This window comes from Monodelphis domestica, chromosome 6, assembly GCF_027887165.1.
Source record: "Monodelphis domestica isolate mMonDom1 chromosome 6, mMonDom1.pri, whole genome shotgun sequence".
Lineage (NCBI taxonomy): Eukaryota > Metazoa > Chordata > Mammalia > Didelphimorphia > Didelphidae > Monodelphis > Monodelphis domestica.
Genome location: NC_077232.1, coordinates 310,386,506 through 310,458,594, shown reverse-complemented (window position 1 = coordinate 310,458,594; position 72,089 = coordinate 310,386,506). Strand labels below are relative to the sequence as shown.

General features: G+C 39.1%; 1 protein-coding gene across 1 annotated transcript; it reads right to left on the bottom strand.

The window, feature by feature from the left end:
- Window positions 1–18,552: 18,552 nt before the first annotated feature.
- LOC130455247 (mucin-2-like) lies at window positions 18,553–52,294 on the bottom strand. The gene is made up of 3 exons (XM_056803840.1): window positions 51,923–52,294; window positions 18,778–26,234; window positions 18,553–18,616 (listed from the first exon to the last, which is right to left on the bottom strand). Exons 2-3 carry the CDS (start codon window positions 24,879–24,881, stop codon window positions 18,553–18,555), a joined length of 6,168 nt encoding a protein of 2,055 aa, XP_056659818.1. The 5' UTR covers window positions 24,882–26,234; window positions 51,923–52,294.
- Window positions 52,295–72,089: the final 19,795 nt, after the last annotated feature.

Below are 72,089 nucleotides of genomic sequence, written 5' to 3'. Positions count from 1 at the left end.
TCTTCCTTCATTCCCTGACTCCATTTTCATTTTCCTTTTACCTTCTATTCTCTTTCTTCCTTCTACCTTTGCCTCCTTCCTCCCTTTCTTCTCTCCCTCATTTTTTCTTTCCTTTCTCCTTCACTTACCCTTTCTTCTCTTTTTTCTTAAAGGGCTTACTCTCTGTTTCCCATTGACTTTTGGAATTTTGGAAAGAAGCCAACATTGAGAAACTACAATACTAACAATTTCTGTCTTCTGTTAGAAGGCATTCTTTACATTTTTCTCAAGGTCAAACAAGACTAAAAGAAACTTGGCCTTTGTCTAGGAACTCAGCTAGGCTTCTGGCCTGGCCTTTCAGAGGTATGATAGAAGCTATGCCCAATGCCATTAATTTTGCACGAAGCAGCCTCCACAGACTGTACTTAACTTCAACCTGACAGAGGTTACCCTGTGTTTCTAAGATTAGAAATGGACGATGTGTAGCACAAATCATGGAGAAGTAGTGCATATCTTTTTGTTTTTAGAAGAGGAAAAGTACATTCATTCTACCACAAAGTATAAAACAACTGAGACTCATTTGTAATAACTATTAAATATTTCAGAAAAGTTCATTCATCCTGAAAGAATTGCCATTGCAACAGCAGAAAGACTCATTCCCAGTCTTTCCCGTTTACTTCTCCTCTCTGATTTGTTAGGGCTAATTTCACATAAACAGTGCCTAATTTGAACAGAAACAGTCTGAGAATGAACATTATGTTCAATCAGCTACGTATGTACAGCCCAACAAACTAGTGCAAGCTTGCTCTTATACCTGAAGCATTCCATACCCTTAGCTAATTGCATAACTGCAATTCAAAGAATGGTTGGTTATAAAGTAATAAGTTCCCATGGGGACTTGGAATCCTTTGGTTATGTTTTCTTTTTCAGAACATCCCAAGGCCATGGCAACTACTTGGCTACGGAAGCCTTCATCACACACTTTTAATACTACACTGAAAATACTCTATTTCTCAGAAGAATTTGAGTTTTATTTGGGAAATACCTTAAGGTTCTTTGAAAAATAAATTTGTATTTGTCATATTCACAGTTTGTATATGCCACGATTAGTAAGTCCCCTTTCGTGATTTAGATGTGTACGGTGTTGCCTGAAAAGCTTTAATGGGGATTAAGATGTTTGAGTTTTATTCAAGAGTTTTAACATAACCGGTATGCTATCAGAACTAACTTCATGATCAAAATGAAATGGAAAATACACATACACATACAAAGGGGATAAAACCCTGTCGATAAACTCCATCTTCAGGAGATAGTCTGGCTGTAAATTCTTACTAGTGATGTGATCCTGGGCATTACTTAATCCTGTTTGCCTCAATTTCCTCATCTGTGAAATGAACTGGAAAAGGAAATGGAAAGCTACTTCGGTATCTTTGTCAAAAGAACCCCAAAATGATGTGGTCATGGAGAGTTGGACAGAACTGGAATGACTCAACAACAATTTTATATATATATATATATATATACATATACATATATATGAATACTTATGTACATATATTAATATATGAATATATTAACTCATTTATTTTTCTATTTTACAGGCCTCATTACAGTATAGCGAGTATTCTCTGGGTTTATTATCTCCTCAGGGCCAGGCCAACTACAACTCCCTTCAAGATTCTAGGAATGTCCTCATAGCCTATCTCTTTATTACCGTCAGCTTGAGCCCCCACCAGTTGAGTTCCTTTAATTGTTAGGTGCCAGTAACTAGCACCATAGTTTTATCTAATCACTGAACTTTAGTTAGCTTTTTATAAAGAAATGCTTTCAAAATGCAATAAAGACAAAAGTCCAAACATTTTCTCTCAAAAATCCCTTTAATGTTCACACGCTTTCCCATTCCCCTTCACTGTTTGGTGAGACTGATTCAATATAACATTGATCTTACCAAGTTCACCTCTCATTTTGTTATGATAATTGATTAATTCTGTCCTCAATTTCTGCTGGGCTGGGTCCCAGCAGAACTCCCAAAGGTTACTCTTCATTACTTAAGGCAACACTTACATGTATGTAAAACCAAAACATTGCTCTTCTGACTTTCTGAAGTTCACAAGATCAGAATCTCTAGCCTCTTTATCTAAAATAGAAAAGAACACAATGTAGAAGCAAAAGGACCAAGACCCATTTCCAAGGGGCCGTATGTCAACTTTATTGGAAAGAAGGGCCAAAGCTTCTTCCCTTATAGTTTTTTTTTTCCCCAACAAATGCCATTTTTGAAATAGTAAAACTAAGAGCAAACAGCAAAGCAGCAAAAACATGGCTAAGGCTCTGATTGTTAATCTGTTCTGAATATTTTCACAGGCAATCAAATAATCTACTATTTCTCATATAGTTAGAACAACAAAAACAAAAACCCCAAACAAACCCCATCTACAATGTCCACATATTCTTCAACATCTCTCCAGGCATTTCCATCATACCTTATCAAAATATTCCACTTGAGGAAAAATAATCACAGATATTCTGAGTACAGTCTAGAGTAGCATGGAAGTGACATTTCAAAGATGGTGGCGTCAGAACTCATAATCTGGAGGCTTCCACTAGGCCAAGAGAGCATGATTTTGTTTGTCTCCAGCTGCATATGGTATATATAGGATCTACCATAGACAGCAAGACAGGATTGTCTTCTCCCCATAGATTTCCCCCAAAGTTGGACTTGGAAACAAGACCAATACTGGGAACTGAATACTGTAGTAGTAGCGAGAGTAGAGGAATGGCCAACTGTTTTTGAAGGGGCTTTGGTAATACCAAGGACATGGAGAAAAAAGCTTTTTAAAAGATAAGCACTAGAGTGGCTGGAAACTTCATTCCCTGGGCAGATAGGGTAATTGTAATCGATGTGCACGGGAAATGTTTGTTCACTGGTAAATTTCCCCTGGCTGTGAATGCGGAATATCGGAAATTGTTTGAATGACCCCAAACTTATCCCTGGAATAAAATTTCAAATTTCTAATAGCAACATTTGACTCATTTTGTTGTATGATTATAAAATATATATATAGTGTCAAGGAAGCTCATCCCCTCTCCCTCCTGAGTAGCTTGACCTGTCCATCCACATTCCAGACATAACTCCATTGCACCAGGTTTTGCATCCATGAACATGTTGTATGTCAATAAAAAGTGAGGGGGAGGACTTGACCTGGGTTTTCTTGCTTGGAACAGACTTGGGAGCAGAGCAGGCAGGTGAAGAGGGAAGGAGGAAGAGACTTGCAGACTAGGCACCTCGTGGTCAGGATACTTAGAGGAATGATTGTCTACCCTTTCTAATAAATTTTATAAAATATATATCTGGGTAGAAATATTAATTCAATTCAGATGGCGACCATTAGGGATTGTTTTTCCAGATTTTTTTCGAATAATTTTCTTCTGAGGGAAGTTTTGAATAAGTACTTAGCTAAGCATAGGTAATAGAAACAGTTTCAGTTTGCTTGCCTGCCTGCATATACGAAATAACTTGGTGGGGAGAAAAGAAGCAGAGCCATCCGACGGGCCTCCCCAGATAGATTGGAGAGACCCTTCCTCCCCCCATTCCTTTAGCATAGATACAGGTGGGATAGTAGAAACAAGTCCAGGCTTTTATTAATCAGGCGGGGGGAGAAGGAGAGAAAAAACCTACTTCTTCTTCTTAATCTTCTTTGCGATATCAATTAAATCACCGTAAAATTTGGCAGCTGACTTGGGTATTTTATTATTTGGGTTTTTCATTAGGATTTTTATAAATAAAACCCTTGGTGACCTAAATTAATTATACATTCGGTCCCCTCCATAATTTCACCCTTTACACAAGTGACAAATCAGAAATAACTGACTGACCCCCTGGGCTGTCCTAAGCCAAGTTTAAGACACCATTGGTACATGTGAGACACAGGAAGTGATGTAAAGAACAGCCTTTATATTTCACGTCACTTCCTGTGAGGGGTCTTTTGTGGCTTTTGGCAGCTTTGGCGGAGTTGGTCCTGGAACTTGAGCCTGGAGGAGCTCAGCGTGAGACCTCAGACTGCTTTCCTTGAAGGGACCATGTGGTGAGTGATAAGGCTGACTCTCCTTTCCTTTGACCTTTCTGAAGGCATTAGGCTCCGAGGAGGCCCCTCATCTTGGAGGAGTCCTTGAGGCTGGAAGCAGAGCTGGATTTAATCTTCTGGGAAGGCCCCTTGGCTGAGAGGCCTCTGAATTCCCCCTGGCTCAGGCCAGGCTAGAGCAGATCTTCTACTCTTTTCCCTCTTTCTCTCTCCTTCTTAATTTCTTCCTTCTATTGTAAATAAACCACCATAAAATTCTATTCTGACTTGAGTATTTCATTGGGATTTAGAATTTAAATCCCTAGCGACCATTAAATAATATATTCAGTCTCAACCCAAAAATTTACCCTAAACATTGGGTCTCTCTTGGCAGGTAAACTATTTCATATTGCTTATAGTTATCTTTAAAGCAATTTCTCTTTCTCTTCTTTGCTGCTGAACTTTATTGGTAAAATGTAGAAATGCTAATACTTTATGTAGGTTTTTAAACACCTTGCAACATTCCTAAAGTTGTTAATTTTTTCAATTTATTTTTCATCGATTCTCTAGGACACTCTAAATAAAGCATCATATCATCAGCAAAGCGTGATAGCTTTGTTACCTCATTGCCTATTTTAATTCCTTTAATTACTTTTTCTTCTCATTGCTATAAATAATATTCCTAGTACAATATTGAATAATAATGGTAATAATGGACATCCTTGCCCTAGCCCTGATCTTATTGGGAAGGCTTATAGCTTTCCACCATTATGTGTAATGTTAGCTGATGTTGTTAGATAGATACTACTTATTGTTTTAAGAAAAACTCTATTTCTTCCTAAGATCTCTGGTATTTTTAATCGGAATGGCTGTTGTATTTTGCCCAAAGCCTTTTCTGTAGCTATCATGATAATCAGATGATTTGTATGAGTTTATGAGTTTTATATTTTTATGAGTGATATTGTCAGTTATGCTAATAGTTTTCCTAATATTTAAACAGCCCTGAATTTCTGGTTTAAGTCACTCTGGGCCATAGTGTATGATCCCTATGATAACTGGCTGTAATCTCCTTGCTAGTATTTTTAAATTTTGTATAAATATTCTTTAGAGAAATTAGTCTATAATTATCTTTCTCTGTTTTTGCTCTTCCTGGTTTAGGTATCAGTATCATATTTGTATCATAAAAGGAATTTGGTAGGACTCTTTCTTTGCCTATTTTCCCAAATGACTTATTTTAGTCTGGGGCCAGGCAAGAGACTTAACAAAGATCTATTTGTTGTGCCAAAAAACCAGATTTTTATAGAGTTGAGTGCTAAATCATTGTAGCATTACATCATGCCAATACCCATAAAATATTGTTTTAGAAATGGCAGTACCAGTAGCCCCAAAATTTCAAGGGTTTTCTTTAGAAACCCAAGTCATCCAAGGGGCCAGAATAATCATCTCCTGCTTGCATAAATCAGGCCTTCGGTAAAGCAAAGAAGTGTCTCTGTGAGAAACATGACTCATTTCTCCCTGAGTAAAATTGGCTCCAACAGTTCATTTTTATAAGTGAATAATCTTATAAAACCAAAACCCCAAAACATAAACTCAAATGATTGAAAAATCTTATGCTTTAATCTGCATTCTGACTCCAACAGTTCTCTTTGGAGGTGCATAGCATACTTTGTCATAAATTTGTTAGAATTGTCCTGGATCCTTGAATTGCTGATAATAATTGTCTTTCACAATTGATCATTCCTCAATATTGCTGTTACTGTGTATAATGTTCTACTGGTTCTGTTCATTTCACTATGCATCAGTTTATGTAGGTCTTTCCAGCTCTTTGTGAAGTCATCCTGATCATCATTCCTTTCAGCACAATGGTATTCCATCACCATCATATACCACCATTTGCTTAGTCATTCCCCAAGTGATGGACATCCCTTTAATTTCCAACTTTTTGCCTCCACAAAAAGAGCAGCTACAAGTATTTTTGTGAAAGTATATCCTTTTGGATTGTTATAAGGAAAACATGAGCAGGAGATCCTGAAGGCCAAAAGCAAGGTTCCAGAATTCTAGGAGAGTGACAGAGCTTGGCTTTTGACTGGTGACAGTTAAAGCTAAGGGGGACAGTGAATCTAGCTCCTTGGGTGGACCTGGTGAGTTGCACTAGTCTCCCTTTCTTGTGACTGAATTCCTTATCCAACGGCTAGCTCCTGTTTCCCTGTGTGTGTATCCTGTGGACTGTCTGTGATTTCCAACAGACAAGGCATCCAAGTGCCATCTGTCAGTGAGACCTTTTCTTTGAGCCCTATTTCTGCTACCTTCAATTCCTTACCATCTTTGTATATTAACTAAGGGAGTTTTAATTTAGCTAGTTGTAGGAATTAGATGTGTAGGTAGAGAAGTATTAAATAGTGTAGGTAATCAACTTGATTTGGGGGGAAAAGGTTCTGGGTTTTAGATAGATCATTCCAATTCCCTTCCCTTCCTTCCCTTATCTTAAAACAAACCATTATTTTATATATAATTTCAGTATAATTTTTCAGGATACAGACCCAGTAGTGGTATTAATGATTTAAAGGATATGCATTGTTTTATAGACCTTTGGATAGAATTCCAAATTGCCCTCCAGAATGGTTGGATCAGTTCACAGCTTCACCAACTATGCATTAGTGTCCTAATTTTGCCACATTCCCTCTAACATTTATCATTTTCCTTTACTGTCATATTAGCCAATCTGATAGGCATGAGGTGGTACCTCAGAGTTATTTTAATTTGTATTCCTCTAATCAAGAAAAATTTAGAGCATTTTTAATATGATTATTGATAGCTTTGATTTCTCCCTCTAAAAACTGCTTATTCATCTCCTTTGACTTTTTGTCAATTGGAGAATGACTTTTATTCTTATAAATTTATTTTAATTCTTTATGTATCTGAGAAATGAGACCTTTGTCAGAGAAATTTGTTATACATTTTTTTCCCAGCTTGTTGTTTCCTTTCTAATCTTGGTTTCATTGGTTTTGTTTGTATGAACCCTTTTAAATTTAATATAACCAAATTTTATATAATATATATTTATTTATAATAATAATATATATATAATATAACCAAATATAACCAAATTCATTTTATATCTTATAATGTTCTCTATCTCTTCTTTGGTCACAAAGTCTTCCCTTCTCCATAGATCTGAAAGGTAAATCATTCTATGTTCCCCTAATTTATTTATAATATCACCCTTCATGTCTAAATCATATATCCATTTTTAATTTATCTTGGTATAAAGTGTGAGATGTTGATCTATATCTAATTTTTGCCATACTGTTTTCTAATTTTCCTAGCAGTTTTGTCAAATAGTGAGTACGTATCCCCAAATATCAATCATTAGATTACCGAAGTCATTTACCACTGCTCTATTCCACTGATCCACTCTTCTAGTTCTTAATCAGTACCAGATTGTTTTGATGATTATTGCTTCATAGTACAATTTAAGACCTGGTACTTACTACTAGACCATCATCCTTCACACTTTTTTTTCACTAGTTCCCTTAATATTCTTGACCCTTTGCTCTTCCAGATGAATTTTGTAATTATTTTTTCTAGTTCCATAAAATAATTATTTGGTAGTGTGATTGGTATGGCACTGAATAAATAAATTAGTTTAGGTAGAACTATCATTTTTATTATATTAGCTCAGACTAAGCATGAGCAATTAATGTTTTTCCAAATGTTTAGATGTAACTTTGTGTGAAAAGTATTTTGTAATTGTGTTCATATATTCCTGTATTTGACTTGGCAAATAGATTCCCAGGTATTTTATATCATCTAGAATAATTTAAAATGGAATTTCTTTTTTTAACTCTTGCTGATAGACTTTGTTGGAAATATACAGAAATGCTAATGATTTATGTGGTTTATTTGTATCCTATAAGCTTGCTAAAGTTATTAATTATTTCAACTTGTTTTTTATTTCCTTCTCTAGGATTTTCTAAGTATACCATCATATCACCTGCAAAGAGTGATGATTTAGTTTCCTCTTTGCCTACTTTAACTTCTTTTTCTTCTCTTATTGCTAAAACTAACATTTCTGGTACAATATTAGTGATAATAATGGGCATCCTTCTTTCATTCCTGATCTTATTGGGAAGGCTTCTAACTTATTCCCATCAAAGATTATACTTGCTGATGGTTTTAGATAGGTACTACCTATTACTTTAAGGAAAGACCCTTTCAGTCCTATGCTTTGTAGTGTTTTTAAAAGAAATAGGTGTTGTATTTTGATGAAGGATTTGGTTTTTTTTTTTTTGCATCTATTGAGGTAATTTGATATGTTTTATCATCATCATTCTCTTGAGTGAAATTGTTATTTCCATGATTTGTTCTTTTACCTACTCATTCTTGATGATTAGATGACTTAGTTTTCTGATGTTTAGTCAGTCTCTCCAAAGCCCTTTATTGAATATAATTTTTATTACATTATAATCTGAAAAGGATGCATTTAATATTTCTGCTTTTTTTTACATTTGGTTATGGGGCTTTTAATGTCCATTGTGAAATTTTATATACATGACACATACCACTGAGAAAAAGGCACATATTCCTTTCTACTCCCATTCATTTTTCTCCAAAGATCTATCATATCTAAATTTTCAAAAATTCTATTGACTTTCTTAACTTCTTTCTTGTTTATTTTTGGGTTAGGTTTATCTAATTCTGAGAGAGGAATTTTAAGTCTCCATTAGTATAGTTTTACTGTCTATTTCTTCCTGTAACTCATTTAACTTCTCCATTAAGAATTTGGATGCTATGACATTTGGTGCACATACATTTAATATTGATATTTCTTCATTGTCTATGGTACTTTTTATCAAGATGTAGTCTCTTTCTTTGTCTCTTTTAATTAGACCTGTCTTTGTTTTTGTCTGAGATCATGATTGCTACATCAGCTTTTCTTTAACTTCAGATGAAGCATTAAAGATTTTGCTCCTGCCCCTTATCTTTACTTGTAACCAGAATATAGTATGATTCTATGTTGTTTTTTAAAAATCCATTCTGCTCTCTACTTCCATTTTATGGGTGCGTTCATTCCATTCACATAAACAGTTTTGATTACTGTGTATTTTCCTCCATATTCTTTTCCCTCTATTTCTCTGTCTCTCTCTCTTTCTGTGTCTCTCTCACACACATGCTTTGCTTTTGAACAGCCTTTCCCAATTCTCCTTCCCTTCTATCAGTCCCCTACCTTCTCTTACTATTCTCTCTTTCTACTTTCCTATAGGGTATGATGGATTTCTATACCAACAGAATATGGATGTTATTCCCTCTTTGATCCAATTCCAATGAGAGTTAGATTTAAATGTTGTCCTCTACTGTAATAACTCTTTCATGTCTCCTTATGTGAGATAATTTACTCTGTTCTGTCTCTCCTTCCTTTTTTTCTCAGTGCATTTTTCTTTCTCAGTCCTTAATTCTGTTGCTTTGGGTATCATCCCATCATATTCAACTCTATCCCATGCCTTCTGTTTATGCTATTTCTTCTAATTGCCCTAATGAATAAATAAAAGTTCTTAAAAATTACAAGTATCATCTTTGAGAGACCATGGGAACAAATCCTCCCATCCCCCAATCCCTACCAAAAATAACAGCACCCTCCTCCCAGTACCTATATTAGAAAAACCTGGCAGAACACCAGGATTGTCCTGTTAGACCTGCACAAATGACCTCCCTCATGACTGACTGGCAGCCTGAGAACTAACCCCTCCAGTCCAATGACTGAGATTTCACTCCCCCTTAGAATTATCTAATGAGGTTAGTCCAATTACCTCACCTGAACCAATAGAGGCAATCCAGGTTACTTCATCCCTAACAACAATCCTATAAGAGATTAGACCCATCTCCACTCAGATGGAGACTTGGTAGCTGTCTTTACAGGTGCTGATCTTCAACCTCACTGCCCCTTCCCCCATTTCTCTACCCCCATAAAGATGGGACTCTGCAGCCAACTTCCTGGTGGTGGACCTCTCTCCCTCACTGCTCCTTCCCTCCCTTCCCCCCCTTGCCCCACTTTTCCTCCAATAAAGATTTGCTATATTACCCTACTCAATTCTCATTTGTCTTTCAGTTGAACCTCCATTAGTCAGAACTGACAATCTTCCCATGTAAGAATATAAATTTAATATACATATATTATATATGTATATATAGTATATAATAATATAAATATAAACAGTTTAATCTTATTAAAATACCTATTTGTAATTTAATCATAGTTTTATTACTTAAAACTGACAAGCTAAATCACTGTGTGAAAATTCAGTTTTCCAATTTTTAGTACAGGGGACAAGTCACTTCTCTAAAAGATTCACTATGAAATTCTATAAGTAACAATTATTATTTGATTTTTAAAAATTTTATTTAATTAGATCATTTAGAATAATTTTCCATTGCTACAAGACTCATGTTCCTTCCCTCCCCTTTGCCCACCCCCTCCCGTATCTGACACACAATTCCACTGGGTTTAACATGTGCCATCAATCAAGATCCATTTCCTTATTATAAATATTTGCACTAGGGTGATCTTTTAGAGTCAACTTTCCCAGTCATAGCCCTATTGACCCATGTGATCAAGTGGTTGTTTTTCTTCTGTGTTTCTTTTCCCACAGTTCTTCCTCTAGATGTGGATAGCGTTCTTTCTCATATGTCCCTCAGAATAGTTCTGGATCATTGCATTGCTACTAATGGAGAAGTCCATTACATTCGATTGTACCGCAGTGTATCAGTCTCTGTGTACAATGTTCTCCTGCTTCTGCTCCTCTCACTCTGCATCACTTCCTAGAGGTTGTTCCAGTCTCCATGGAATTCTTCCAGTTCATTATTCCTTTGAGCACAATAGTGTTCCATCACCAACATATACCGCAGGTTGTTCAGCCATTCCCCAATTGAAGAGCATCCCCTCATTTTACAAATTTTGGCCACCACAAAGAGCGCAGCTATGAATATTCTTGTACAAGTCTTTTTCCTTATTATCTCTTTGGGGTACAAAGCCAGCAGTGCTATAGTTGGATCAAAAGGCAGACAGTCTTTTAGTGCCTTTTGAGCATAGTTCCAAATTGCCCTCCAGAATGGTTGGATCAATTCACAACTCCACCAGCAATGCATTAATGTCCCAACTTTGCCACATCCCCTCCAGCATTCATTACTTTCCTTTGCTATCATGTTAGCCAATCTGCTAGGTGTGAGGTGACAATTCAGAGTTGTTTTGATTTGCATTTCTCTGATTATAAGAGATTTAGAACATTTTTTCATGTGCCTATTAATAGTTTTGATTTCTTTATCTGAAAATTGCCTATTAGTTTCCCTTGCCCATTTATCAACTGGGGAATGGCTTGATTATTTGTAAAATTGATTTAGTTCCTTGTAAATTTGAGTAATTAGACCTTTATCAGAGGTTTTTGTTATATTGTTTTTCCAATTTATTGCTTCCCTTCTAATTTTGATTGCATTGGTTTTGTTTGTACAAAACCTTTTTAATTTAATGTAATCAAAATTATTTATTTTGCATTCTGTAATTTAAAAAAAAAAACCCTCACCTTCTGTCTTGGAGTCAATACTATGTATTGGCTCCAAGGCAGAAGAGTGGTAAGGGCTAGGCAATGGGGGTCAAGTGACTTGCCCAGGGTCACACAGCTAGGAAGTGTCTGAGGCCAGATTTGAACCTAGGACCTCCCATCTCTAGGCCTGGCTCTTAATCCAATGGACTACCCAGCTACCCAGCTACCCCTTCTGTAATTTTTTCTAACTCTTGTTTGGTCTTAAAATCTGTCCTTTCCCAAAGATCTGACAAGTATACTATTCTGTGTTCACCTAATTTAGTTATTGTTTCCTTCTTTATGTTCAAGTCATTCACCCATCCTGAATTTATATTGGTATTGGGTGTGAGATGCTGATCTAAACCTAATCTCTCCCATGCTGTTTTCCACTGTTCTGTAATTGTGTTCATATAGTTCCTACATTTCTCTTGGTAGATAGATTCGTAAGTATTTTATACTGTCTGTGGTGATTTAAAAGGGAATTTATTTTTCTAACTCTTGCTGCTGGGATGAATTGGAAGTATATAGAAATGCTGATGACTTATGTGGGTTTATTTTGTATCCTGCAACTTTGCTAAAGTTGTTGATTATTTCAATTAGCTTTTTGGTTGATTCTCTAGGATTCTTTAAGTAGGCCATCATATCATCTGCAAAGAGTGATAAATTGGTCTCCTCATTGCCTATTTTAATACCTTCCATTTCTTTTTCTTCTCTAATTGCTACTGCTAGTGTTTCTAGTACAATGTCAAATAATAGAGGAGATAATGGGAATCCTTGTTTCACTCCTGATCTTATTGGGAATGCATCTAGTTTATTCCCATTGCAGATGATATTAGCTGATGGTTTTAGATATGTACTGTTTATTATTTTTAGGAATGACCCTTCTATTCCTATGCTTTCTAGTGTTTTTAATAGGAATGGGTGTTGTATTTTATCAAATGCTTTTTCTGCGTCTATTGAGATAATCATGTGGTTCTTGCTGGTTTGCTTGTGGATATGGTCAATTATGTGAATGGTTTTCTTAATATTGAACCATCCTTGCATTCCTGGCATAAATCCTACCTGGTCATAATGAATAATCCTTGTGATCACTTGCTGGAGACTTTTGGCTCGTATTCTATTTAAGATTTTTGTATCTATGTTCATTAAGGAGATTGGTCTATAGTTTTCTTTCTCTGTTTTTGACCTGCCTGGTTTTGGAATCAGTACCATATTTGTGTCATAAAAGGAATTTGGTAGAACTCCTTCTTTGCTTATTATGTCAAATAGTTTGTATAGTACTGGGATTAGTTGTTCTTTGAATGTTTGATAGATTTCACTTGTGAATCCATTGGGCCCTGGGGATTTTTTCTTAGGGAGTTCTTTGATAGTTTGTTCAATTTCTTTTTCTGATATCGGGTTTAGTATTCTATTTCTTCTTCTTCTAATCTAGGCAATTTATATTTTTGTAGATATTATCCATATCACCTAGATTGCCATATTTATTGCCATATAATTGGGCATAATAGTTTTTAATGATTGCCTTAATTTCCTCTTCATTAGAGGTGAAGTCTCCCTTTGCATCTTGGATACTGTCAATTTGGTTTTCTTCTTTGCTTTTTTTTTATTAGACTGACTAGTACTTTGTCTATTTTATTTGTTTTTTTTCAAAGTACCAGCTTCTAGTCTTGTTTATTAATTCAAGAGTTCTTTTACTTTCAATTTTATTAATTTCTCCTTTAATTTTTAGGATCTCTAATTTAGTTTTCATCTGGGGATTTTTAATTTGTTTACTTTCTAATTTTTTAATTTGCATGTCCAATTCATTGACCTCTGTCCTCTCTAATTTATTAATATATGAATTCAAGGATATAAATTTCCCCCTAAGTACTGCTTTAGCTGCATCCCATAGATTTTGAAAGGATGTCTCTTCATTGTCATTTTCTTCAATGAAATTATTGTTTCTATGATTTGTTCTTTAACCGATTTTGGAGACTCATATTATTTAATTTTCAATTAATTTTTTATTTACCTCCCCATATATCCTTACTAATTATTATTTTTATTGCATTGTGATCTGAAAAGGTTGCATTTATTATTTCTGCTCTTTTGCACTTGTTTGCAATGTTTTTATGCTCTAGTACATGGTTAACCTTTGTAAATGTACCATGTGCTGCTGAAAAGAAGGTGTATTCCTTTTTGTCCCTATTTATTTTCCTCCACATATCTACTAATTCTAATTTTTCCAAGATTTCATTTACTTCTCTCACTTCGTTCTTATTTATTTTTGGTTTGATTAATCTAGTTCTGATAGAGGAAGGTCCAGGTCTTCCACTAGTATGGTTTTTCTATCTATTTCATCCTTGAGCTCCACTAGTTTCTCCTTTAAAAATTTGGATGCTATGCCATTTGGTGCATACATGTCGAGTACTGATATTTCCTCATTGTCTACACTGCCTTTTATCAGGATGTAATTACCTTCCCTATCTCTTTTAACTAGATCTATTTTTACTTTGGTTTTGTCAGATATCATGATTGTGACTCCTGCTTTCTTTTTCTCAGTTGATACCAATAGATTTTGTGCCATACACTTACTTTTATCCTATGTGCATCTACCTTCCTCATGTGTGTTTCTTGTAGACAACATATGGTAGGATTTTGGTTTCTGTTCCACTCTGCTGTTTGCTTCCATTTTACAGGTGAGTTCATCCTATTCACTTTCAAAGTTATGATTACTATCTGTGTATTTCCCAACATTTTGATTTTCTCTCCTAGTCCTGCCCTTTCCTCTTATTATTTCCTTCTACACCAGTATTCTGTTTTTAATCAGTCTCCCTAATCCCCACTCTTATTTTACTTTCCTTTCTCCCACCTCCCTTCTTATTCCTCTCTTAATTTTCTTTTGGGGTCTTTTTAAGCTACCCCACACACTGTCCCCCCTTGAATTACTTCCCTCCCCACCCTCCTTTCCACTCTACCTAACTCCTCCCTTTTTATTCCCCTTTTGTTTTTTTAGAGTCTATTAAATTCCCTTCCCCTTCTTTTCCTCCCCCACTTTTATAACTCCCCTCTCCACTCCCCCCTTTAGTTTTCCCCTCTCAGCTTTCCTATACAGTAAGATAAAGTTCAATATCCCTATGGTTCTAGATGCTTTTTCCTCTTGGAATTGATTCCACTGAGAATAAGGTTTGAGTATTACCTTTTAGCACTCTCTTCCTCTCCTTCTTGTAGTTGTATTCTTCCCTTCCCTCTCCTGTGTGACTTTTTGTACAGTATAGGTTATCCTAATTTTCTTATTCATTCAAGTTTCTCTTGGTGCCATTCCCCTCCCACCTTTCTTTCTTCTTTTTTTTTTTTGTATATGATTTTAAATCACTTAGAACCTGTCTCTTCCTATGGATACTTCTTCTAACTACTATAATAGTAAATATAATTTTTGACAGTTACAAATAACATTTTCCCATATAATAATATAAATGATTTGGCCTTATTTGAGGCCCTTAGAGAACAAAAAAAAAAAAGACCCCTCTCTTTCTTATTTACCTTTTCACGTTTCTCTTGGTTTTTGAATTTTGTTGTCAAATTTTCTGTTTAGTTCTGGTCTTTTCTTTACAAATATTTGGAAGTCTTCTATTTTGTTAAGTGCTCATCCTTTCCCCTGGAAGTATATAGTCAGTTTTGATGGGTAGGTGATCCTTGGTTGTAGACCCAATTCACTTGCCTTTCTGAATATTGTATTCCAAGCCTTGTGGTCTTTTAGTGTGAAAGATGGCAGATATTGTGTAATCCTGATTGGTGCTCCTTGATATCTGAATTGTTTCTTTCTGGCTTCTTGTAATACTTTATCCTTAGCTTGGAAGTTCTTGAATTTGTCAATTACATTCCCAGGGGTTGTCTTTTGAGGATTTAGTGTAGTGGATGATCTATGGACTCTTTCAATGTCTATTTTGCTCTCTTGTTGCAGAACCTCAGGGCATTTTTCTTGAATAATTTCTTGTATTATGATGTCAAGGTTTCTCTTTTTTTCCAGGTTTTCACCTACGCCTATGATTCTCAACTTGTCTCTCCAACTTCTTTTTTCAAGGTCAACCACCCTCTCAGTGAGATATTTTGTGTTGCCTTCTAATCTGTCATTTATTTGACTTTGCTTTATTAATTCTTGCTGTTTTGTGAGATCATTGGCTTCTACTTGCCCAATTCTAATTTTTAATGACTGGTTTCCAGGTAAGATCTTTTGATTTTTTTTTTCAGTTTGATCTATCCTGCTTTTCATGGCTTCCAGCAGGTCATTTCTGGTCTTCAATTTGCTTATTATTTCATTTGATTTCTGGGCTTCAGTTTCCAAGTGGGAGATCCTGTCTTTAAAGTGTTATTTTCTTTTTGGACTATTTCCCACTTTTCTTGCCATATTTCTTCCATTTTTCTGACAATCTCAGATTTAAAGTCTTCAAGAACTTGTGACCAATTCCATTTTTTCCCCAAAGGTTTGGGTGTGTTTAATTGTTCATCATCTTCTGATGTCTCTTCTTTAGTCTGTTTTTTTCCTGCATAAAAATTATCAAGGGTCAACATTTTATTCTTGTTTTTTTTTGGTTTGTTTTGTGGATTTTAGTTCTTGGGAGTTGGTGGCCATTGCCTTGTTCCTTCCTGGTCAGATGTCTAAGTGAGGAATGTGAGTGATCTTTTATTGGGCTCTGGAGAGGTTTTTGCCTTGAGGATATTTTTACCCAGTCCTCAGCTATGTCCAGCTATTCTTATTGGCAGGTCCAGTTCAAGCTCTGTGCCCTATCTTCCCGTTTCCTCAACCTCCTGGGGTCCCTAGTCTTGCTCTTCTTCTGGGCAGGTCTAGCCCCTGAGAACTTAGAGACTGCCTGGAAGAGGTCTGGGTGTGGAGCGTAGAGAGGTCTCTGTATTGAGCACTGGAGAGGTTTTAGCCCAAGGGCTATTTTTCAGTTCTCTGTGGTGTTTTTACTGTGAGCCACCCTTTCTCCCCAAGCTTCACACCACCCCATCTCCACAGTTCTGAGTTGTTTCTCTTAGAGGTAAGTCTGTGTTGAACTCAGTCAGCCTCCCTCCTAGAACTTAGAAGTTTGTCCCTTGCTTGCTCTGACTCTGGAAAGGTAGGTGAAGTGGGGGAGGGGTGATGAGCTTGCCCCTTGGTGGGGGAAATTTTGCCCCCTTTTAGCACGGAAATGCCCTAACTTTGCCTACCTTCTGTGCTGTGTCCTACCATGGAACTCCTTCACTCGTTTGATTTTGGTTTTGTCTATTTGGGGCACCCTGTCTCGATCTGTGGAGAGAAGAGCTCTGCTTCTACTCAATAGCCATCTTGACACAGAAGTCTCATGATTTGATTTTTTGAAGGCAATTTACCCACAACATTTCTGGAACTCCTCTATAGTGTAAAGCCAGACAGCTTTTATGCTTTAAATGAATTCAATAAATGTGTTACATAATTCACATAAAGTTGAAGAGTAATTCTTTAATGGAAGGTTGCCTACTAATCAGCTGCATCAATGGACCAGGATTAATTGTTTCAAAGTCCAATGATATTTGGAAAAAGAAGGAGTAGTTTTAATGTGCTCTTGTCTATTGCCACTGTTGCTTCTAATTTTATTTCATTTCCTTTTCTTTATTAATTTATTTAAAAAGAAACATTCTTGTAGCTAATTCCCTGAAGGTACCAATCATTCTGCAACCCTTGGTAAATAATTGTCACATATAGTAAATTTTTCAAAAAGCTAGTCTCACAAAATAGAGCTTTCACTGTGATAAATGCCCCTGGCAATTTTCTATTTAACAATAGAGACAAAAGAAATTATCTCATCTTATATCAATTTATAAGAATGTAACTTTATTGGCCAAATGTCAAAGAATTATGAAACTCATTTAAGCCATTTCTTAAATTATTATCATTAATTATGAATAACTGTTTCTAATAATTATAGTCACATTGACTTTTTTCCTTTGAATTCAAGTAGCATTAGGATTTATTTTGTATCTCTTCACCAAAATGCTTTTTCTTCCTCTCTTATGGTTACTGGAAGCCCCATATTAATTAGCATTAGATGAATAAAATCAGTTTGATAATAATTTAAGTAGTGCTTGGTTCCCCACTAAAATTGGTTTCCTCAGTGGTGGCCATTGTATCAGATGTGTTTATTTCCCCAGGAATGGTGGTTTCCTCATTGGTTATTATTCCATCAGATGTGCTTGTGTCAAAACTAGTAGTAATTTCAACAGTAGTGCTCAATGCATCACTGGTTATGTCAATAGAGGTGACAGTAGCATTAGATGTAGAGGCAAAAGGATTTGTAGGAGAGGATGGAGAATACATGGCTCTAGGTGTAGTAAGGTCAGTTGTGCTAATGACAGAAGATGTACTAGCATATATAATGGTGGCCATAAGTGTGCTTGGGGCAGATGTGCCAGCTATAAACATAGTACTTACAGGTATTGTAGTAGAGTAAGGAGTTTCAGACGCTTTGGCAGAAGACATCTCAGTTGCAGTTTTGGTGGTACTAGTGACAGCAGAAATTATTTCAGTAGGAGTAGTATTAGTGGAAGTAGATGTGGGAATCAAGGTAGCAGAAGAAGTAGCACTTTGTGTGTTAGGAGTAGATGTGGTAATTGCCACAGCTGTAGCAGTGTCAGGAAATGTGGAGTCTTCAGTTGTGTTCAAAGCAGCAGAGGTGGTGCTAGTGGGAACAGTTGTTATAGAGGAAGATGCAGTGGTGACAGATATTGTTGTAGAGGAAAGTGATTTGTTAATGGTTTCAGATGTGGTGCCCATGGTGGTGAGGATAGAAGTTGCAACAGGTGTAGAAGGGATAGATGTGATTCCTGAGGAGGCTGTTGTAGAGGACGCCAGTGGGCTAGAGAAACTAGTGGGAGCAATAGATGTTGCAAAAGTAGTAGAAGCAGCTGATGAGGGGTTCGTAGCAACAGAAGTGACTCCAGTGTTAGCGGTGGTAGTAGCAGGTGTGGCTGATGAGGCAGCAGTGGTGGTTGTGGCAGTTGGTGTAGCTGAGGTGTCAGAAGAGGTGGTGGCAGCTTGTGTGGTAGGGGCAGTTGTGGAGACAGCAGATGTGGTACTAACTCTATCAGTGGTTGTTGTATAAGAGTTGATGCTAATGGTGGCAAATTGAGTCTCTGCCATTGTTGTGTTAGAGACAGCAGCTGTGGACCCAGTGGCAATAGTGGTGGTAGTACTAGGTGTGGTGTAAATGGTAGAAGTGGTTGTTTGAGGGGTGATCATAGAGGTAACAGAAGTGTTAGTAGCCACAGCTGTGGTAGTGGTAGGAGATGTGGTGCCTTCAGTTGTGCTTAAGGCAGCAGAGGTGGTGCTAGTGGGAACAGTTGTTATAGAGGAAGATGCAGTGGTGCCACTAGTGGTGGCAATAGATGTTGCAGGAGTAGAAGAAGCAGCTGATGAGGGGCTGGTGGTAACAGAAGTGACTCCAGTGTTAGCAGTGGTAGTAGTAGCAGGTGTGGCTGAAGAGGCAGCAGTGGTGGTTGTGGCAGATGTTGTAGCTGAGGTGTCAGAAGAGGTGGTGGCAGCTTGTGTGGTAGGGGTAGTTGTGGAGGCAACAGAAGTGGTGCTAAGTGTATCAGAGGTTGTTGTATAAGAGTTGATGCTAATGGTGGCAAATTGAGTCCCTGCCATTGTTGTGTTAGAGACAGCAGCTGTGGACCTAGTAGCAATAGTGGTGGTGGTAATAGGTGTGGTACTAATGGTAGAAGTTGTTGTTGGAGGGATGGTGGTAGGGGTACTAGAAGTGTTAGTAGCCACAGCTGTGGTAGTGGTAGGAGATGTGGTGTTTTCAGTTGTGTTCAAGGCAGCAGAGGTGGTGCTAGAGGGATTGGCTGCAGTGGAGGAAGAGACAGTGGTGACAAGAACTGTTGTAGAGGAAAGAGACTTTTTAATTGCTTCAGATGTGGTGCCCATGGTGGTGAGGATGTAAGTGTCAATAGGTGTAGAAGGGATAGATGTGATTCCTGAGGAGTCTGTTGCAGAGGACACCAGTGGGCTAGAGAAACTAGTGGTAGCAATAGATGTTGCAGGAATAGAAGAAGCAGCTGATGAGGGGCTGGTGGCAACAGAAGTGACCCCAATGTTAGCAGTGGTAGTAGCAGGTGTGGCTGAAGAGGCAGCAGTGGTGGATGTGGTAGATGTTGTAGCTGAGGTGTCAGAAGAGGTGGTAGCAGCTTGTGTGGTAGGGGCAGTTGTGGAGACAGCAGATGTGGTACTAACTCTATCAGTGGTTGTTGTATAAGAGTTGATGCTAATGGTGGCAAATTGAGTCTCTGCCATTGTTGTGTTAGAGACAGCAGCTGTGGACCCAGTGGCAATAGTGGTGGTGGTAATAGGTGTGGTGTAAATGGTAGAAGTGGTTGTTTGAGGGGTGATCATAGAGGTAACAGAAGTGTTAGTAGCCACAGCTGTGGTAGTGGTAGGAGATGTGGTGCCTTCAGTTGTGCTTAAGGCAGCAGAGGTGGTGCTAGTGGGAACAGTTGTTATAGAGGAAGATGCAGTGGTGCCACTAGTGGTGGCAATAGATGTTGCAGGAGTAGAAGAAGCAGCTGATGAGGGGCTGGTGGTAACAGAAGTGACTCCAGTGTTAGCAGTGGTAGTAGCAGGTGTGGCTGAAGAGGCAGCAGTGGTGGTTGTGGCAGATGTTGTAGCTGAGGTGTCAGAAGAGGTGGTGGCAGCTTGTGTGGTAGGGGCAGTTGTGGAGACAGCAGATGTGGTGCTAACTCTATCAGTGGTTGTTGTATAAGAGTTGATGCTAATGGTGGCAAATTGAGTCTCTGCCATTGTTGTGTTAGAGACAGCAGCTGTGGACCCAGTGGCAATAGTGGTGGTGGTAATAGGTGTGGTGTAAATGGTAGAAGTGGTTGTTTGAGGGGTGATCATAGAGGTAACAGAAGTGTTAGTAGCCACAGCTGTGGTAGTGGTAGGAGATGTGGTGCCTTCAGTTGTGCTTAAGGCAGCAGAGGTGGTGCTAGTGGGAACAGTTGTTATAGAGGAAGATGCAGTGGTGCCACTAGTGGTGGCAATAGATGTTGCAGGAGTAGAAGAAGCAGCTGATGAGGGGCTGGTGGTAACAGAAGTGACTCCAGTGTTAGCAGTGGTAGTAGCAGGTGTGGCTGAAGAGGCAGCAGTGGTGGATGTGGCAGATGTTGTAGCTGAGGTGTCAGAAGAGGTGGTGGCAGCTTGTGTCGTAGGGGTAGTTGTGGAGGCAACAGAAGTGGTGCTAAGTGTATCAGAGGTTGTTGTATAAGAGTTGATGCTAATGGTGGCAAATTGAGTCCCTGCCATTGTTGTGTTAGAGACAGCAGCTGTGGACCTAGTGGCAATAGTGGTGGTGGTAATAGGTGTGGTACTAATGGTAGAAGTTGTTGTTGGAGGGATGGTGGTAGGGGTACTAGAAGTGTTAGTAGCCACAGCTGTGGTAGTGGTAGGAGATGTGGTGTTTTCAGTTGTGTTCAAGGCAGCAGAGGTGGTGCTAGAGGGATTGGCTGCAGTGGAGGAAGAGACAGTGGTGACAAGAACTGTTGTAGAGGAAAGAGACTTTTTAATTGCTTCAGATGTGGTGCCCATGGTGGTGAGGATGTAAGTGTCAATAGGTGTAGAAGGGATAGATGTGATTCCTGAGGAGTCTGTTGCAGAGGACACCAGTGGGCTAGAGAAACTAGTGGTAGCAATAGATGTTGCAGGAATAGAAGAAGCAGCTGATGAGGGGCTGGTGGCAACAGAAGTGACCCCAATGTTAGCAGTGGTAGTAGCAGGTGTGGCTGAAGAGGCAGCAGTGGTGGATGTGGTAGATGTTGTAGCTGAGGTGTCAGAAGAGGTGGTGGTAGCTTGTGTGGTAGGGGCAGTTGTGGAGACAGCAGATGTGGTACTAACTCTATCAGTGGTTGTTGTATAAGAGTTGATGCTAATGGTGGCAAATTGAGTCTCTGCCATTGTTGTGTTAGAGACAGCAGCTGTGGACCCAGTGGCAATAGTGGTGGTGGTAATAGGTGTGGTGTAAATGGTAGAAGTGGTTGTTTGAGGGGTGATCATAGAGGTAACAGAAGTGTTAGTAGCCACAGCTGTGGTAGTGGTAGGAGATGTGGTGCCTTCAGTTGTGCTTAAGGCAGCAGAGGTGGTGCTAGTGGGAACAGTTGTTATAGAGGAAGATGCAGTGGTGCCACTAGTGGTGGCAATAGATGTTGCAGGAGTAGAAGAAGCAGCTGATGAGGGGGTGGTGGTAACAGAAGTGACTCCAGTGTTAGCAGTGGTAGTAGCAGGTGTGGCTGAAGAGGCAGCAGTGGTGGTTGTGGCAGATGTTGTAGCTGAGGTGTCAGAAGAGGTGGTGGCAGCTTGTGTGGTAGGGGCAGTTGTGGAGACAGCAGATGTGGTGCTAACTCTATCAGTGGTTGTTGTATAAGAGTTGATGCTAATGGTGGCAAATTGAGTCTCTGCCATTGTTGTGTTAGAGACAGCAGCTGTGGACCCAGTGGCAATAGTGGTGGTGGTAATAGGTGTGGTGTAAATGGTAGAAGTGGTTGTTTGAGGGGTGATCATAGAGGTAACAGAAGTGTTAGTAGCCACAGCTGTGGTAGTGGTAGGAGATGTGGTGCCTTCAGTTGTGCTTAAGGCAGCAGAGGTGGTGCTAGTGGGAACAGTTGTTATAGAGGAAGATGCAGTGGTGCCACTAGTGGTGGCAATAGATGTTGCAGGAGTAGAAGAAGCAGCTGATGAGGGGCTGGTGGTAACAGAAGTGACTCCAGTGTTAGCAGTGGTAGTAGTAGCAGGTGTGGCTGAAGAGGCAGCAGTGGTGGTTGTGGCAGATGTTGTAGCTGAGGTGTCAGAAGAGGTGGTGGCAGCTTGTGTGGTAGGGGTAGTTGTGGAGGCAACAGAAGTGGTGCTAAGTGTATCAGAGGTTGTTGTATAAGAGTTGATGCTAATGGTGGCAAATTGAGTCCCTGCCATTGTTGTGTTAGAGACAGCAGCTGTGGACCTAGTAGCAATAGTGGTGGTGGTAATAGGTGTGGTACTAATGGTAGAAGTTGTTGTTGGAGGGATGGTGGTAGGGGTACTAGAAGTGTTAGTAGCCACAGCTGTGGTAGTGGTAGGAGATGTGGTGTTTTCAGTTGTGTTCAAGGCAGCAGAGGTGGTGCTAGAGGGATTGGCTGCAGTGGAGGAAGAGACAGTGGTGACAAGAACTGTTGTAGAGGAAAGAGACTTTTTAATTGCTTCAGATGTGGTGCCCATGGTGGTGAGGATGTAAGTGTCAATAGGTGTAGAAGGGATAGATGTGATTCCTGAGGAGTCTGTTGCAGAGGACACCAGTGGGCTAGAGAAACTAGTGGTAGCAATAGATGTTGCAGGAATAGAAGAAGCAGCTGATGAGGGGCTGGTGGCAACAGAAGTGACCCCAATGTTAGCAGTGGTAGTAGCAGGTGTGGCTGAAGAGGCAGCAGTGGTGGATGTGGTAGATGTTGTAGCTGAGGTGTCAGAAGAGGTGGTAGCAGCTTGTGTGGTAGGGGCAGTTGTGGAGACAGCAGATGTGGTACTAACTCTATCAGTGGTTGTTGTATAAGAGTTGATGCTAATGGTGGCAAATTGAGTCTCTGCCATTGTTGTGTTAGAGACAGCAGCTGTGGACCCAGTGGCAATAGTGGTGGTGGTAATAGGTGTGGTGTAAATGGTAGAAGTGGTTGTTTGAGGGGTGATCATAGAGGTAACAGAAGTGTTAGTAGCCACAGCTGTGGTAGTGGTAGGAGATGTGGTGCCTTCAGTTGTGCTTAAGGCAGCAGAGGTGGTGCTAGTGGGAACAGTTGTTATAGAGGAAGATGCAGTGGTGCCACTAGTGGTGGCAATAGATGTTGCAGGAGTAGAAGAAGCAGCTGATGAGGGGCTGGTGGTAACAGAAGTGACTCCAGTGTTAGCAGTGGTAGTAGCAGGTGTGGCTGAAGAGGCAGCAGTGGTGGTTGTGGCAGATGTTGTAGCTGAGGTGTCAGAAGAGGTGGTGGCAGCTTGTGAGGTAGGGGGAGTTGTGGAGACAGCAGGTGTGGTGCTTTCAGTTGTGTTCAAGGCAGCAGAGGTGGTGCTAGTGGGATTGGCTGCAGTGGAGGAAGAGACAGTGGTGACAAGAACTGTTGTAGAGGAAAGAGACTTTTTAATTGCTTCAGATGTGGTGCCCATGGTGGTGAGGATGTAAGTGTCAATAGGTGTAGAAGGGATAGATGTGATTCCTGAGGAGTCTGTTGCAGAGGACACCAGTGGGCTAGAGAAACTAGTGGTAGCAATAGATGTTGCAGGAATAGAAGAAGCAGCTGATGAGGGGCTGGTGGCAACAGAAGTGACCCCAATGTTAGCAGTGGTAGTAGCAGGTGTGGCTGAAGAGGCAGCAGTGGTGGATGTGGTAGATGTTGTAGCTGAGGTGTCAGAAGAGGTGGTGGTAGCTTGTGTGGTAGGGGCAGTTGTGGAGACAGCAGATGTGGTACTAACTCTATCAGTGGTTGTTGTATAAGAGTTGATGCTAATGGTGGCAAATTGAGTCCCTGCCATTGTTGTGTTAGAGACAGCAGCTGTGCACCCAGTGGCAATAGTGGTGGTGGTAATAGGTGTGGAACTGGTGGTAGAAGTGGTTGTTAGAGAGGTGATGGTAGAGGTATCAGAAGTGCTAGTAGCCATTGCTGTGCTTGTGGTAAGAGACAAGGTACCTGAAGAGGTTATGTTAGAGACGAGATATGTGGGGCCAGTGGGAGCAACCACCATTGAGGTGAATGTGGTAGGAGCAGAAATAGTTGTGGTTGAGGGAATGGTCATCGAAGTTGCAGTGCTCCTGGCATTAGATATAATAGCTGGGGTGGTGGCAATAGTAAGTGATGTTGCATTGTTAGGCACAGGCCTAGAGAAAGAAGCTATAGAGGCACCAAGGTTGTTGGTGGTAGTTTTTGCAACAGTGGTGGATTTTAGGGAACTGGTCAGTGTACTGGTAGATTTGATGGTTCTGCTTGTTTTGGCTGATGTGGTCATTGCTGGTTTGATGGAAATGGTAGTGCTGGTGGTAGGGTTTTGGTGCATAGTGTTATTGGGAGTTGATTTTTTGGAAGTAGATGTTTTTGATAAAATGGAAGACTTGGTAATAGTTAATTTAGTGGTAGTTTTAATGACATTTGAGGGTTTAGGAGATATGGTAGAAGGGCTATATTTCTTGGCGATAGCAGATATGGCAGAAGGGGTGGCAGATTTGATGTTTGTGGTGGATTTTACAGAGGTAGTAGCTGTGGACATAGGTTTTTTGGTGCTAGCAGTTTTCGTGACAGTGGTCCTAAGAGTTGTTAATTTGGTGGTAGCAGGTTTAGTGGTAGATTTGGTGATCAAGGAAGGTTTGGCGGTAGTTTTGGTTTTCTTAGAGGTAGAAGATACGGAAGTAGTTGGTATAGTGGCAATGGAGTAAGATTTGGTGATAGCAGGTTTGATAGTTGAACTGGTGGTTTTAGTAGATTTGGTGGTAACAGTAGTAGATTTTCTCTTGGTAGTATATTTGGTGGCATTGCTGGTAGTAGGTTTAATAGTAATGCTAGATTTGATAGTTGTGAGAGCAATGTAAGGTTTGGTTGTTGGTTTAGATATTGTTGGTTTTCCTCCTAGCCGATGATGGGAATTAGGTTGATGGTGAACATTTGGATCACAATGATGGTGGTCAGGTCTCCATGGCTTAGATGAATGTGGATCAAAATGAAGTGAACCAGGTCGAAGTTGCCGCTGTCCTCTTTTGGGAGACTTTCGTGGATCAAATTTGTGTTTGGGGCCTTTTTTAGGTGGTTGTTTCTTTGAATGAAATCCAAATTTGGGTTTTCTTTTGGGTGATGGATTCTTTTGAACAAGTCTACATTTGGGCCCTCTTTTAGGCAACTTTGTTTTTGTGGCTGTTTTGGTCTGAGGGTTTTGTGAAACAAGCTTCCTTTTGGTGGTCGCTTTGGGCCATCGTTTTGCTGGAAGCCTTTTCCTAGGTGCTTCTGTTCTCCCAAGAGACTTTTGTGTAGCCCGCTTCCCCTTTGTGGTCACTTTGGGCCCTTGTTTTTGTGAAAGTCTTTTCCTCAGTGCTGCTGTTTTTCTGGCAGTTTTTTGTAGATCAGAACTCCTTTTTGTGACTATTTTAGTCTGAGGTTTTTGTAGAACATGTTTGTTCTGTTTTGCTGGTTTGATTTGCTGTTTTTGTTGACTTGAGAGGGTTTTTTGCTGATTCTGTGAAATGAACTGAAATGTTGATTGTCTATTTGGATTTGCAGGGGAACTTTGATGAGTTTTATGGGGAGAATTTGATAGCCTTTGTTTTTGTTGAATTTTTGGAATTGGGGATTTGTTGGTTTTGGGAAATCTTTGTTGAAGTGGTGAGTTTACAAGAAATTGGAATGAAGATTTTGCTCTTATCTTCTGTTGAGGAGATGAATTTTGCTGTAATGGTCTTTGGACAGGCTTTTCATATCTTGACTGATCCAATGGTTTTGATAGACCAGATTTCTGTTTAAACAATGAATCTGAATGAATTGCTGTCCAGGAAGATGAACGAGGAGATGATTGAAGAAAATTTGCCCGTGGTTTCTTCTTTGGCCCATTCTGTCTCTGCTGTGTCTTACTTAACTTCAGAAATAAAGAAATATGTAGAGTTAAACATGTGTAAAATAAAATTTAAATTTTTAAATATTTTATTTCCCCCCAATTATATGTGAAAAACTTCTAACATTTTCCAAAGAATATTGTCTCAAGTTCTCTCTCTTCCTCTCTCCCCTCCAACTTCCCACCCCACCTTCAGATGGTAAGCAATCTCATACAGATTTTAAATATGCAATCATGTAAATAGTTTTCCATATTAATCTTTTTGTGGAAGGAAACTCAAATAGAAAAAAAAATTAAGAAAGGGAAAAAAGTTTGCCTTGGTCTGGATTCAGATTCAGTCCTTTGGGATAGTTTTGGATCACTGTATTGCTGAGAATGGCAGTTACTCACAGTTGTTTGTATTGATTTAGCATCTTGAATCCTAGAGACTACATTTCCCACAATCTCCTTTTCGTTTTTTCCTGTCATGCGTCATGGGTTAATTTGGTAGTCAGTTTCGGTTTGGGGCACATTTTTGCCTTCTCCACACTCTCTGCCAGGAAGCACGGGGCTGGCTGGTGGTAGCAGTATGGAGCTAGGCAGCTGGCATTTAATTTTCCCTTTTTGCTCTAAGTCGAATTTTAATATGTAGGAATAAAATAATACTTGGAGTATCAAATTATTTTTTCTAATCGATACAATTGGCTGACTACGAAGGGATATGGACTGAGAATTTTTTTTTACGGATCCCCTCTGCCAGGAGTTTTCAAACCCAGGCTTCTCTTGCAGTCGCCCCAGTTGGGGCTTATTCTGGGGTTTAAAAACTGCTACTGGCTTACAGCCACAGCTGCTTCCCAGCTCACCCTACCTGCCATCACTCTCTGTGTGACAAGGGAATCACTTTAAAAGACTGATATATATTAATTTAAGGTCGCCAAGGAATCAGCTATGTAATTCCTAAATGAAAACTCAAGTCAGCAGTCAATCTTTTATGGAGTTTAATTACAATAGGAGGAAGTAATTAGAGAGAGAGAGAGAGAGAAAAGGGAGAAAAGGGAATAGGGCTTAAATATCCCCTTCTGTTTAGGCTGGGCCAAAAGGCCCAAGCCCTTAGATAGCTGGGGCAAAGAAAAGAGATCAGTCCCTATTACTCACGTGACCAAAATGGAGAAACAGTCTCAGAGGCCCCCACCTTCAGCTTCCTTCAGAGCAAGCTTCTCAGAGCACACCGCAACCACTCCGGCCAACTCCTCAACCCCCATCCCCTCAGTCCTCAGACCCCTCTCTCTTTAAGGAAACCATCCAAGTTGCCTCCCCTCAGTTCTCACATCTACCAATCACTGTCCATCAATTTCCCTGTGCCAATGGAGGCTCTAACTTAACCCAGGACCGCCCAGAGGCTTTGCACATGTCTGTTGAAGGTCATATTTTCAAATAATTAAATCTTTGCTCCTTTGCTACAGCCCTTTCTAAATCCTGTTAACCTGAGTAGGGTAGAGATTGGAATAATTAAATTTTGATCTATGCTGCAGCCCTTACTCAATCCTGTTAGGACTGAGTAGGGTGGAGATTGATTCCAAGTATCTCCATTGTATCAATTCTAAAATCAATCATGACTCAAAGAAATTCCTGTTCTATGCTTAAGCATAGGTCAAAGTCCTTTCCATTGTTCAGCAAAGGGTTTCTGTCCTAAAGTAATCTTAAGAAGGGAAGGAGAAGGAACCTCCCATGCCAATGGGGTTCACATTCCAATAGTCAAGACCCACTATCAATAGGAAATTTTTCAAGTGTGAAATTTCCCAATGGAGAAATTTCCAACATTTATAAGTCTAAGAAATTTTGAGGTTTACATCTGTCAACCTCAACACCCAACCAGGGGTGCTGCAGCTGCTGGAACCTAGCCACGTCCAGCTTGGCTTCTCCTGCCCGCAGCCCAAAGTGGCTGTTGGGGTTTTGTAGACACAGTGAGTTCTGACCTGCCTTGCACAGCCAGAACACCCCAGTCTGCCACTAGCTTGCTGCTACCTCAGCCCCAGGCCCCACCCCTGCTGCCCCTTCTGCTGCCCAAATCCTGTGCTAGCTGGTAAGTATAAGCTTCCCTTTCCCCTCTGGACAGCTGGTTGTCTCCTAGGCTCAACCAAGCTCTTTGCCTTGGCTGGGAGGGTCCTGGCCCTCTTTTAATGACCCCAGCTTAACTCCTGCCCCTCCTTGCTTTACCAAATCTGCCTTACTTCTGTCTCTCTCAGTCTATGCCCAATTTTGTAGTCATATCCTCTATTTTGGTTTCTGGCAGTCTTTAAGCACACCTGTTACCCTGAAACCCACCCCAATCTTGTGAGCCCCTAACTCCTCCCTGTTGTAGTGCTGACTCTTGGCCACTACAGGCTAATAATGAGCACTAAAAATTTTTTTTCTCCTTTTTCTGCTTAGCTACAGTGGTTGCTTGTTGCAACAAATAATTAAGTTTTTTTATGAATAAAAATCCAACAAAATCATAAAAACATAAAATAAAATAAGGAAAACACCCTCAGCTTACTCTACCCACTCCTTATAATAATAATAATAAATCAATCAATAAAAATACACATTTTTTCTTTTTTGATCAAAATGCTACTTGTATGAAAGCCTTCTGCTTTTTGCCCAATTAGAGGCATATAAGATTCCAATTCCTTCCTTCTCCTTGTACTCCTAGGAAACTTTATTTTTCTGATCTTGATTCTTAAGACAAAAAATACTATATAAGAAATTAAAGCAAAAATGCAGGCTGACAAGAAAATTCAATCAAAAAATTTCAAACACTTACATGACCTAATGAAAAATACTGATCCTATCCAAAACAATTCTGAATTTTGCGAGCCTGTTCCTGAACCACAAATAGAAGTCAATCTTATTTCTCCTGAAATGGAGATGAGGCACCCCTCTAGTAAACATCAGGTGTAGACCTTTCTCTTACTCTGCAACATCTCTCTCATGCTCTGCAACTCCTGGCTGATGTTACTCCCCCTGATCCTTCTTCTAATCCCCCATCCTCTCCTGCACTTTCTCCCACCCCACAACCAGCCCCGGCCCTGAAGAAATCTCGTCCTGCTACAGTACCTGTTCCTGACCATGTTGCCTCAATATCCACAGTCAACTTCTGAGGGACCACAGCCATCAAATGATTCCTATGAATTCTTTTTCTCCTTAAGGGAAGTGCCCAAAATAGGATGCAATGGGGATGTGATGACCCTAAGACACCATATACCTTTCACTCTTCAAGAAATTAGAGAACTGACTTCCGGTTAAGATGGCGGCTTAGAGAAAGCTAAAGCTCAGATCTCCTGAAAACCCTTCCCGACCGATCTCAAAATATAAGCTCCTAAGGCGCCGAAATTCAAAACGATCAACAGCACAGACCCTGGGAACCCTCCTCCTGGACCTGGACCCGGTTCAAAAGGTACGGCTCCCCTTAAAAGCCAGAACCCGAGATCACTTGGACCTCAGGGGTAGGAGCGCAGAGTCCAAGGCTCCCGGAAGCCGCAGCCCGGCCGGGCTCAGAGAGCAGAACCCTCAGGGCCTTCTACAGTCCTGGTGAAAGTTACTGCCTGGGGCTTCCGCTGCAGAGAGCTGGTCCAAACAACAGCAACCCTCAGGGCGGGCAAGACAGCCTCACGGGCTGGATCCTGCTATCCAAGTCGCAGTGAAAGTCCTTGCCCTAGAGCTTGGGAAAGCTGCAGCCCATCCCCCCGCAGGCCTACGAAACAGCCTCACGGCCAGCGATTCTGAAGGCAACTTCCTGAAAGCGAGCTAGGGGGAGAGTGTGGCCTCGTGGTCTGACCCTTCCATTCCAGTTCCAGTGAGGCATATTCAGTTTAACCCAGGGAAAGTTCATAGAACCAACATCTGCCCTGGACTAAAGCCTCGGATCACCAGAGATAAGAAAAGCTAATCCTCCACATTCAGAAATGGCAAACTCCACAGAACCACAGAAGCCCCAAAATACCAAGAAAAATAAGAAGAAAGGGGCGACTTTGGACACATTCTATGGAGCCAAAATACAAAATACAGAGCAGACAGAAGATAATATAAAAGAAAATGCTCCAAAACCTTCCAAAGGAAATGGAAACTCTCCACAAACCTATGAAGAATTTGAATCAGAAATGACCAAAAAGATGGAAGCCTTCTGGGAGGAAAAGTTGGAAATAATGCAAAAGAAATTCACGCATCTACAAAACCAGTTTGACCAAACTGTAAAAGAAAACCAGGCTTTAAAGGCCAGAATCAGGCAGCTGGAAGACAACGATCGTGTAAAAGAGCAAGAATCAATAAAGCAAAGCCAAAATACCAAGAAATTAGAAGAGAACATAAAATATCTCACCGACAAGGTGATAGATCTGGAAAATAGGGGGAGAAGGGATAATTTAAGAATAATTGGACTCCCAGAAAAGCCAGAAATAAACACCAAACTGGACATGGTGATACAAGATATAATCAAAGAAAATTGCCCAGAGATTCTAGAACAAGGGGGCAATACAGCCACTGACAGAGCTCACAGAACACCTTCTACACTAAACCCCCAAAAGACAACTCCCAGGAATGTAATTGCCAAATTCCAAAGCTATCAAACAAAAGAAAAAATCCTACAGGAAGCCAGAAAAAGACAATTTAGATATAAAGGAATGCCAATCAGGGTCACCCAAGACCTTGCAAGTTCTACTCTGAATGATCGTAAGGCATGGAACATGATCTTCAGAAAGGCAAGAGAGCTGGGTCTCCAACCAAGAATCAGTTACCCAGCAAAACTGACTATATACTTCCAAGGGAAAGTATGGGCATTCAACAAAATAGAAGACTTCCAACTTTTTGCAAAGAAAAGACCAGAGCTCTGTGGAAAGTTTGATACCGAAAATCAAAGAGCAAGGAATACCTGAAAAGGTAAATATTAAGGAAAGGGGAAAATGTTATCTTCTTCTTTTACTCAAACTCTCTTCTATAAGGACTACATTTATATCAACCTATGTATACTAACATGTGGGGAAAATGTAATGTATAAATAGGGGGTAAAGAAAGACCAAATAGAATAATCATTCTCACACAAAGATTCACATGGGAAGGGGAGGGGAAGAAAACTCCTATAAGAAGGAGAGGAAGAGGGGGGGGGGTACTTAAACCTCAATCTCAGGGAAATCAGCTCTGAGAGGGAAAAACATCCAGATCCATTGGGATCTTGAATTCTATCTTACCCAACAAGGGTAAGGAGAAGGGAAAACCAAGGGGGGGAGGGGGAGAGGGAGAACAAAAAGGGAGGGAAAGAGAGGGGGGAGGGGGAGGGAACAAAAAGGGAGGGACTAAAAAGGGAAACATCAAGGGAGGGGACAAGGGGGACTGTTTCAAAGTAAATCACTGGACTAAAAGGTAGAGCCGAAGAAGAAAAGGTTAGAATTAGGGAAGGCAATCAAAATGCCAGGGAGTCCACAAATGACAATCATAACTTTGAACGTGAATGGGATGAACTCACCCATAAAACGTAGACGAATAGCAGAATGGATTAGAATCCAAAACCCTACCATATGTTGTCTTCAAGAAACACACATGAGGCGGGTTGACACCCACAAGGTCAGAATTAAAGGATGGAGTAAGACCTTCTGGGCTTCAACTGATAGAAAGAAGGCAGGAGTGGTAATCATGATATCTGATAAAGCCAATGCAAAAATAGACCTGATCAAAAGGGATAGGGAAGGTAATTATATTTTGTTAAAAGGGACTATAGACAATGAGGAAATATCATTAATCAATATGTATGCACCAAATAATATAGCACCCAAATTTCTAATGGAGAAACTAGGAGAATTGAAGGAAGAAATAGACAATAAAACCATACTAGTGGGAGACTTAAACCAACCATTATCAAATTTAGATAAATCAAATCAAAAAATAAATAAGAAAGAGGTAAAAGAAGTGAATGAAATCTTAGAAAAATTAGAATTAATAGACATATGGAGAAAAATTAATAGGGATAAAAAGGAATACACCTTCTTCTCAGCACCACATGGCACATTCACAAAAATTGACCATACATTAGGTCACAGAAACATAGCACACAAATGCAGAAAAGCAGAAATAATGAATGCAGCCTTCTCAGATCACAAGGCAATAAAAATAATGATTAGTAATGGTACATGGAAAACCAAATCTAAAACCAATTGGAAATTAAACAATATGATACTCCAAAACCGTTTAGTTAAAGAAGAAATCATAGAAACAATTAATAATTTCATCGAGGAAAATGACAATGGCGAAACATCCTTTCAAACCTTTTGGGATGCAGCCAAAGCGGTAATCAGAGGTAAATTCATATCCCTGAGTGCATATATTAACAAACAAGGGAGAGCAGAGATCAATCAATTGGAAATGCAAATGAAAAAACTGGAAAGCGATCAAATTAAAAACCCCCAGCAGAAAACCAAATTAGAAATCCTAAAAATTAAGGGAGAAATTAATAAAATCGAAAGTGATAGAACTATTGATTTAATAAATAAGACAAGAAGCTGGTACTTTGAAAAAACAAACAAAATAGACAAGGTACTGGTCAATCTAGTTAAAAAAAGGAAGGAAGAAAAGCAAATTCACAGCATTAAAGATGAAAAGGGGGACAGCACCTCCAATGAGGAGGAAATTAAGGCAATCATTAGAAATTACTTTGCCCAATTATATGGCAATAAATACACCAATTTAGGAGAAATGGATGAATATATACAAAAATACAAACTGCCTAGACTAACAGAAGAGGAAATAGAATTCCTAAATAATCCCATATCAGAAATTGAAATCCAACAAGCCATCAAAGAACTTCCTAAGAAAAAGTCCCCAGGGCCTGATGGATTCACCTGTGAATTCTATCAAACATTCAGAGAACAGTTAATCCCAATACTATACAAACTATTTGACATAATAAGCAAAGAAGGAGTTCTACCAAACTCCTTTTACGACACAAACATGGTACTGATTCCAAAACCAGGCAGGTCAAAAACAGAGAAAGAAAACTATAGGCCAATCTCCCTAATGAATATAGATGCAAAAATCTTAAATAGGATACTAGCAAAAAGACTCCAGCAAGTGATCAGAAGGATCATTCACCATGATCAAGTAGGATTCATACCAGGGATGCAGGGCTGGTTCAACATTAGGAAAACCATCCACATAATTGACCACATCAACAAGCAAACTAGCAAGAATCACATGATTATTTCAATAGATGCAGAAAAAGCCTTTGATAAAATACAACACCCATTCCTATTAAAAACACTAGAAAGCATAGGAATAGAAGGGTCATTCCTAAAAATAATAAACAGTATTTATCTAAAACCAACAGCTAATATCATCTGCAATGGGGATAAACTAGATGCATTCCCAATAAGATCAGGAGTGAAACAAGGATGCCCATTATCACCTCTACTATTTGACATTGTACTAGAAACACTAGCAGTAGCAATTAGAGAAGATAAAGGAATTGAAGGCATCAAAATAGGCAAGGAGGAGACCAAGTTATCACTCTTTGCGGATGACATGATGGTCTACTTAAAGAATCCTAGAGATTCAACCAAAAAGCTAATTGAAATAATCAACAACTTTAGCAAAGTTGCAGGATACAAAATAAACCCACATAAATCATCAGCTTTTCTATATATCTCCAACACAGCTCAGCAGCAAGAACTAGAAAGAGAAATCCCATTCAAAATCACCTTAGACAAAATAAAATACCTAGGAATCTACCTCCCAAGACAAACACAGGAACTATATGAACACAACTACAAAACACTCGCCACACAACTAAAACTAGACTTGAACAAATGGAAAAACATTAACTGCTCATGGATAGGACGAGCCAATATAATAAAAATGACCATCCTACCCAAACTTATTTATCTATTTAGTGCCATACCCATTGAACTACCAAAATACTTCTTCACTGATTTAGAAAAAACCATAACAAAGTTCATTTGGAAGAACAAAAGATCAAGGATATCCAGGGAAATAATGAAAAAAAACACATATGATGGGGGCCTTGCAGTCCCTGACCTAAAACTATATTACAAAGCAGCAGTCATCAAAACAATTTGGTACTGGCTAAGAAACAGAAAGGAAGATCAGTGGAATAGACTGGGGGAAAGCGACCTCAGCAAGACAGTATACGATAAACCCAAAGATCCCAGCTTTTGGGACAAAAATCCACTATTCGATAAAAACTGCTGGGAAAATTGGAAGACAGTGTGGGAGAGACTAGGAATAGATCAACACCTCACACCCTACACCAAGATAAATTCAAAATGGGTGAGTGACTTAAACATAAAGAAGGAAACCATAAGTAAATTGGGTAAACACAGAATAGTATACATGTCAGACCTTTGGGAGGGGAAAGGCTTTAAAACCAAGCAAGATATAGAAAGAATCACAAAATGTAAAATAAATAATTTTGACTACATCAAACTAAAAAGCTTTTGTACAAACAAAACCAATATAACTAAAATCAGAAGGGAAACAACAAATTGGGAAAAAATCTTCATAGAAACCTCTGACAAAGGTTTAATTACTCATATTTATAAAGAGCTAAATCAATTGTACAAAAAATCAAGCCATTCTCCAATTGATAAATGGGCAAGGGAAATGGATAGGCAGTTCTCAGATAAAGAAATCAAAACTATTAACAAGCACATGAAGAAGTGTTCTACATCTCTTATAATCAGAGAGATGCAAATCAAAACAACTCTGAGGTATCACCTCACACCTAGCAGATTGGCTAACATAACAGCAAAGGAAAGTAATGAATGCTGGAGGGGATGTGGCAAAATAGGGACATTAATTCATTGCTGGTGGAGCTGTGAACTGATCCAACCATTCTGGAGGGCAATTTGGAACTATGCCCAAAGGGTGCTAAAAGAATATCTACCCTTTGACCCAGCCATAGCACTGCTGGGTCTGTACCCCAAAGAGATAATGGACACAAAGACTTGTACAAAAATATTCATAGCCGCGCTCTTTGTGGTGGCCCAAAACTGGAAAACGAGAGGATGCCCATCAATTGGGGAATGGCTGAACAAACTGTGGTATATGTTGGTGATGGAGTACTATTGTGCTAAAAGGAATAATAAAGTGGAGAAGTTCCATGGAGACTGGAACAACCTCCAGGAAGTGATGCAGAGCGAGAGGAGCAGAACCAGGAGAACATTGTACACAGAGACAAACACACTGTGGTATCATCGAACGTAATGGACTTCTCCATTGGTGGTGGTGTAATGTCCCTGAACAACTTGCAGGGACCCAGGAGAAAAAAACACCATTCATAAGCAAAGGATAAACTATGGGAGTGGAAACACCGAGAAAAAGCAACTGCCTGAATACAGAGGTTGAGGGGACATGACAGAGGATAGACTCTAAATGAACACTCTAATGCAAATACCATCAACAAAGCAATGGGTTCAAATCAAGAAAACATCTAATGCCCAGTGGACTTACGCGTCGGCTATGGGGGGTGGGGGGGGGAGGAAAAGAAAATGATCTATGTCTTTAACGAATAATGCTTGGAAATGATCAAATAAAATATATTTAAAAAAAAAAAGAAAAAAAAAGAAAAAAAAAGATGCAAAAAAAAACAAAAAAAAAGAAATTAGAGAACTGAAATATAATATATCTTGTTTTGAATGCAAACCCCTCGTGGTAACCAAGAAAATGGCTGATATTTCTTTATCAATATGAACCATCCAATAAGGATATTGAGAATATGCCCAATACTTTTCTAACAGAATGTGAGAAAAATAAAATCATCTTGCATGTTAACAAGGCCTGGGAGCATGGTGCAGCACATTGGCTAGCTCAGGATCCTGCATGGGATTATAACAGTATTGTGAAATTTAGATTACAGATGCTATGACTCTACAGAGGATTTTAAACATCAGCTGAAAATCTATAGCTAATGCAGAAATTACTAATGAAGTTCTTTCTGCTCTCCAGCTGCCTGAAGCCCTTGCTGTAGTTCATTGCTCTGCCCATACAGGTAGGACTGATCTTGTTTCTAGGGGAAATGATTGAGCAGATGCCGCTGCAAAGATAGCAGCCATAGAAGGGCCTGGATTAATTTTAACATTAACAACCACTGATAACTTAAATTTATCACTTTCCTATAATGAAAAGGAAGTGGAAAAATGGAAACAAAAATTCAAAGCAAAACAGATTAATGGAGTATGGGTGTCATCTGAAGGAAAACCCCTGCTCCCTAGAAGTTTTTATCACCAGATTTTTCAATCTATTCATAAACATGGTCACTTTGGTACCCAGGGCATCATGGACTCTGTTAAGAGAGTATGGATAGCCCCTGCTATAACTACTATAGGCTTTAAATTATGCATAGTCTGTTCTATCTGCCAAGCATATAACCAACACACCTTTCGTAGCAAAGCCTTTGGTGGGCATCCTCTGGCTTACACACCTTTTGAGCACCTGCAGATAGATTTCATAACAATGCCAAAGGCCGGACATTATAAATTTTGTCTAGTCATAATAGATCAATTGACCAGAAGCATATCCTGCAACTCAAGCCACAGCGGCTTTTGTTGCTAAGGTGCTTTTAAAAGAAATTATTCCTCGCTTTGGCCTGCCAACACATACTGATTCAGATAGAGGAAGTCATTTTACTGATTCTGTCCTAAATCAGATATATTCTTGCTTGGGGATAACTCCCAAATTTCATGTACCATATCATCCCCAGAGCTCAGGCCAAGTTGAAAGAATGAACAGAGAACTTAAAACTATGATTGGCAGATTATGCACTGAGACCCATTTAAAATGGCCTGAAATTCTCCCTCTGGCCCTATTTTATCTTAGAAGCAGGCCTAGAGGAGACCTACACATTTCACCATTTGAGATGCTTTTTGGACATCCACCTATACAGGCTAAGCCTTTATCCCCTGCATATATATCACTATTAGGGGGAGATACTACTATTGCTTCCTATATATAGGAATTACAGCACAAACTGCATGATCTCCATGAATCTGGAGCTGCAGTACAAGCTGGACCACTAGACTTTTCACTTCACGACCTGAACCCAGGAGAAAAGGTGTATATTAAGAATTTCCAGTGTACTGGAGCAACTCAGACTTCCTGGGAAGGGCCATTCCAAATATTGTTGACTACTCCAACATCTATAAAGATTGGAGAGAAGGACTCTTGGATTCATTGCTCACATGTGAAGAGAGCATCTTTTGTTGAGACTGATTGACTGTACCTTATCACATGCATTAGAGATAATCCATTGACAAGTGGATGCTGTTTTTTGAGAACACATTGAATTACTGATTTTTTTCTCTTTTTCCCCTTATTTTTATTATTGCTTTTCTTTTATTTTGATTAGAATATATTTTCCCCTTTTTTTCTCATTTCTTGTACTAAAGGTACATGCAATTAATATTATTTTTTCTGCAGTAATGTACTTTTTAATTTATATATATACTTGCTATAATATCAATGTATACCCAAAAGCTTTAAACTGTGGGAACCTGCCATTTATTGATAAAATGTTATGGGACTGTGATTAATGTTTGTGTCTGATACTAGGAAAATGGGATAAAAACAAGGAGCACAGATTGATGTACTTCTAAGCCAATACAAAAGGACTTGAAAAACTAGTGTGAGACTCGAGGTTGCGACACTCGCCATATGTTAAGTTGTAGGACTTCCTTATATCTACACTCTTTGTGAAATACTCAGACAAGTACCAAAGTTTGACTATCATACTGGCTCCCCATATCTCTCAGGATGACAAAAAATCAGACCAAGAAATGACACTACCCTATCAAAACAAAATTCTAGTTCTTTTCTTCTGATAGTATGGCAACTTCCTGTGGTCTTGGCTGCAAATGGGTAAGTGAAATATCACTGCATTCTGTCCTACAGTCTTGTGGGATAGAAATTACTTTAAATTGAACCTGTACAAGGGCCTACTATGAATTTATTCTTGCTTACTCAACATTTTATATACATATATTTTGGTATTTTTATTTTGAATTTTTTTTTTCTTTCTCGCAAAAGTTTAACTTTCTTCCTTTTTTTTCTTTATATATTTTTGTTGTTGTTGTTTTTCTCTTCTTTTGATAATTGACTCATATACCCCCATAACTCAACATTGCATCCTGAGCTGAACTGGATGTTTTTAACACTCACTTCAGGGGGGAATTTTATTTTAATAAAAATCCAAGATTTTGAAATTTTGTTCAATAAAGAATTTCAAGAAAAGAAGCTTGCTAACTCCTAAATCCAGAGAATGAACTGTTGCAGAAAGATACCAGAAAACTTATACTACATCAAGAACATCAAGAATGAACTTTTGGGTGTGGTTGATTGAACTGAAATTTGATTGAACATTTATTGAAAATGTACACTTTTATGCCAAAGGGGACTGCCCCTAATTTGGCTTTTTGTCAATGTGTCTAACATTGGTTTTGTTTTCTCTCTTTTCTATTTCTCCCTAACTATTGTAAGTTCCTCTTAGAAACTGAATATTGTATACATCTGTAGTTAGAAGTGCTTTAGGACTACAAGATGATTATGTTAAATGATCAATGGGGAGACTAGTCTCCCAATGATCATCAGGGGGGGATTGTGAAATTTAGATTACTCCATCCTACTTAGATATTAATTTATAGTGAAGATAAAATTGTAATCTCCTGATTGAACAATGAAGGTACTTAGTTCTTACTTTATAGTGAAGCTAGAACTTTAAGCTAAGTCTATTTTTAGATCTTACTACAAAAAAGTGTTAAGTAACTATAAAGGGTAAATTAATTACAAAAAGGTTAAGTAACTAACAAAAGGTGAACTTAACAAAGAAGTGTTAAGGAACTCAAAAGATATAATCTAATCAAAGAAGATGAGAACTAAAGAATGGGCAGTCCTGGAGAAAAAGCCTCTGATGTGATTGGTTGATGTGAAAATCGAGAGGAGGGGACACAAGAGTAAAAGGTCTATATATTTCACATCATTTCCTGTCTCGGGTACCTTTGGCAGCAGAGAGGTGGCTGGTGTCAGTGTGCTGGGCCTTTTGGCATCTTGGCGTGGCTACAGCTACAGTTCAGTGGTGAGTTTCTGGCTGAGTTTTTCTCCTTTACTTTCCAATTTTATCCTCTCATAAGCCTCTATTCTTCTTCAGAGACCTCGTGGTGGAGATCTTTAAACTCCCCCTGGCACAGACCAGGTGGGAGAAATCCTATATCTTCTTCCCTCTTTCTCCTTAAATCCTTCCCTCTATATTAATTAAAATTACCATTAATTTCCAGACTGATTTAGGTATTTTATTTAGGATTTTTCCCTGGTGACCAATTAATTTAGATTGTAAGTCACAACCCTAAAATTGTCTTTACACTCCCTAGGAACAGTTGCAATTACATAATTGTAAGGAGGCCATTATAACAGTTATGTGAGAGTGCTCTGAGTATATGGAAGCAAGGTCAAAATTTGAAAGCCTTAGACAATCAGATGATAAAACACCCTCACAATTCATGGATAAACTTTTTGAGCTTGGGGGCAAATATCTAGGTCTTGATATTTCTAAAGATAAAGATATTAAGCAAATGAAGACATTTTGTCAGCAACTCTTGCAGAGTAGTCTGAGATTATTTTAAGACGCATTGCCCATGGTGGCCTCAGATGGGCCTTGAAGAGTTGAGGAATACTGCTGCTTATGTCTTTAAAGGCCAAAAAGAAAACTAGGAAGAGGCTAATAATGTCATAGAAACCTTGGCGGGGGGGATCAAATCTTTAGAGGATAGGTTTGATAAATAAGACAAAGGGCATGATACTCAACCAATGGCCCTAGTCCCTCTCCCAGAATCTAACTATCAGTCTCTTACCTGCCACTTCTGTTATAAGAAGGGCCACATAATGATGAACTGGATGAATTTTTCCCAGGCAATGAATACCAACCAGAGAAATTCTTATAGGAACAATTACAGGAATGATAATTATAATGGTGATTTCAGGAATCATAATTTTAAGCCTGATAATAATAATACTAGGGACATAAATCAGACACATGACAACTCATAACAAATGACCCCACAGCAATATATTTTGAGTAGAACTTGTCCCGGATCACCCAGGGAGCTACTGCCCTTCAGGGAGAAGCTCAAAGTACTACCCAAAGATTATGAAGGTGTACGGGGTTGGGGGGAAGGTGGGGAGACAGGGAGATAGGGCACAGAAATCGGATACAACCTTTGATTTTCCAGAGCCTTACATCTTACTGCCTGTTGTCCCTATCCACTCCCCCCCCCCATAGTAATGAGCCCCATGTAACATTAAAGATTGGTAACGCCTATTATGATTGTCTTTTGGACACTGGAGCTTCCTGGTCTGTATTGAGGAGTACACCTGATTCAGATTGCAGTTCCATTAGCTCAGTTAATGTCAGAGGGTTATCAGAGACACCCCTAAATGTTCCCAAGCTTTCCCCTAGAATAGTGTCTATAGGACTCCTTAATGTGGAACATCCTTTCCTCTTAATGCCTGGATCCCCTTTAAATTTGCTGGGGAGAGACCTTTGTGCAAGCTTAGGGCCACAATAGGTTGCTATCCAGATGGCTCTATGACACTGGAACTGCCTGAGGAATCCTTACCTTTACTCCCTGTACTTCTTTTAGATGCTCATGAAATGGAGACTCCTATTTTTGAGATTCCAACTGATATACCTGACTCTCTCTGGGCCACATCATCTTCTGATGTTCTACTTAAATTGGCTGTCCCAAATTCAAACAAAATCTATCTCACCTCCTTCCATTCCTCAGTATCTTCTTTCAAATGAGGCAATTGATGGCATTACACCTGTAATAAATCCCTGATTGGCCAAGGCATCATAATTCCCTGTAAATATGAATACAATATGCCCATTCTGCCTGTTAAAAAGCCAAAACTGGGGCCCGATGGCAAGCATCTCTATCACTTTGTCCAGGATTTGAGAACTGTGAACAATCATCTTATAAAGAGACACCCTGTAGTTTCTAACAAAAATACTATTATTTCTCCTATTACTAGCACAACTACATACTTTACAGTAATAAACTTGTGCTCAGCTTTGTTCTCTATACCCATACATGAGAACTCCAGGCATATCTTTGCTTTTACCTAGAAGGACTCCCATGGACCTGGGCTCTTCTGACCCAAGGGTTTGTGGACAGCTCTACTTTGTTTACACAATTCTTATCACGTATTTTATATTTATATACATATATAATTATATAATCTGCTGATTCAGATGCCATAAAATTTAAAAACAGCCTTTTAATTCAGTATGTGGATGATTGCTCTTGGCCTCACCAAATGCTGAGGCATGCCATGTGGATAGCAAACACCTCCTCTTAGAGCAACATAAGAGAGGCCACAGGTCTCCAAGGGCAAAGTTCAGTGATGTCTCCCCAAGCTACAATATTGTAGCTTGCTGGATCCCATTTAATTTCTCCCAAGCATATTGAAAATATCCAAAAGTTAAGTGCTCCTACCACTAAAAAGCAATTGCGAGCTATTCTTGGAGCAACAGAATTTTGTCGGCAGTAGATCCCTTGTAGCACTCACAAAAAACTCGGTCCCTGAACCACTTAAATTGGAAATGGAACACCTAACAGCTCTTTCAAATTTAAAACAAGCTATCCTATCTGTCCCCACTCTAGGCATACCAAATTATGATAAACCTTATATGTCCATGAACAAAAAGGGATAGCTTCAGGTGTTCTAACTCAACTTTTGGGACCTGCTCAATGCCTAGTAGCTTGACTCAGTTGCTGCGGGAGCACCACCTTGCCTTAGAGGAGTAGCTGCCACAGCTTTACTGTTAACCAAATCTGCTGATCTGATATTGGGATGCCCTCTGACCATAATGTGCCCATATGAGATCGAGGCATTTTTATTAAGACATAGGACACAGGCATTTACTCACCAAAGGATTATGAGATAACCATATTAAATAATGAATATATCACTAAAATGCTATGGAGTTCTTAATCTTGCAACCTTGCTCCCTGATTTATCAATTTCCAGAGAACCTTTACACAATTGTACATCTTTAGTGTCCACTGTTGATAAACCTCATAATGATTTATTGGACACCCTTTGGATGATTTGGATTTAATATTATATACAAATGGTTCTTCATTTATGAGGGATGGTGTGTGCTATACAGGAGCTGCGGTAGTTCCTGAATTTAATACTGTGTGGTAAGCTTCCTTGCCCTCAAATGTAAGCACACAAGGTGCAGAACTCACAGCTTTGAAACAGACCTGTATCATTGCAAATGATAAAAGAGTCACAATTTATACAGACTCCTGCTATGCCTTTCGCATTGTGAACTTGGAAATTACTCCACCCTACTCAGACAGTGCCTTAGGGGAAGATAAAGTTGTAAACTCCTGATGGAAACAATGAAAGTCCCCGACACATACCTTATAGTAAAGTTAAAACCTTAAGCTAGGTCTATTTTTAGATCTAATACAAAAATGTGTTAAGTACCCGTAAAGGTTAAATTAGTACCTAAAATGGTCAAGTAACTTACAAAAGGCAAGTTTAACAAAGAGGTGTGAAGTATTCAGAAGATTTAATATAACCAGAGAAGGTGAAAACCAAAGAAGGTGAAAACTAAGAATGGGCAGTCCTGGGGAAAAAAGCGTCTACTGTGATTGGTAGATGTGAAAATTTAGGGGAGGTGACATAAGAGAAAAATCTCTTTAAAAGGAGGCAAAGGAACAGTTCAGGGACAATTGAATTCAGCTTGGAGAGTAATTTCAGTTCAGAGTGGAAGAACACAGCTTGGAGATGGTCTTATGGTAAGTGATAAAGACTGACTCACTCTCCCTTGGGCTCAGGCCTAGGCCAATTTGACCTAGGCCTTTTTCTACTGGTTGGCTCGGCCTGAGCCAGAGCAGTTTAAATTAATTCTCTCTTTCTCTCTCTCTCTCTCCTTCCCTTAATTCCTTCTTTCCTTATTAATTAAAATCTCCATAAGTCCCAGCTGACCTACAAATTAGCTTTATCTCTATGCCAAAATTTGGGAATTTCCCATGGTGACCACTTATTTAGATATTAAGTCAAAACACTAAAATTATCTTTACAGTTTTGGCATTTACAGCATATGTCAAGCTGTTGGTGTGCTATGGCTTCAGAGGGGATTCTTAACATCAGCTGGAAAATGTATTGCCAATGCAAATTACTGAATTTCTTTCTGCCATCCAGTTCCCCGAAGCTATAGGTGTCATTCACTGATCTGCACATACAGGTGGCATTGACCCTATCTCCAGGAGAAAGAACCAAGCAGATATCGCAGCAAAACCAACAGCCTTAGAAAGCCCTGAATTAATTATGCCACTAACAATTACTGATGATTTATATCTATCCCTTTCTCATAATGAGAAGGAAGTGGAAAAATGGAAGCATAAATTTAAAGCAAAAGAGATAAATGGAGTATGGGTATCATCGGATGGCAAACTTTTACTCCCTAGATCTTTCTATAACCAGATTTGTCACTCTATTCATAAACATGGTCATTTTTGGCACCCAAGGTATTGTAGACTCTGTTAAAAGAGTATGGATAGCACCTGGAATAACTACAATTGCCTCCAAAGTATGTACAGCTTGTCCTACCTATCAGGCCTTTAGTCAACATGCCTTTTGAGGAAAAGCCTTTGGTGGATGTCCTCTTGCTTACACACCATTTGAGCACCTACAAATTAGCTTTATCAAAAAAGCTTTATTAGCTTTATTAGCACTCTGGAGTACTTAGGGCATGTTGGAGCACAAAGGACAACACGGCCATTCAATGCAGCTGAGGAAGTCTCCAGGTGTAATGATTTTTCGTGCCATTGGACCCAGGCTTCCAACGCCAAGAAAGTGGGACTGTCTCTGTGCAACGACTTTTCCACTTAAATCTCCTTCATGCACAAGTGTCTTTGTGCACACTCATCTATACACCATAGATGAAAATGCACAAAGACAATCGTCATCCTCGGTTAACGAGAGACTACTACTATGCCAAAAGCTGGACGGCATAAATTTTGTCTGGTCATAGTCGATCAACTGACCAGGTGGCCTGAAACATTTCCTACTGCTCATGCCACAATGGCTTTTGTTGCTAAAATATTTTTGAAAGAAATTATTCCTCATTTTGGCCTGCCAGCACATATTGATTCGGATAAAGGAACTCATTTTACCGATTTGGTGTTATCTCAAATTTATTCATGTCTGGAGATAACTCCTAAATTTCATAAACCATATCATCCCTAGAGCTCCAGCCAAGTTAAATGAATGAATAAAGAACTTAAAACCATGATTGGCAAATTGTGTACAGAGACCCATTTAAAGTGGCCTGAAATTCTATCTCTGGACCTATTTTATCTCAGAAGCAAACCCAGAGGTGATTTACACATCTCACTGTTTGGGATACTATTTGGACATCTACCTATTCAGGCATAACCTTTTGCCCCTGCCTATACCTCACTGTTAGGAGGGGATACAACCATTGCTACACATATCAGACAATTACAAACAAAATTGAAAGAACTCCATGACTCTGGAGCTGCTGTACAAGCAGGCCCCATTGATTGCTTGCTTCATGATTTAAACCCAGGTGATAGTGTGCACATAAAGAATTTCAAACATACTGGGTTGACTGAACCTGCTTATGACAGGCCATTCCAGGTCCCAACTACACCAACAGCCATAAAAATTGGAGAGAGGGACTCTTGGATTCATTGTAGCCATATAAAATAAGTATCTTCTGTTGATGATGAATAATTGCTTGCACTGATTGCATTTGAACTTGGAATATCAAATTATTAATTCTAGTCTTTACATGTTCATTGTAAAGTATTCCTGTCATTGTATAATATTCTCTTGCTTCTTCTTATTTCACTCTGTTTCAGTTTGTGTAAGTCTTTCCAGGTTTTTCTGAATTTCTCCTGCTTCTCATTTCTTATGGCACAATAGAATTCTATTATAAGCATACACTATGTTACTCAGCCATTCCCCAATTGATTGTATCTCCTCACTTTTGAAATCTTTGTCCCCCCAAAAAGAGCTGCTTTAAATATTTTTATACATATAGATTCTTCCTTTACCTTATGGTACTTGGATCACTACAAGAATCTGTTGCGATTTGTGAATTTTTTCCCCTTTTTCCTAGAATTTTTTCCCCTTTTTGATATTCTATATTTCACTCAGAGGTTATTTTTTAATTCTCTCTCTCTCTCTCTCTCTCTCTCTCTCTCTCTCTCTCTCTCTCTCATACCTTTCTTCCTCCTGTTTGTAATTAAAAACTCCATAAAAGGTTGACTGCTGACTTGTTTCATTTAGGAATTACATAGCTGAATTCCTTGGCTACCTAAATTAATATATATCAGTCTTTTAAAGTAATTTCCTTGTCACAGTGGTGACCTATCAATCAAACCAAGGTTCCATTTGGAATGTTACCGGGAAACAGTTGAAGGCAAAAGCCAACTGTGGCTGAACTCTGTTTACCTGACTTCTGCTGGTTGTCATATACCAGGGAAGGAGTTGCTGATTCATCTCTTGGACTTAGAATAATCTCTCTGACTTGCTCTGTTGGTGATAGTGACTGAAAGCCAGACCTATCAATCATTCCTCTCAAGTTGAACTCTATCCCAATATCCTCCAACCTAAGGCCAATCTGTAGTCTAGGGAAATCCTTAACCCTTTACCTCCATTCTCCATCTTTTCCTGTCTTCCCCAAATAAACCCTTACTTAAGATAAAAGAAGATAAAGTATTTTCATTTGAGACACCACCAGTTCACCTTGAGTGATTTAGTAGTCAGAAGAAGAAGACAAAGGGGAGGGAAGCTGAACAAGCTGAAGAAGGAGGCTGGGAGAGAGGGAGGAAATGGGAGGAAGGGAGGTATAGAGGGAGGAGGAGAAGACAGAAGAAATAGGATAACTGCCAGATCAATTACCCATCAGATATGCCCCCAACATTATTATCTATTACACAGGGGTGATTCAATATTTAGAAAACTATGACCATAATAGATAATATTAATAAACAAAACAATAAAATCATATAAGTATAGCACTGGATGCAGAAAAAGCCTTCGACATAATACAACACTCATTTATGTAAAAAAATAGAGAGCATAGGAATAGATGTACTTAATCTTAATTTCTTAATATGGGAAACAGTGTCTATCTAAACAGCATTATATGTAATGGGAAAATGGTAGACTTTTCCAGTAAGATCAGTGGTAGAGCAATATTTTCATGTTACAATTGTTATTTGATAACATTCTAGAAATGAAAGCTATAACAGTAAGAAAAAAAGAGACTACACATAAGCAAAGAAGAAAAAGTATGGCTTTCATGAAGATGGCATGATTTTAAAATAATCTAGCATTCAACTGAAATTAATTGAAATATAAGTTATGCTAAGCAGTAGAATCCAAAATAAAATCAGCCTTTATATTAGCAATATGACTCATCAGAAGGCAATAGAAAAAGTAGTTACATTGAAGCTAATTACAGAATGCAGACCATCTAGGTTTTTTTTTTTTAATGTAGATACACCCAGAAGTTTATATGACTATTACTTCATGCTTTATAGAAATAAAAGTAAAAACTCAGAGGAGTTAATTATTTTGGATGAGCTGTGCTAGTATAATAAAAGTAATATATTATCTAAATTAATTGATAGATTCAGGGTCATAACAATTCAATTATTGGTTATTATTTTATACAACTCATGTAGGCTATTTTAAAAAAATTGATACAATTATGGCAAAATCAATCTGAAGAAATAAAAGTTTAAGAATGTTCAGAGAAATAATTTTTAAAAAAGAAGGAAGGAGGCCTAGTAATAGCTGATCTAAAGCTAGATTATAAAGCAGTCATCATCAAAATTATTTTCCACTAACTAAAAAATGGAAAAATTGGTCAATGAAATAAATTAGATACAGAAAATCCAGATGGTAGCATTATATTGAATAAACACAAGGATACAAGCTGTTAGGGTAAGAAGTCACTACTATTGAAAAAATGTTAGGAAAGTTGAAAAGTTATCTGATAAAATTAAGCTCAAAGATATCACTATAAGTTTCAAGTTGATACTATACTTGCTATAAAAACCCATATCATAAAAAAAAAGTTCTGGGAAAAGGAAGGAGATATCTTTTATAATGATAAGAATGGGAACATTCTTGACCCAACAAAGGATAGAGATGATTGCAAAAGATAAAATGAAAAATTTGATCGCCTAAAATTGTAGTTTTTGCAGAAGTGAAATCAATGAAGGTAGAATTAAAAGGCAAATGAAGAGCTGGAGAAAAAGCTTTGCATCCAAATTTCCAGACAGGAGTGGATGTTTAAGGTAAATGGAGAATGAATTCAAGTATGTTATGTTAGAAAAAGAGAAATTAATCTAATAAAGTCAAAGCATAAAAGGTCATTTGTTTAAAAACAAGAATAGAAGTTATCAATAATCATATGAAACATTCCATGTGACTAATAACAGAGCAAAATAAATCAAAATAACTTGAAGTTCCTCCTCATATCCATGAGTATCAGTGACGACAATTACGGAAGGAACTATGAAATGACAAAGACACTAATGTTTGCATTAGTCATCCCAGTACAGCTAATATTAGGCATTTATCCCAAACAGAGCAAATACTGAGCAAAATTCCTATATATACACATATTTTAGTAGTTCCTTAATTAGGGAATAGTGGCTTTTGGTCTATGAATGGAACATTATTATGCCCCAAGAAATGGTGAAAAGGACAAATTTAGAGAAATCTGGGGAGGTTAGCATGACATGATGCAGAATGAAGTTGGAAGAACAACAATTCTTCTACAACTACATAATTGCAAAGGAAATCAACTTTTAAAGACTTTAGAAAGCGGACCAATGGAGTGAATGGTAATGACTCCAGAAGAATGTTGAGGAAGCCCTCATCTATGGCTGTCTATCAGGTCTTTGCTGTGTTTGGAGATGTGGCTAGACGAATCTGTTCAGGAAGGGGGCATTGAGCCTTTAGGCCAGTATGTTGGAACAAGAGGACAGAAGCATTCTATAGGAGACCTGAAAGAAGACTAAGGAAAAATATTTCCTTTTCTCCCCAGAGTTGTCCCTGTATACTAGGGAGCTAGGTGGCATAGTGGAGAGAGTGCCACATTTGAAGTTAGGAAGATCTCGGTTCAAATCCAGCCTCAGACACCTACTAGAAAACCATTTAGCCGCCATTTGTGCTTGTTTCCTAAGCTATAAAATAGGAATAATAACACCTACTACTATATTATTATTACGATTACTACTACTAACTCTTACTATCTGAGGGAGCTAAGTCTGCATTCCAGCTCTGCTATCTTTATAACCTAAACCTTGGGCTTAATTTCCTCCCCTGGGAAACGACCAGGTTAAAATGAGAAGGGTACATTGTATTATTTTGTAGCCCTAAATATCAATCTATGATTTAAGACTCTCTACTAGGATCCACCCTGCCAACAAGTGCATCTAGTTTTGCTCTATGCTTTGAGAAGAAACCTGACAATCCTCTCCTTAAGATCCCCTTTGACCAGAGTTCTTGGCTTTTTTTGTATTCTGGACTCTTTTGAACTGATTATTCCCCTCTTGAATAGAGGAATGACATTTGAAAGCTATGAACTAATTTTCAGTATATTTTCAAACACACAAAAATACATGGGCGGGGGGGCAGCTGGGTGGCTCAGTGGATGGAGAGCCAGCCCTAGAGACGGGAGGTCCTAGGTTCAAATCTGGCCTCAGACACTTCCCAGCGGTGTGACCCTGGGCAAGTCCCTTGACCCCCATGGCCTCGCCCTGACCACTCTTCTGCCTTGGAGCCAATACACAGTATTGACTCCAAGATGGAAGGTGAGGGTTTAAAAAAAAATACATAGGATTACCAAAGAAATGACTTCTGTGTAAATAGTTACCAAATTATTATTTGTTTTTAATGCCTCAATCCCCTCATTCAGTTAAGAAATGCTATTTTAGCGTTTGGTATACTTCCTAGTCTGAAGGCGTTGAGACGGGTCCTTTTTGTTTCTTTCTTGAAGTATCTTCTACTTTCCCCAGCTAGAAACTAAGCTTCCTGAGGGCAGAGACCAGCCTCTTCCACAAAAGCACATGGTGGGTACTTCAGAAATGGTGTTAGTTCTATGCTTGTTTTGAAATGCTTCATGTGTACCGGAACACAAGCTGTACATTTTTTTAAGAGTACCATATTTGTGACTTTAGCTGCACCCTCACATCTGATATACGTGTTTTATGTTTTATTTTTTCAATTACATGTAAAAATAATTTAAAACATTTGTTTGAAATTGAGTTCCTGTGGCCAAAGGACTCTAAAACTGTGCATATCCTTTGATCTAGTGATACCACCACTAGCTCCATACCCCAAAGAGATTTTTTTATAAAGGGGAAAAGGCCCTATTTTACAGTACTATTTATAGTAGCTTTTTGGTGGTAGGAAAAATATGGATATTGAGGAGATGGCTGTCAAGTAGAGAATGGTCAAACAAGTGGTGGTATATGGTGGTGATGGAATGCTACTGTGCTACAAGGAATGATGAGCAGGATGATTTCAGAAAGAGCTGGAGAGACCCATATGAACTGATGCTGAGTGAAATGAGCAGACCCAGAAGATCATTGTACACAGTAAAAGCAATATTGCTTGATGAACAACTGTGAGTGGCCTAGCTATTCTCAGTGATACAGTGATCCAAGACAATCCCAGAGCCTCCTGGGTATAAATGCATCCACCTTCAGCAAAAGAACTAAATGCAGACCTAAACAAACTCTATTTTGCTCTTTCTCCTTTCTTTGTTCAAGATTTTTTTCCACAAAATGACTAATATGGAAAAATGTTTTCTATGATTTGCATGTGTTAATCAGATTGCTTATCTCAGGGAAGGTTGAGGGTGTATTTTTAATTTAAAATCTAAGAATTTTTTATTTTTTGTTTGAGATTATATTTTTATAAAAATCTAGGATTTTTATTTTTGTTCAAGAAAAGATCTTCAAGGAAGAAGCTTGCTAACTCCACAATCCAGAGAATGAATTGTTGCAAAAAGATGCCAGAAAACCTACACTACATCAAGAATGAACTTTGGATATGGTTGATTGAACTGAACTTTGAACATTTATTATAAATGTACACATTTATGCCAAAAGGGACTGCCCCTAATTTGTCTTTCTGTCAATGCGCCTAGCAAAACATTGGTTTTGCTTTCTTTTCTTTTCTATTCCTCCCTCACTACTCTAATTTCCTCTTAGAAAATTGAATATTGTATATATCTATAGTTAGAAGTGCATTTAGGACTACAAGATGATTATGTTAAATGATCAATGGGGAGACTAGTCTCCCAATGATCATTCAGGGGGGATTGTGAACCTTAAAAATTCCCAGACCCTACTTCATAAGATTGGATTAAGACCATTCCCCATTTTAATAGTGAACTCTACTTAGATCAGGAATGTGAGAACTCTACTTCACCTACTTAAGTCTGCCCTAGGGGAAGATAAAGTTGTAAACTCTTTGCTGAACAATGAAAGTACTTAAACCCATACTTATAATAAGACAAAAACTTCTTAAGCTAAGTACCTATAAAGGTCAGGCAACTTGTGAATTTACAAGGAGCAAAGAGCTAAGAAACTTACTCAGAGCTTTCCTGGTGTGAATTAACTAAAAAATTTACACCTTCTTAGGTGTGAACTAAGAATGGTCTGTCATTTGAAAAACATCTACTGTGATTGGTAGATGGAAGAACTTAGGGGAGGTGACATAGGAGAAAATTCCCTATATAAGGAGATGAGAAATCTGAGAGAAAAAAAAAACAGTCTCTAAGGAGGCTGTTGGGAGAGAGCTCTGGAAACACGCTCTTGGGGCAGTCTCTGGCTGGAACTCCCTTTGAGGAGGACTCTGACTGGAACTCCCTCTGAGGAGACTCTGTCTCTCTCGGGTCTCCCTCGGGACAGTCAGCTGGGAAAGGCTGCCTTGAAGGGTCTCTCTCGTGACTCTCGGGTACATTTGGATTCACATTCAGATTCAGGATTGAGCTGGTGAAGTCAGCTGAGATGATGCTGGCCTGGGGTCACTAGAATCCTTGCTTGGACAGATCTTGTGGTGAGTGATTAAGGACTGACTGATCTCTCTCTTAAGACTCAGGTCTAGGCCATGGTGGCTTAAGGCCCTTCATACTTATTCCTTTCTTACTCCTTCTCTCTTTCTTTAATTCCTCATTGTATTATTAATTAAATTCTCTATAAAACCCAGTTGACTTGGGCATATTTCATAATTGGGAATATTTCCCTGGTGACCACCTTATATATTGATTTAAAACAAGACACTAGTGAAAACATATTTTCTGCGGTCACAATTTACTCATCCACTCTTTTATCTACTACAATTTAAGTCTTCCACTATTTTAATCACTACAATTTATATTTACCAACCATTTTAACTCTTACAGTTTATGGCTCCCACTCTTTTAAATCTTACAAGGGGAGGGACAAAAGGAGGGAGAGAATTGTGAAAGAGAATTCTTTACTCTATTGTCTGTCTTGAGTTAACACTAACTTAAGTACCCCTACTTAATACCTCACTAGATTGAAGACAGGATTAACTCTCCTTTGCCTACCTTTTGATTGAACCAACAAAAAGCTTGAACTAGATGGAGGAATTTGTAAGTCACTTACTAAAATGGATGATAACTCCAGAAACTTGTGAATCCTTTGATCAGAGTTGACACCTTCAGAGGCCTTTGATAAGAGTTAACACCTTCAGCACCATAAAAGCAAGCCCCAAACTCCCTCAGAGCAGATTGTCTTTGAGAAGATAGTTTGAAGAGAGTGTCTTCTGGAATTAGTCTTCAAAGGAGCTTTGCTGGAGACTTTGGCTTGGACTGGGGACTTGGAGCTTAACTGCAACTTGGACTCTGACTCTTGGACTACTTCATGGGGTGAATGAAAGGCTGACTCCTTTCCTAGTTTCTGGAGAGACTAGCTTCCATCTTGGAGGAGGTCCTGTGGTTACTCACTACTGTATCAAGGAAAGGTATGGCAGTTGGAAAAACCCCTCCTCAACTGCTTGGAACCTTGACCCAGTAGGCTTATGAGATTCTAAGTCCTGTCAATCATTTTCAATTGCTATCTTTCCTTGATACACTACCAGCCTTCCTGGTTGAGAGCTAATTAGTTTCTTCCAGGATAGGAAAAAATAACCTCTCTAACCTCTTCACATTTCTTTACTTTATTGTTTCCTCTCCATTTTGTAAATATTTGTAAATAAATTTCTGACTCAAGATATAATAAATATTGGTGACCACAAAATTTCATAAAATTATTGTCCAACCATTAAATTTAACCCTTAAAGAATTTGGTACTCAAAATTTTTTTTAAAGAACTGTTTTTCAGCAGTGTTGTTGGCATGATGTCCAGCTCTGTTTAGTTGTATTTAAAAAATGTAATGGGTTCAAGGAGCTGTCAGGGGAAAAACAGGTTTTCTTTTCCATTGTCAGCTTATTTAAAGCAAGTTATTTAATCATTTCCCTAATATAAGTCCAGCCTTTTGATCCAGATGCATGCTTTTACTGTATATGCCAAGAATGGGTTTGAGATCAGGGAGAAAGGGAGCAGCACCAGCTTTCCAGGGGGTTTCAGAAGATGGCTGGATTTTTTGGTTTGAATTGAGGTCTATCAGACTCATGTCTATGTAAGAGTAAATAAAAGGATGGACCACTGAGCTGAAAAGAAATGATTCATGTGTTTTCCTAACCTGAAGTTCCCAGTCACTTCTCCTGTCTGAGCCTGACCATGTCAGCCATTAATCAAGAAGCTCCCAAGGTCTGCCCATTATCCTCACATTTAACTCTTTTTGTAGCCTGGTCCATTCTTGCATCTACAGGACGTTTACAGGTTACATCTGTCCACATGCTGCTTCCCAGTTACACTGGCTATCCCTCCCACCTAAAATTCTACATGGGCCTGTGTGCACTGGCTGTCCCCCAGGGCCTCAGATGCGTCCCACTTTCATCTCAGAATCCCCGATCTTCAAAAATCAGAGGAAGTCTTATGAGGTTTTTTGGGTGGTCCTAGCTGCCACAGCCAACATTCCCCATCTGTATTTTGTAGATAGACACTCATTGGCATATTGTCTCCCCTGTAGAACATAACGTTCCTGAGAGTAGGGGCTTGTTTTGGTCTTTCTTTGCATTCCCAGGCAATGTTTAGTGAGGACCTGGGACAGGGTAAGCCCCCAGTAAATGCTTGTTGAGCCCCTGATCGATTTCTCTGAATTTTCAAGAGATGATTATAATTAAATCCAGATTTTCCCTAGACATAAAGAAATTATATAATTGACAGTTCTGTGGACAGATAAACAGATTTGAGATCTTTTCACTTTGAGGTTTCTCTTTGTTTTTCTTTTATGCTATGGACCCTCTGGCAATCTAATGAAGCTTATAGAATTCTTTGCAAATGCTGTTTTTAAATGCATGAAAGAAAATATAGTGGCGTATAAAGGGACCATTTATTTTGAAAGACATTTATGAAAACATTAAAAAAAAACAAGCAAAGTAATGGACAGCAGGTCAAGAACTCCTGTCTTAGTTCACCTCCCCCACTTTTTTTGTTCAGGTAAGAAACTGAGATTTGAGGTAAGTTTTCTCCAGGACTGGATGGTAGTTGGTGGTAGCATCAGGATTAGAATTTAGGGACCCTGGCACTAGGTAGAGGGCTTCTTCAAAGTACGTCATGAATTGTCATTAAAAAGCAATTCTAGGGGGCAGCTGGCTCAGTGGATTGAGAGTCAGGCCTAGAGATGGGAGGTCCTAGGTTCAAATATGGCTCCAGACACTTCCCAGCTGTGTGACCCTGGGCAAGTCACTTGACCCCCATTGCCTAACCATTACTACTCTTCTGCCTTGGAGCCAATACACAGTATTGACTCCAAGATGGAAGGTAAGGGTTTAAAAAAAGGGAAAAAAAAGCAATTCTACCCAGTTAAAATGTAGGTATTTAATAGAATCCAATGTAACAACATGCATTTTTATTTAAAAAACAATTCTAGCCTATTAGATTTTAGATGTTTAATAAAATCCACTCTAGTACTAATTTCTATCATGAATAGCCTCTTAAAAATAACTTTTGCCAGTTAAATTTTAGATGCCTGATAAATGTCAAAGTATCAATAATTTGTAGACTAAGAACATTAGGTATACTTTAGTTGTGCAAGTGTCCATGCTTTTAGATTAATTTATTTTCTACGTATTTTCAGAAATATGTTGGAGTGACTGCCAAGCAAGACTTGGAGGAGACCAGAAGCTTCCTCCTTTAAATAAAGAATTTCACTTATTTTAATGTCTGCCAAAGTTGTCCTTGAGCTCATCAATACATTTCACTGTTTTACTGTGAAAAAAATAATTTTATATTTTCCTGTTGTGTATCAATGCAATTTGCTCTCAACTGCCACCCTTGAAGCCCTACCCCTAATGCTCACATAGGAAGAAATGTTATAATTTCCACATCTTTCAGCTTTGTCCCAATTGAATTAAGATGTTTCAGTGCTGTGCAAAAAGAGAAAGGCAAGAAATAGGTATTTGTACACAGTTGTACCCTGCTTTGGCTGCCTTTGTGCCATGGTGTATTTTTGTTTCATAGCCTGTGGATGACTTTCTGGTCTTCACCTGAGCTCACCTATGGTGCCCTTTGACCCATATCACCCCTTCTCTTTCCTTTATTATTTAATGATGGCCCATTGCCAAAGGTATACACACCAGGGCACCAGGGACTTCTTTATTCTCTGTGGCTTTGAGAGATAGGGAGACGTACTGGAAGTATAATTGAATCCATCATTAGAGAACCCAAGGCTGCTACCTACTACTTTCTGGGTGACCTTGTGGAAATCACCTGACTCACTTTCTCCATAGATAAAATGCAGAGAGTGGATGGACTGATTCTTTGCCAATAGAATAAGACCTGGGAAGGTGCAATGGTCATTGTTCTTTTTCTATTGGTAATAAATATCCTGTAACATTTCCCTGAGCCACGGTGAGAAAACTGCATCAAAAGCCTCAATTCCTACATCTCTTGCCCTTCATTGAAGGTCTTCTGAACCCGCTCACCCTAACAGTCTTTTGAGACTCAGCGTGAATGGCACATGTCCTTTTCAAGGTCACCCTCATATGCTTTGACCCGAGTCCATTATACTCAGGTATCAGGGCACACCCGTTGAAAAGGGGATGAGGTGACTATGGCAAAGGGCACCAATTCTTCGGTCCAGTAGAGGAACCCATACATCGCCTTGCAATCAGGAGGATGGAAATGCAGAGTTCCATTCCAGCTCAAGGCCCTCGAGGCTATCCCAAGCATCAAAAGTGAAGAAAATCCAAATCCCAAATGAAGACTAGTTGCCCTTGGTTGAATGACAAAGGGCAGAGAAATGGAAGAGATCAGCCAGCATGTAAAGCAGCCAGTCAAACCAGTCTGAATTCAACGATGGCAACTTTGGGAGATCTAAAATAATTCTTCATGAATTTGAATAAGACATGTGAGCAGAGTGATCCTATTCGAGGAGTCTTACCGGGAAATAAGTGATGAGAACCAGAAGGCCCAAGGTCAGATACAACGATCTCATCCTTTATCTTGTTGGTGTTCCCTGTAACAAGCAACATGATTGCCTTCTGTTAGTTATGATAATCAGTAGCATGTTTTGAATGAAGAAGCATTTTCTTTGCAAAAGGAACAATTGCCAAAAGGATTTGTCAAAAGGAATGACTTTGAATGATGGTAAGGTGATTTACTGTAAAAATACAAAAACTTCAATTACTTTCAGGAGGCCTGATAGCCTTTAAAAATTTTTTTTAATAAACATTTACCTTCTGCCTTGGAACCAATATTGCTTCCAAGGCAGAAGAATGGTAAGGGCTAGACAATGGGGGTTAAGTGACTTGCCCAGGGTCACACAGCTGGGAAGTGTCTGAGGCCAGATTTCAATCTAGGACCTCCCATCTCTAGGCCTGGCTCTCAATCCACTGGGCTATCCAGCTGCCCCCCGCCCCCAGTAGCTTTTTAATTAAATATTAAACAATATTTTTGGTAACACTTAATGCAGATTTGGTTCCATGGCCTTTTCCATTCCAATAAAAATATCAGAAATCTGAAAATTTACCAAGAATAAAGTTGAAAAATAATGTATTTTTCATAATTGTCTCATGTACCTTGTATGTATAAAGGCAGCATAGCTTATGTGGTAGAGAGGTGGCCTTAGAGTCAGGAAAACTCCTGCCCCTGGCACTTGTTAGTTGTGTGATCATGGGCAAATCTCTTACTCTCAGTGCCCTAGACAACTCCTTAAATCTCTAAGTTCCTTAGTTGCTGATGGTATCGGTGGAGGAAATGTTCACACCAGGAAATTCTCAAACTCATGCAAGTTTAGTCCCAGAGAATCCAGCATGGTGGAAGCCCTGCATATTAACCATTTGGTAATCAAATTGGGAAGCATCTTTCTAGAATGGAGACCTAGGAACAGTGCAATTCTTATCTGAAAGACTTACCCCATTTCAAGGTTTCCTTTCTCAATACGATTTCCTTCTTCCAGAGGGAGAGATCTATGCACCAGATCATTTCTGTGAGAGATTTAACTGAAGATGAAAGATACTTTCCTTCTTTCTTGACTCCCACTAGAGCCTGATTTAGGGCCTTTCTCTTTGCCCCAAGTCCTTTCCTCTAAATTGAAGACTTTATCCGACATTTAAATTACTCCTTCCAACCACCTAACTCCTAATCCATAGTGCACTCATTTCCTATCTTCTCCTCCTCAACCCCACCTCAGATTCATACAGTCAGACTATTAATCTTTTTTATCATCCACAAACACACCCCTCCCATGTTCATGAACTCTCAGTTTTTTTTTTTATCTAATCCCAATTTTTTTTCATGCTACCTTTCCCCAGGCTTTGCAACTCCAAATTCTGTTCTTTTTCTTCACTATAACATCCAGACCATTTACCCCCAGAAGACTGTTGTTGCAGACTATCACCACTGCCTTGGGTCCACTCTTCTTACTTCCTCATCTTAGTTGATCATTGGTGGATCCTTTGAATTCTCCAAGGGTCTCTCCTCCTGAGTCCTTTGTGACTTCTTCATGATACTCTTTCCTCGGTAGGTTTCCAGAATGTTGCTCTATCTTAGTTTTCCCTGTCAGTCACTTTTACTAGATTTTCCCACAAGGCTTTGTTTTGTTTGGATTTTTTTTTGTCTTCCATCTGTACTATTTCACTTGGCAATTATATTTTATGGGTTACATTATTTTTGTTGTTCAATTGTTCTGGCTCTTCATGATCCCATTTGGGGTTTTCTTGGCAAAGATACTGGAGTTATTTGCCATTTCCTTCTCTAGCTCGTTTGACAAATAAGTAAACTGAGACAGAGTTAAGTGACTTGCCCAGGGTTACATAGCTAAGAAGTGTGTGAAGCTGAATTTGAACTCAAGAAAATGAGTCTTCCTGACTCCAGGCCAGGTTCTCTATTCACTGTACCACTCAGCTGCCCCAGATTCAATTATGATCTTTATACAAATTATTCTCAAATCTATCTATTTATCTAGTCCCATTTATTCTTCTGACTTCCATTCTTACATCTTCAGCTGGATGTCTCATTGACAACTTAAACTCAAAAATGTTCAGACTAAACTCATATTTTTCTCTCTCACAAACCCTCCCTTGTTCTTAACTTCCCAATCATCCAGGCTGGCAATTCAAGTGTTGTCTTTGATTCCTCTCTCTTCTTTGACTTCCATATACAATCCATTGTTGCCCAATCTTGTTGTTTCCATCTTCCTAACATCTCTTTCCTAGACCCCCTTCTCTCTTCTGACACTGCCATAACCTTGATGCGGACCTTCATCCCTTCCTTCCTGGACTACTGCAATAGTCTTTTGAGTCTCTCTTTCTCAGATCTAATTCTACTCCAGTCTGTCCTCTCCTTAGCCATCAAACTGATCTTTCTAAAACTCAGGTTTTACCAAGTTACCTCCTAAATCCAAAATCAAATATATGGTTGTTGTTTTTTTAGTGTTCAAAGCTATTCACTACCTAACCCCATCATACTTCTCCAGTCTTCTTGTGCCTTAGCCACCCACACATTCTGGATGATTGGTCCAGAGACACTGACCTTCTTGCTATTACTTGTATAAGACAATCCAGCTCTCAGCTCTATAAATTTTCAGTGGCTTTCCCCCTATGCCTCAAGTTCACTCCCTTCTTGTCTTTGCTGCTTAATTTCCTTACCTTCCTGTAAGTCACAACTAACAAACAACCCACCTTCTATAGGAATCCTTTCCTAGTAATCCTTGTTCGTAAGGGCTTCCCTCTGACATGATCTCTTATCTATCTATCTATCTATCTATCTATCTATCTATCTATCTATCTATCTATCTATCTATCTATCCATCTACCCATCTATCTATCCATCTATCTATCCGTCTATCTATCTATCTATCTATCTATCTATCTATCTATCTATCTATCCATCTACCCATCTATCTATCTATCTATCTATCTATCTATCTATCTATCTATCAATCTATCCCTATATCTATCTGTCTGTCTCTGTCTCTCTGTTCATCTGTCTGTCCAGATACACACATGTATACACATATCTATATATTTATCTTGTTTAAACATAGTTGTTTGCAGGTTGTTGCCCCATCAGAATGTGAGCTCTTTAAGAGAAGGAGCTGTCTTTTGCCTTACTTTGTACCCCTAGCGTTTATGACAATTATTACACATAGCAGTTGGTTAATAAGTGCTTGTTAATGGACAAGTATAGCTTCATTTTCTTGTCTGAATTTGAGTTTCTACAATGAAGTACACAGAAATCAGAATTATGGGCAGACCTAAGGAGCCAATCACTTTTCAGGCCGTTATATTTTAGAATCATGGGAAAATTTCTTTAGGGCAATGTAATACCTTTTTTCTGTTCAAGAGAGCATCAGAAGACATTACAAGGTACCCAGAGAAGTGATCATATTACGCAGTAGGATGAGGAATATTTGTTCATTTTAAAAAGTCCCTGAATAGCTTATTTCTTACTGACTCCACTGCAAATCATAACCACTGTCCACTTTTCATGCAAAAAGCATATGTGAAACAGGTGCGACTTGGACAATGCCATTCATTAAAAGCCTAGGAGATTTGAGTGATAATATATGTATAATCCAGTGAAACTGTCTGTCATCTCTGGGAGGGGGGGAAGGAAGAGGGGAGGGAAGCAACAAGAATCATGTAACCATGGAAAAATTTTTAAAAAGAAAAAAAAGCCTATGAAAATGTAAAGCTCTAGGATCTGAACAGAAGTCAGTATTCAGGAGTTTTAAGGTGAGAATTCCCAAACACCTACCCTGGTAGGGGAACTCTCTTCCAAGGTCCCGTCTGATTGCTTGGCCCAGTAGTTCCAGTCAGCTTCTTTGTCTTACCATCCTGGGAATGGGAACTGACGACTAAGACGGAAAATTATAGAAAGGATCCACCTTAGACGTTGGGCTTCTTATAAACTCCCATTTGGTTGCTTCTGGAGACAGGAAAACAATTTGATGGAAGATAATGTCCCTTCTGGGTTCTTACGCAAACAAAGAAATGATAGTGGCAGTGTGCTGAAGTTGGCAGTGATCCTTGAGTGTCAACGTCTTCCTGAAGACTTTGACTTGATGAGACAGAATGTCTGAGGGTGTATTCCTAAGAGTGCACTGTGATAGGTGCATTGGATTCCTTTGTCACAAAGTAAAGCTTTTATTTTTGTAGTAGTGGTTATATTAATTAAGTGGTTATATTAATAAATCGAACCAGAATGCCATTTATGTATTGGGGAAAACCTTACTCCATATTTGTCATTTCTTTAAAAAAAATTACACATGTTGCTACATGCTGACATATTTTATCTATGTAAAACATCTTTCTGCAGGACTAATTGACCTCATGCCTTACTTCAATTTCTGTTAGAACTATCTGACCAAATGTTAGACGTGTTAAACCCAGTGGAATTGCGTGTCACATATGGGAAGAGGATTGGGGGAGGGGAGGGAAAGAACATGAATCTTGTAAGCATGGAAAAATATTCTAAATCATCTCATTAAATAAAATTTAAAAAAAAGAACTATCTGATCACCTTGAAGCCTCCTAGTGGTTTCTTTTCCATATCACTAGCTAAAGTAAATTTTATTTTGTTTCCAAATAATAACCTTGGACTTAGGATCATCAGAATTAGAGCTGGAAGCAGTTTTAGAAAGCATCAAATCCTACCCACCCAATGAACAAACTGAGGAGAAATAAACCAAAAAACCAAACCAAACCGCCTACTGCTTTTGGATTGCATTGACCTTTTACACTAGTAGTAATATTTCTGAGAAACTTAGAGTGCAGGATATGAAATTATCATCAAGTTATGTTGCATATTGACCAGCTTACATACACATAAGGTCCATGGACCTCTTGTTCCCTTTGCCTCCCCCACTCCCCAGCTTAATATCTTAATGTCTCTCCATCCTTCGTGTCTCCTCCAAGGATTTGGAACGTTCGTTTTAGCTTTCAGTGATGTGGTTTCTACATTCCTTGCTGCTTTTGTGTGTTTTTCTGTCATTTTTTTCTAACTAGATTCCAAGGTCTTTGGACATTGGGATGACACTGTATTCTTCCCAAGTGTGGACAAGCCCATGCACTGTGAACCATGACACCCGGTCTACTTGATATGCAACTTTGCACATCTTGGGAATTAGCATCTATAACTGTGAAAGCATTTCTGGTCTGCATCTAATTTTTGTGGCCATATAAAGTTAACCAATCATTGTGTAGGTGCTTCAGTTCAGGAACTGGCATGTTCCTTAAAATCTCTCTCTGTTAAAATCTGCATTTGTTAAGTCATTCCTCAGTGGACTGGTACCCATATTGTTTAACTTGACTTTGCATTTTCTTTTCATCACAAAAGTGTTGCTATAAGTATTTTGGTATGAACCCTTCTTTTTTTACCTTCTTGGGGTATATGCCAACTCTCATGATCCTAAGCCAAAAGTTATGAACAATTCAGTGAGGTTTCCTGCATAAAACTTAATTGATTTCCAGTTTGTTTGGACAGATTTAGGGTACTACCACTTTGGTTGCTTCATTAGTTTGTTCTATTGTACTCTTTCCCACGACAGCTAAGTAGTCCAGAGGATAGAGTTCCAGGTCTGAAGTCAGGAAGATTCATCTTCATGAATTCAAATCTGGCCCCAGATACTCACTAGCAGTGTGACCTTGGGCAAGTCATTTAACCCTGTTTGCCTCAGTTCATCTTCTGTAAAATGAACTGGAGAAGGAAATGGCAAACCATTCCAGTATCTTTGCCAAAAAACCCCCACACAAATGGATCATAAAGAATCAGACACAACTGGAATGACTCAACAATGACAACAAATGAAGGAGGGGACAGCTAGGTGGCTCCATAGATTGAGAGCGAAGCCTAGAGATAGGATGTCCTGAGTTCAAATCTGGCCTCAGACACTTCCTAGCTGTGTGACCCTGGGAAAGTCTTTTAACCCAGTTTACCTCAGTTTCTCATATGTAAAGTGTGCTGGAGAAGGATGTGGTAAACCATTCCAGTTTCTCTGCCAAGAAAACCTCAAAAGTCATGAAGAAAAGGATGCTGATCATGAATGAACAGCAAATGCACCATCTAGTTGGGCATCTCTTGGTGATGATGTGCTCCCCCAATACAAAATAGCATGGCACAGACGGATCATGGAAATCTCTTAACTGCTTTCCTTAAACAAATGGTATCTCTAGCGGGAGCAGAGGGAACAGAAAAACCCAATGATTTCATTGGTCTTAGAACCATAGTCTTAAGTCAGAAGAAACTTGGAACCCTATAGTAGAACTCCCCTGATTTTACCTTTTCAAACCATTTTGTACACATCTGTATTTGCTCACTTTAGATTTGTAATAGATATTTTTAGATGTAGTTGTTTCCTCCATTGGAATGTAAGCTCAGAAATCATTTTAGTTCCTTGAAATTGTATCCCCAGAGCCTAGCACAGTGCTGCACACATAGTGCCTAGTAAACCCTTATTGATAGATTTTATAGATAAGGTGACAGAAGACTCAGAGACCCTCGTTTAGACTTACTCAAGGTTACCCAGGCCCCGGGGCAGGCCTGGGATTAGACCTGCCTCTCTGACTGGGTTCCTTCCACTGCATCCCACTGTCCACTGTGCCTGCTCTCCATTGACTTCCTTAGTAGAATTGTCATCATGGTGATATTTACTTCTTTTTTTGTTAACATTCTCCTTCTGTCTTAAAATCAACACTATGTATTTATTGGTTCCAAGGCAGAAGAGTGGTCAGGGCTAGGCCATGGGGGTCAAGTGACTTGCCCAGGGTCACACCGCTGGGGAGTGGCTGAGGCCAGATTTGAACCCAGGACCTCCCGTCTCTGGGCCTGGCTCTCCATCCACTGAGCCACTTCACTGCCCCCTTATTTACTTCTTATAGTCCAGTTCATGCAACATGTAACATCTGCAAAGGAATATACATTTGACCTAATTCAGCTATACATGTATTGTTCATTTTTCTGGGGAGTGTGGGAGAGATGAGGTGAGGAGGAAGAAACAGGCCTGTGATTTCCCTGGGCACATGCAGTGAAGAAACTGCCTTTATTCGTGCAGATAATAAGACTTGTGGTCTTGTAGAGTCACCTGGGCCCCAATCCCCCAGCCTGTCGGCTTCTGCAGACGCTGAGGGTAGACGCGCCCCTAAAACTCCAGGCAGCCTTTTACGTGCCTCTTAGTTAAAGTCAATGTCGGGGGATTCATCATACAGGGTATAATGTTGGCATTCATAACACCTCAACATCTACCGCCCGTGGATCACGGGAAGGTTAGACAAACAGTTTGCCCCTGGAAGGCCACGGTTCATTTGGGGTTTTCACTCTCTCTCATCAAAGCTTGCCTTGGCTGATGCAGACACATGGTGAGTTACAGAGAGCTTATTTAGGCTTGGGAATTTGGTATGCTTTTGAATTAAAATTTTCCATGACGCTTGTCATTCAATTCTTAGTTTGGACCCCAAAGCCCATTGTCTAGTGATTTTCAGTATTAAAAGATTCTGAAAGATTTCCCTTCTCTTTGTCCCAAACTCACGGGGTCGAGGTCATTGCCAGAGAAAGCTCCGCCAAGCCCGGAGGAGCAGCTCATTTGAGCCTTCCTGTTTGGGGGGGCTTTCGGAGGCAGAGGGGAGTCCTCCGGAGCTATTTGCCATCCATCTTCAGTGGTGTAGAGAGGGTCAAGCAGGATCACACGAGGGATGGCCTGAGACTCAGGGCTTGCATTTTCCTTAAAGTGGGGACCCTGCCACATTGTCTACAATTTTCATCCTTACCTGCCACTTGCCTGTGTCTTCTAGTATCTCAATGAAAGTTTTGGATGATGCTGAGTGACTTTTCCTCCTCTCTGTTCGTATGTTTTTATTATCATCAAATGAAACAGCATTTGTAAAATGCTTAACACAATGCCTGGGGTATAATAAGCACTTAATAAATGTTCATGCTCGTCCTCTTCCTTTCCTTTTCAATAGCAGTGACCCATTGATTCCAACCATTCTCCTTTTTCTCTCCCACTCTTCTTTGTGACGAAAAGTACCAATTTGTGTGAAGACTGGAATATCTTCAGAGGTTTATACAAAAATCTCTCTCTAAATTCTTGGCACAAATGGCTACTCAGTCTGGAACTGAAGATCCACTGGAGTATTAATAACCCAAATATGGCTCCCATAGAGTTATTTTGAACACTGGTGAAGTGTTTAGGCTGTTTTCAATCATGATTTGATTCCTTGGAGCAATATTGCGAAACCAGGACAGATAAGGGCTGCCCTACAGCTGGTGGCATTTATTAGGGACCATGCCAAGTGGCTAATTCTGCACACAGAATAGCAGAGGGGGGAAGCTCGTGAAATGTGTAGCATTAGGAAGCAAAGGTTGCAAGGATTTGACAGATAGCTCACGAGACACAGAATCTCAGAGCTGGCAGGGGTAAAGTTGCAAACATTTAGAGACGGTTTGCCTCACTTGGGAATCTGCAGCTGAAGGGGAAATCTGGAATTTGAAGATCTGAGCCCTTGTGGACATCTCTGGATCATCTCACAAGCAGCCCTCTGAAGCAAGAGTGGAGAGGAGTTTCCTAATTCCCTTAGGTGGACTAAGGGGAAAGATTGGGAGATTTCCGCCATTCTCTGGACTGCTGAGGACTTTCCACCTAGACACCTGCATCTACCTGCCCAAGACTCTATATGGGAGATCTCTGAGTTTTCTGTGGGACTGGTCTTTAGGATTTTATTTTTTAGGTAAATAAGCTTCTTTAATTGGGTTTAAGTAGTCATATACTCCTCTCCCTCATTCCTCTCCTTCATCCCCTCTATGTTAAAATAAATTCAAAATATTTAAATGTGCTGTTTTCCCTCTATATTTCCTTCCCGAAACCCCTTCTAATCTATTGTATCATAACAAGTGCAGGTTATAATCTTCAACTTAGTTATCCAGAGTTGTCTATTGACTATCTTTCCTCGCGACGCTGTCACCCATGTGCTTCCTATTAATCCTCAGACACTCTTGTCCATAGGAGGCATTAGGGAGTTCTTACTCTCCACATGTTTTCTTATTCCTCATGTTTCCTTTTAATTAATTATCCAAGGGGAACATTAAGGAGATAGCGCCTCTCCCCATATCTTTTAACTGGGTGTTACTGAGTCTTTATTATTCACCTATTTCCTTCAGTCTCCCTTCTCCTTCTTAAGTTATTACCCACAGGTAGAATTATCTAACAACCGCAGGTCAGTTCGTTATATTTGTCCTTCGCTTTTAAAAAGGACCAGCGATATCACAGGGTAGCATCTTGTGCATGAATTAGATCTAAGTGAGACAGAGAACTCCATAGTGCCTGCTTCAGCTACCTGCATGGTTATTGGAACAAATCGTTCTCATCCACCCCTTCCATCAGGGGAAGTCTTCACATGCTTGGGATAGACACACTCCCCCCAACTCATCAAAGGGTTTGTGAAACATCAGATATCCCCGACCTGGTTTAGCCTATCTGCCTACATGGTCTACTAGAGCACGACTGCTGCACATATTACAGTTTATTAAGACTATAGGTGAGAGGTGAATGCCAGGTAGACACCAAAGGTGGATGAGCAGCCCTGAAAAGGGCTCAGTAAGACCTCACACTAGAAGTAGTACTAATTCTTCTTAAACATTCATACAGCTCCCAGAAGTCTACCTACTAAGATACACAAAGGAAATATATGAATACAACTACAAATACTTTTTTACACAATATAGACCTGAATAATTGCAGAAATATTAATTACTCAATGGAAGGCTGAACCAATATAATAAAATGGTAATATTACCTCAATTAATTTACTTGTTTATTGTTATATGAATCAAACTAGATCCCAAACTCAGCAGTAATCATCAAAACCATTTTGTGCTGGTGGAAAAAAAAGAGTCGACCAGTAAAAGAGATTAGGTATACAACATACAGAAACAAACACAACAGTCTAGTGCAATGATGGCACACCTTTTAGAAATGGAGTGCTGGGCCCCATCCCACCTCTTCCCCCATGCCACCCCTCTCCTCCCACCTGTATATATCCCACCAAGGGCTAGGCACAGTCCCCACATAGGGGAGGGAGAAAGTGCTAAAGTCCCTTTAGGCTGCTGGATGAGGGGTAGATGAAATGAGGAATGTCCTCAGCAAGTGTAGAGAGAAGAAGGGAAGTGGCCCAAGGGCTCCACTCCCCTCCAACTCTTCTGTCTGTGAGCTATCCACCTTCCTCCCTGGGCACTCCCATTAGTCTGCTGAGCAGAGGGGTGGGGATGTGAAAAAATGTCCTCAGGCGCATGGAGAGGAGGAGGGGAACAGCTTCACCAGAGTCCCTCTGCCTTTCTAGTAATAAAATTTGTCAGGGAGGAAGGCAGCCATGTACCCACAGAGTGTTCTGTATACCATCTTTGGCACCTGTTCCATAGCTTCACCATCACTGGTCTAGTGTCTGATAAATCTAAAGATCTCAGGTCCTGATGTAAGGATTTGCTGTTTGATAAAAATTCATATCCCCTGGTAAATTCTAAATGAATACATGAGCTAAATAAAATAGGTTACATCATCATCAAAAACAGGAACAAGGAAGAAATTACCTTTCAGGTAAGGATGGAAAATAGTTCATAAGTAAACAAAGGATAGACAAGATCACAGAAGATTAAATGAAGAATTTTAGCTTGAAAAAAAATTTAAATGTGTTTTTATACAAACAAATCTAATGCAATAAAAATGAGAAGTTAAGCAGATAACTAGGGAAAATCCTTGCTATAGATTTCTCTGATAAGAGTTTTATTTGCAAGTTAATAAGAAACTGGTTCAAATTTAAAGAATAAGAGTCATTGTCCATTTGATAAATTGTCAAAAGCTATGAAAATATATTTCTTGAAGGATGCTTTTCCTCACATACAAAACTCAGTCTCCTCTCGAATTCAGACATTTTTACTGGCTGTCCTCCAAGCCTAAAACCCTTTCTTTCCTCATTTCTGACTTGTAGCTTCTCTGGATTCCTTCATGTTCCTAGTTAAAGTCCCATCTAAAACATGCTTTTCCTAGGCCTCTTTAATCCCTCTGACATTTTCTCTAACTTATCCTGTATATATTTTGTTTAAAAATAGTCATTTGCCTGCTGACTTCTTGAGAACAAGGACTGGCCTTTGCCCTTTTTATATCCCCAACACCTAACACATGTAAGGGGTAAATTTAGGGGATTTTGACTAATATATATTACTAATGGTCTCCAGGGATTAATTCAAATCCCAATAAAAATACTCAAGTCAGTTTGGGAATTTTATTGTGGTTTAATTAATATAGAGGGAAGGAATTAAGAAAAAGAGAAAGAGAAAAGGGTATATGATTTCTCCAGCCTAGCCTAAACCAAGGGAAGTTCAGAGATCTCAGCCATGAGGCCTCCTCCAAGGTTAAAACTAGCTCAGCTTCCAGCCATGAGGCCTCCTCTGAGATGAGGGGCCTCCTAGGAGGACAGAGTTTTAGGAAAGGTAAAGGAAAAAAAAGTAATCAACCTAAACTCTGAGAGAGCTTAAGGAAGATGCCTCACCTGACCTACACCAAGATGCCAAAATGCCAAAATACCACCCAACACAAATATCCAGAGCCACATCTCTGCGAAAGATCCAGAGAGAGACCCAGAGCTTAACGCCTCTGCTGCCAAAAAGAGACCATCAAGAGGAAGTGATGTGAATATATAGACTTTTTTACATCACTTCCTGTGTCTCACATATACCAATGGTAGCTTAAGCTTGACTTAGGACAACCCAGGGGGTCTGTCTGTCAGTTGTGTCTTATTTGTCACTTGCTAGCACATGTCTGTCATGCGCCATCCTCCTCAACACTTAATCCTTAAGTAGGGGTGTATACATTGCTGTTTGTTAGGATTTTAAAGATTTAATCAGGGTGGAGAAAATCTAAAATTCACACACAGTTCCTGACACCTAGTAGGTATTGGATAAATGCTAGCTGACTTATTGACTGACTGACTGGGGTAGTGGACTGAGAAGTGGCCTAGGAACCAGGAAAGACTAGGTTTAAGTTCTACCTCTGATGCATACTAACTGTGTGACCATGGGTAATAACCTAATTTTTCAGTCAATAGACAACTCTGGATAACTGTAAGTTGAAGATTATAACCTACACTTGTTATAATACAATAGATTAGAAGGGGTATAGGGAAGGAAATATAGAGGGAAAACAGCACATTTAAATATTCTGAATTTATTTTAACATAGAAGGGATGAAGGAGAGGAATGAGGGAGAAGATCAGCAGGAAAAAGCTAGGACAGATTGCTCCAAAGATCCAGGGAAGTAAGAGAGAGATTAGCCTTTGTTCCCCAGTATTTAATGGAGGTTTTAGGAATGTGGATTGGGAGGTGATCAATGAATACATAACATGGCATAGATCTTAACATTGGTTGAGTTGACAATGACAAGATCAAAGAGGTGGAGATTCACCTGACATGCGCCTTTCAAAGGAATGTGACAAGGTTGACAAAGTGTGAGCTAGGCCTTTGTGGCGACTCAGGAATTCTCTTGCCCTTTGGACTGTCTATACAATGATCATTAACTGATCTGACCATGTATCTGGTAAATGAATATATATGATACAATATCAATACATCAACCATACTTCCCAGATGCTAACATGCCTGGAATGCTACAACAAACAACAAGGTAGACTTCCAAGTATTTTATACATTATGTAGTCATATTAATTAAATGGGTTTTCTTTTTTTCTTTCTGCGTCATTTTGTTGATAATACACAGAAACTCTCTGTCCACTGTACTACCTAACTGCTCCTTGATATCTGAGAGCCTCCTAGAACTAGATTAGATAGGAAAAGTCCAAGTTGTGAAGAGCTTTAAATAATAAATTGAAGACTAGAGGTTGTGAGGACCTGCACAAGTTTTTAATATATGTATATGTATATATGTATATATGTATGTATATATGTATGTATATATGTATGTAACATTGGGAAGACAGAAATGAGAGGACTTGACAACAGATTGGATGTGGGAGGCAACAGTGAGGAGTGAATATTACATCTGGGTGCCTAGGAGGATGCTGGTCCCCTCCATAGTAATAGGGAAGTTAGGAAGAGGATAGGTTTTTTTGGTAAATATAATTAGTTCAGCTTTGAATATGTTGAGTTAAGTCATCTATGGAACATCCAATTCAAGATGTATTAGAGATGAGAGTTCAGTGGTCTGGAGTGGGATTAGATGTGACCATCATCTGAATTTTTTTTTATCAAGGACTTACTATATTTGAAGCACTGATGTGCTGGGACTACAAATAGAATCTGAGGACAGTCCCTGCTTTCAAGTAACTCACATTTTAATAGGGGAGACAACATACATTGAAGGTTTTATTTATGAATCAGAAGGGAAGGTCCTGTGATTCTTAGGGGTAGCAGGAAAGAATATATTAGTGTTTCTGACTCCTTAAGTCAGTAAGTTCTAGGATTGCTGTATGCATCATTGAAAGGGAATTCCATACTAGAAGTTTCTCCTAGCCATGAAAGCTTGGGCCCAGAATAATAACACAATGTAGTATATTAGAAGTATCCAGTTATGTATAGTATTTGCCATTTCTGCACCAAATTGGTTACATATTGAACATAGATTTAAGAACACATTATCCTCTCTCCCCCCACCCCTTTTTTTGGCAGGACATTTGTGCATCAGAGCCTTTGGGTAAGAGATTTGACTGCAGACTAAGGAACGAAGAAGGGCAAACAAGGCAGGCTGATTTTTCTTGTTTGTATTGGGATTCTCAATGATAGAGAATATGAAACATACAGAAATCTGGATGGACAGAAATAAGGAGCTGACTACTCTTAGGACATTTTAGGATCAGTGGGAAATTCCTGTAGATATATAATCACTGTAATGCCCTTATCTGTTTAAGTGAGCATAAGGAAGCATTTAGAAATCACCAGAAAAGTTTTTCCACATTAGACAATTATACTGAGATGTGGCCATTTACTTCATAAATCTTTTAGTGGCCCAACTTGGATTTTCTTTCACACATTTCTCAAAAGGTTACCATCTAACCCCACATTTTCATCCAAAAGCCCAGGTGGAGTTGGAACAGAGACTTTTCTTTAAAGCCCATTAAAGTACAAATCTCTAGGATTTCTGAGTAAAAGTCAGGATTCAGGAGTTTTAAGGTGAGAATTCCCAAGTACCTACTCTCATAGGAGAACCCTTCTTTCAAAGTCTGGCCAAGCTAGTGGCAGAGTAATTCTAGCCCATTCTGTGTTCTGACAACCTTGAGATGATTGATCACTAATGACTGAGACAGAGATTGATAGGAAGAACCCACCTGGGAAGTTTTCTTTCTTTTGGTCTACTTAATTGCTTCTTGAGAGAGGAAAGCAATTTGATGGAAAATAACATCCCTTCTGGGTTTTTCCCCAAACAAAGGAAGGACAGTGGCAGTTTGTTGAAAATGGCATTGGTCCTTGCCTATTGCTTCCTTCTTAAAGAAGTCAATAAGGGAGAATCCCCAAATGTGTCTTCCCAAAGAGTGTTTGGTAGGTACATCAACAGTTTTTGGTCTTAGAGATTGTAAGAATTTAAATTTAGGGGGACAGCTGGGTAGCTCAGTAGATTGAGAGCCAGGCCTAGATGGGAGGTCCTAGGTTGAAATCTGGCCTCAGACACTTCCCAGCTGTGTGACCCTGGGCAACTCACTTAACTGCCATTACCTACTCCTTACCACTCTTCTGTCTTAGAACCAATATCCAGCATTAATTCTAAGGTAGAAGGTAAGGGTTTAAAATAAAAAGAATTTAAATTTAGATTTTATGCTATATATGAGAATTCTAAGGTAATATTGTGGTCACTGATTTAAAAATGTTACAGCTTAAGTCAAAATGACTTTAAGTAGCTTTATTTACAAAGAGGTGGAAGGTGTGAAAGTGGAAAAATGTAGATAAAGAGACAGAAAGTGCTGCCTAGTGTGATAGAGGCTTTGACTTTGGGGTATCTGTCTATACTGTGTGGTTTGTCTGTTAAATGTCTTAATTGTAGCCAGGTTCTTAACTTCCTGTAATTCTTTCTGTCTTAATATTTCAGAGGTCTCATGGAGCTTTTTCTTTAGATCATCCTTTTCCCTTTCCTGATCTACTTTGTTATCATGTAAATAGGTATCAATGTCCCTAAGTTCATTAAGTGAGATGGTGTCAAACTTAGGGCAATAGTGCCTGAAGAAATCCCTCAAATGCTTATAACAGCCCTTGAGAAAATGTCTCCTCAAGATGTGCCTCTGATTCTCTTGAATCAGGGTTAAAACCCAATAGTCCCTCATTTTTTTCCAATAAGGCGATTGAGAAACATGCTTGAGTGTTCATCTTTTTCTTGGGATAATTGGTCAAATTTTCCCCACGCATTGGGTCTTTCTGACAATTGCTTCATTCCCTGAAATGGATCCTTATGGCAATTTTTTAGATAAGTTATTGGATCTTGGATTAGTAAAATCCAGATCCTCAAAAACTTCTGGCTAGCTCGTGAGTGAGGAATCTTTTCTAGTTTGCTCAATAAAGTTTTTATGTTCCTGGGATGTAAAAAGTTCAGATAAAAGAATTTATACATCCTCAAAATCAGGTTCATAGAGGCAGAATGCTATTTTTAGTTCTTTGATCATGAGATAGGGCTCTGATAAAAATTTAGGCATGCGTTTATGTAAAGACTCTAAATCATGTGTGGTGAATGACTTATGAACCTTTGCATGTAAGATGCCAGAGTTATCAGTGACCTTAGCTACATCACACAAAGGCATAATCTTTTGAGTCTTTGATGCATTTGCAAGATTGTTAGTAGATGCATTAGTTGGTGCCTTATTGCTTTGTGCTTGTATGTTATTGGCAAGGTCATTTCCCCCTACTGCCCCCAATAGTGTCCTAGTATTAGTATTAGTAACTATAGTGTCCTTATTAGTCTGTTCCATCATGTCCCCAGTCTCCACGTCAGTTCCCTTCTCCATGCCTTGTTTTCTCTGCATGTAATCCTGGCATATCTCAGTTTTAATAGGGATCTGACCAAACAATGCCTCTAATCTATTATTGATGACTAGAGCATGTACAGTTTTCTTTTGGAAGATCAGGTTGGCACCAGCTTTGATATTCTTTAAGATGTTAGTTACTGTCACAAACACCACATAAATTTGGGGTATGATTTGCCAGAGGTAATTCATATCTAGATAACTCATTGGTATCTGTG

What these genes read in the sequence shown, in the direction of transcription:
- LOC130455247 (XM_056803840.1), bottom strand. Translation starts at nt 24,881, where the DNA reads ATGTCCACAGCTACTACCTCTGTAAAATCCACCACAAACATCAAATCT. An exon ending in ACCACCACTATTGCCACTGG is followed by an intron (nt 18,617 to 18,777) that starts GTCCACAGCTGC and finishes CTGACACCTCAG; the next exon opens with CTACACCAACTGCCACAACC.